General features: G+C 50.8%; 1 protein-coding gene across 1 annotated transcript; it reads left to right on the top strand.

Annotated features, from left to right (window-relative positions):
* The first annotated feature begins 2,588 nt into the window (after positions 1-2,588).
* On the top strand, positions 2,589-46,698 carry LOC140393701 (ras-related protein Rab-7b-like). Its single transcript, XM_072479995.1, has 6 exons — positions 2,589-2,834; positions 18,203-18,264; positions 22,862-22,988; positions 26,331-26,546; positions 41,422-41,547; positions 46,064-46,698. Exons 2-6 carry the CDS (start codon positions 18,212-18,214, stop codon positions 46,154-46,156), a joined length of 615 nt encoding a protein of 204 aa, XP_072336096.1. The 5' UTR covers positions 2,589-2,834; positions 18,203-18,211; the 3' UTR covers positions 46,157-46,698.
* The last annotated feature ends 24,778 nt before the right edge of the window (positions 46,699-71,476 follow it).

Consider the following 71,476-nt stretch of genomic DNA (forward strand, 5'->3'; position numbering starts at 1 on the left):
TCCCAACGCACTTTAATACCAATGAAGCCCTTTTGAAGTGTAGTCATTGTTGTAATGTAGGGAATGGGGCCGCCAATTTGTGCAGAGTAAGCTCCCATAAACAGCAAGGCGATAATGATCGAATAATCTGCTTTTCTTTTACAGGTGTTGGTTAAGAAATAAATATTGGGGGAACACCGCCCCTCCCCCCTTCAAAATAATGCCATGGGGTCTTTTACCTCCACCTGCAAGATTAGTTTTGCAGCGCTTTCAAATTATGGTGTTCAAAATCTATTTTCCATTATTTCATTGGCCGAATGAGTGATTTGGACAGCTCTTTCAAAGAATTGTACAGCCATTACAGATCGGAAGGCTCCCTTATGTGTCACAAGCTTCAATAATCCTATTCTAACCCTCGTTCATTGTGCCAATTGCTTCTTCATTGGCTATATGCTGGCTGTCACGCATGGAGGTAATATTGGAAACATTTTCTTATCCTGATGATGTCCCGACTACAGTTGCCAACTGTGATTGAATGTATTCCTGGAGGTCTCATCACATGACTTGGCCCCCACAGCACGGTAGCACAAGTGGATAGCACTGTGGCTTCACAGCGCCAAGGTTCCAGGTTCAATTCCCCGCTGGGTCACTGTGCGGAGTCTGCACGTTCTCCCCGTGTCTGCGTGGGTTTCCTCTGGGTGCTCCGGTTTCCCCCCACGGTCCAAAGATGTGCAGGTTAGGTGGATTGGCCATGATAAATTGCCCTTAGTGTCCAAAAAGGTTTGTAGGGGTTATTGGGTTACGGGGATAGGGTGGAAGCGAGGGCTGAAGTGGGTCGGTGCAGACTGGATGGGCCGAATGGCCTCCTTCTGCACTGTATGTTCTCTGTTCACACTCCAGCCATTAATCGGCCAACACAACCATCCTCGTCACGCACGCCCTTCCTGCACTAACTGGGAAGCAAAAACACTCATTACCCAATTGGTAATTGTCAACCAAATAGCCTTTCGCTTCTGATTTTCAATCTTTTCATATCTGGCAACGGTAAAAATTCAAAGGAAATGACAGAAATCAACCCTTTTCAATGTCCCGATGATTTTTCTCCAGAGTCGCAGACAGAAGTGTTCTAGCGATTGATCTTCAAGTCCCGAAAGACGTGCTATTAGGTAATTTGGACATTCTGAATTCTTACTCTGTGTACCTGAACAGGAGCTGGAATGTGGCCATGAGGGGCTTTTCACAGTAACTTCATTGCAGTGTTAATGTACTTGCGACAATAAAGATTATTATTATTGTAATTCCTGGACACTCCAGGCCATCCCTGGAGAGTTGGCAACTCTGGTTCCTGCTCGGGCCTCTTTGTATCAGCGCTCTAAAGTTGTCTATGACATTTAGGGCGGTATGGTAGCACAATGGTTAGCACTGTTGCTTCACAGCACCAGGGTCCCAGGTTATATTCCCGGCTTGGGTCACTGTCTGTGCGGAGTCTAAACGTTCTCTCTGTGTCTGCGTGGGTTTCCTCCCACAAGTCTCTAAAGACGTGGGGCGGGATTCTCCCCTATCCGCCGGGTCGGGCCATACCGGCGCCGAGGAGTGGCGTGAACCACTCCGGCGTCGGGCCGCCCGGTAGGTGCGGAATCCTTCGCACCTCCAGGGGCTAGGCCGGCGCCGGCGGGGTTGGCGCCACGCCAGCCGGCACCAAAGGGCCTCCGCGAGTTGGCGCATGCGCGGGAGCGCCAGCGTGTGCTGGCGTCATCCCAGCGCAGGGGGGTTCTTCTCCGCGCTGGCCATGGCGGAGGTTGGCAAAAGCCAGCACAGAGGGAAAGAGTGCCCCCACGGCACAGGCCCGCGGTGGGCCCCGATTGCGGGCCAGGCAACCGTGGGGCCACCTCCGTGGCCAGATCCCCGCACGCCCCCCCCCCCCCCGAGGACTCCGCAGGCCACCCGCAGAGCCAGGTCCTGCCGGTATGGACCTGGTTTGATTTACGCCGGCGGCAACGGCCGAAAACGGGCAGCCGCTCGGCCCATTGCGGGCCGGAGAATCGCTGAAGGGGCAGCTGCCAGCGGCCACCAACCGGCGCGGCGCGATTCCCGCCCCCGCCAAAACCCCGGCACCGGAGAATTCACCGGAGGATTCATGCCATCCCTCCGCCGATTCTCCGGCCCGGCGGGAAGTCGGAGAATCCCGCCCGTGCTTGTTCGGTGAATTGGACATTCTGAATTCTCCCTCCGTGTACCCGAACAGGCGCCGGAATGTGGCAACTTGGGGATTTTCACAGTAACTTCATTACAGTGGTAATGTGAGCCTACTTGTGGCAATAATAAAGATTATTACAAATAACATACGTTCACCAGTTCACAGTAACCCAACCTTCGCAGACTCCTGCTCTATCAAGTCACGTATAAATAAAGTGCTTGATTTTATTCTGACCTACTTGCAAAGAAGGCATAATATTGTCCTTATTTCCACAGTGTGTGTTCTGTCAGAGGTTTCGCAATCAGGATTTTAATCTAACCTCAGAAGCTTTTCTCTTTAATGCAGCGAGTCTGAGCGGTGATTGTGTTGTTCCACCCAGCTGCTGGCTCGTGGGAAACACGCCCGTCGCAAAGTTGGGCAGAGTCATCTGAATCTGGTCAAACCGGCTCGGCAGTCAGACCGAGGAATCGCTTTGACTAGAGAGCTTGCCTGATCTCTGGGTGCTTAGCTGTCGAGTGTTTATTTCCCCCCTCCACCCCGTGAGACGGACTGAAGGAGGAATGGGCCTGGTATCGGATTACAAAATGCTGCTGTAGCTTTCTGTGCTGAGCCCGGCTTCCTCGTCCTGTCAGTCGCTGCATTGTGAATGTGCCAAACTGTGAGTAGCTGGTGATTAACTTTTAAAGGAGTTGCAGCTTTGACCATTGCAGGCTGCGTTTGTAAATAGGTGCAGCATTTTCTCGCGATTCATTTGTTCCCCTTCGTATTCCTTGTTTAGATGTCCGTGTCAGTCACGGATTTATCTGTCACTTTCTGCCCGACAAACACCGAGTTGTCATTGGTTACTGAAATTCTCCTTGTCAGTTTCTGTGTCACCGGGCTGCTTCTGTCAATAATCCCACTGACATGACAATGATCTGACAATTTCTAGATTGCCGCCCTCAATATTAACCGGTCATATTAAAACTTTGGGAGCAATAATAATCTTTATTATTGTCACAAGTAGGCTTACATTAACACTGCAATGAAGTTGCTGTGAAAATCCCCTAGTCGCCACACTCCGGCGCCTGTTCGGGTACACAGAGGGAGAATTCAGAATGTCCAATTCACCTAACAGCACGTCTTTCGGGACTTGTGGGAGGAAACCGGAGAGCCCGGAGGAAACCCACGCAGGCACGGGGAGAACGTGCAGACTTCGCACAGACGGTGACCCAGTCGGGAATCGGACCTGGGACCCTGGCGCTGTGAAGCAATGGTGCTAACCACTGTGCTACCATGTCGCCTAAAGTTTCTTTCGGTGATATCAAAGCAATTTGGGCGTAAGTGATCAATCAGCACTGAAGAACGGGGATGCTGTCAAGTGAGTTACACATGAACTACTTACATATCTGCTTTCTGGGATTTCTTAACCCGGCCCAAGGTTCAATTCTCCCTGTTCAGGCACCTCCGACAGGGCTGGTCATGCCTTCAGACTGAAATTGCGAGAGCTCGTTGATAGTGCTGGTTTGGGAAGGCCTTTTAAACCATCTTTGTTTTCTCAGACACCTGGGCTCAGTGGATCTCAGCTGTCAGGTGGTTGAAGGTTCAAGGCTCAGTTCAGACTTTTGGGCACGAAAATCTAGGTCGACCCTGCATGGAAGCACCGAGGGTGTGCTGCGCTGTCAGAGGTGCTGTCTTTTGGATGAGAGGCTAATAATAATAATCTTTATTAGTGTCACAAGTAGGCCTACATTAACACTGCAATGAAGTTACTGTGAAAATCCCTTAGTCGCCACACTCCGGCGCCTGTTCGGGTACACAGAGGGAGAATTCAGAATGTCCAATTCACCTAACAAGCACGTTTTTCGGGACTTGTGGGAGGAAACCGGAGCGCCCGGAGGAAACCCACGCAGACACGGGGAGAACGTGCAGACTCCACACAGACAGTGACCCAAGCCAGGAATTGAACCCGGGTCCCTGGCGCTGTGAAGCAACAGTGCTAACCACTGTGCTACCGTGCTGCCCTAAACTGAGGCCCTCGCCTACTCTCATTGGTGGATGTAAAAGCTCCCATGGTGTTGTATGAAGCAGAGTACGGGAGTTATCCCCGGTGTCCTGGTCAACAATTATTCTTCAATCAACATCACTTAAACAGTTCATGTGGTCGCTATCATATTGTGCAGCAAGGTGACACAAACAACGCAAAACAGCGACTGCATTTCCCACATTACAACAGCGACTGCATTTCAAAAATCCTTTAGGATATCCTGAGGTTGCGAAAGGCACTTTATAACCAAAGTCTTTCGTCAAAGGTTTCTCATGTAAAAAAAAAGTTCACTCAGACACCAATGAACTAATAAACAATTCAGTTTAATTTTTCAAAACAAAATCCAGCGATTTAAATCAGGTTACTGCCAGGTGGAAGGTTTATAAATAATGAGGAGTTGGCACCGATGGGGTCGTGTTGGGCTGAATACTTTGATCAGAATTATGAAGTTCCGTATTATTGTCTTTGGAATTCAGGCACACTTATGTTTGGGCGTGCATGGGGAGGGTGGGTGGCCGGGGGGGCGGGGGGGGGGGAGTGAATGGGGGAGGGGTGGGGGGTGGGGGCCGCTGCTTTCAGGGTTAGGTCTCTAGTGCCTCTAATAATGGACCTCATGCTCCATTCATATGGAGAGCGTTTGCTGCCCAGAGCGACAGGCACCTGGCTGGCAGAAAGCGAAGGAAGATCTGGCCCTTGTTGGTGCCACAGTTAAAGTAAATGAGGAAGGGAGGTGACTGGGAAGTTGGGGCAGGGTGACAATTGTTTCAGGAGGTAGTGTTGACTGGGATGGGGTGTTGAGAGGAGCATAGAACATAAGAACATAAGAACTAGGAGCAGGAGTAGGCCATCTGGCTCCTCGAGCCTGCTCCGCCATTCAATGAGATCATGGCTGATCTTTTGTGGACTCAGCTCCACTCTCCGGCCCGAACACCATAACCCTTAATCCCTTTATTCTTCAAAATCTATCTATCCTTATCTTAAAATCGGACAACAATCCTGTTGTCCCCAGCTTCCCATTCAGAGAGACATATAAAAGTTGCCGGGTTGTGTAGGCGGATGACAAGGGACTAACAAGCATAAGGGTTATTCAGCAACACTAGCACCTCTTACACGCTGTGCATCTGCTGGTGATGGGGCAGAACTCCCACGCTAATGACACGTCGCTTCCTGTGTCCACGACAACCCGATACACATGTGACATCTTCGCCAATTAAGTTTGGATGACTGGTACAATGTAGGACAGCAGTGACAGGTTAGAAACTATTTACAATGTACAGAGCAAAAAGTGGGCAACAGAACTTTAACTATTTATAATATGCAGAAGACTGACTCAAGCTGCTATACCAGGGGCAGAGCCACCTCCCTCCATGTCCTTTTTTTCAGATAAAATACAGTCCACATTTAGACTAAGCCAGCACACAGTCCTTGAACTTTGAATTTGACCTGCTCAGACACCCTGGAGATTCTGCTGTTTGGCTGTTCTTGGGATGTCCTCGGGGTGTGTGGCATCAGGCATCCTTACGGTACGCCCTGTGGCTACAGGACTTGTTGCATTGGCCTCAGGAGGGACACCTCCTCCCCCCTTTCCACTGGTGCAGGGGGCACAGATCGCTGACCGTGTGATGGTTGGTGGTGCTGGTTAGCCAACCAGCAATAGGTGGTGCCGGTTCCTGACATAGAGGGCGTTGTCCGACGCAACCGCATCACTGTTTAGTTCTGGGGCATGGGTGTGTACCACTACCAGTTTCTCGTGCCTGGGTGTGGTTTGGAGCCTGACCGTTTGGTCTGGTTTTTAAGCACAGAGTGTGTGGAAATTGCAATCAAAGTGCCCTTTACCTCTTTGCCATCATTGAATGAGGCTGGCTCCCACATTTGCCTCCCCCTTTGGTTGCAGAAAGACCTTGGCGACAAGTGTTCATGATTCTGGTACGCCTGGAGAACACTCTCTGTGCTGACGAGGGTAGGCCCTGACTCAGCACATCTTGCAGTAGTGCAGCACAAAGTTCCGTGTTATCTCGCACCTTTTTCTCAAGGAGACGCTTTGCTGAAATTACCGTTCGTTCTGCCAGACAGTTTGATAGTGGGTAGAGGGGGCTACTTGTGATACTGCAGCTTTGAGTTTGTCAATTCTACAGGATGATAGAACTTGAATCGTCATGATGTCAATGTCCCCCTCATGATCTGCCTGGTCAGCGTTGCTTAGGAAGGCTCTGGAAAGAGTATCGGCAACGTGTAGCTTCCTTCCGTGTTTGTAGATGACATTGAGGTTGTAGCGTTGCAGCTTGAGTATTGTGTGCTAAAGTTGTGCTGATGCAGTGAAGTAGCTTTTTGAGAACATCTTCTGAGCGCCTGGTGATCAGTTTCAACATTGGCAGGGCGGCCAAAGATGAAATCATGAAGTTTCTGACAACTGAAGACTAGATCCAGGAGTTCCTTCTCGATCTGGACGTAACGGTTTTCAGTGACTATGGCAACTTTACTTTTAACCTTTACACAATTCCTACCAGCAAAAACACCGAAGCAGAATGACATTCAAACGGCAGGAAAGGTAGATGAAGAATGTGCCAGAATTGGAGAATACTGCAAGGCCCGATGGGCAGAATATAATCCAAATAATCACACCCTTCAATGCTTCAATCATCAATGCCATCCTAGTGTCATGGATAACTCTCTGATTCTCGATGGGAAGTTGGTCATACCATGAGTTCTCAGATTAGAGATTCTTCTGAGAATACACCAAGGACATTATAGACATTCCAGATCTTATCATCACAATCGCCCCCAGTTTAAATTGCATGGTTTGAGAAATTTACAGAAGATTAGTTCACCCGACAAGCAAAGGGGGAGGCCAAAGGATGAGTAAGAATGGGAAAAGCTTTGTTGAAGAAAAATGATAACATGAACTAACCACTGTTGAGATATCATTCCACACCAGCTCCAGGTGGCTTGGCTCCGTCACAACCTCTGATGCTATGGACTCAACTTCCAGTTCTTCCACAAACGCACATGCCATGTCTAAAAGCAGCAGATATAGGGAGAGTAAGAGAAAAGGAGGGTAAGTATTGTGCAAACCAAAACGGGAACTAATCAGCACCTTGCAGTGCATGATTTACTCGGACGGCACAGTGGCACAGTGGTTAGCACTGTTGCCTCACAGCGCCAGGGATCCGGGTTCAATTCCGACCCTGGGTTGACTGTGTGGAGTTTGCACTTTCTTCCCCTGGGTTTCCTCCGGGTGCTCCGTTTTCCTCCCACACTCCAAAGATGTGCAGATTAGGTGGATTGGCCATGCTGAATTGCCCTGAGTGTCCAAAGGTTAGGTGTGGTCACGGGGTTGGAGGGGAGCGGACCTGCGAAGGGTGCTCTTTCAGAGTCTCTGTGCAGACTCAATGGACCAAATGGCCACCTTCTGCACTGAAGGGTTTCTATGATTCTATCAACTCCATCAGGAGGGGAGAGAAAGCAGTGAAATGTCGGAGGCTTAAACATTGCTAGGAGGGGAGAGAGGGGCGAGACTTTGTAAACTTAAACGAGTCAGCTTGTGAGGAAAACAGAATCAAAGTGTTGCATCACAGAGTAATGGGCAATGACTGACTGGTGACTATTTTACTAATTTATCTTTCGGAACTAGTGTAATTTGGTAATTGTAAAGTTTTATTAGCATTAGTAAGGTTTACTCGTGGTAGTAAAGCTCATTGGGACTAGTCGGGTTTATTACTTATTAATTAATTAAGAAAATAATAAATTAGTCAACCCATAATAAAGCTAGCAGGACAGGTGATGTGATGTGACCATGGAATGTGGGCACACCTGGATGGGGGTGATCCTGGGCAAACACATCTGCAGTGAGTGCCTGTGGCTTGAAAATCTTTGGCTCAGAATAATTGAGCTGGAGACAAAGCTGCACCCGGGGGAGGGGAGGGGGGGAGGAGGGGTGAGGGGGGGAGGGGTGAGGGGAGGGGGGGGAGGGGGGGAGGAGGGGGAGGGGGGAGGGGGGAGGGTGGAACGTTATCCGGACACTTTGCACCGGGAGGTCGGAACACCCCTGAGGATAGAGTCTTCTGATTTGGTCAGTGGTCAGGGGCAGGAGGGTGTGACTGGGAGCGAGGCAGATATGGGGACACCAGAAGGTAGATATGGAAGAGCCTCAGCCTTCGCAATTGTCCAACAGATTGACGGTTCCTGCAGCCTGAAAAGGGGAGGAGATGAGCAAACTCGACGTGGCACCATGGCACAGCAAGCCATTCAAGAGGAGGGAGTTAACAGCATGTAGCGGTAGTTGGGGACAGTATAGTCAGGGGATTAGGCCCAGTTCTCTGCAGGTGACAGCATGAATCCAGATGGCTGTGTTACCTGCCCAAAATGGTCCTGATTAGGGATTATAAGCAGCTGGGGGCCAAATCAGAAAGTGGGATGACAACCTGAGCCACAATAAAATTGGTGTAGGGTAAATAACATGAAAGCACAGCTCAGAATCTGATGTAAGAGAAATGGGTTTTTGATTAATGGGGCATTTGGGGAAATTGGGATCTATACTATTGGGGGAGTCTTCACCCAAAACGGGCTGGGACCAGCAATTCGGCAAGTCGTATAACTAGGCTGGTAGATGGGACTTTAGAGTAAGTAGTGCAGGGAGGAGAGTGTACAAGAGGAGATGTAGCGAATCAAAGGAAACAATGAGGTCATTTTTGTAAATGGCAGAAGGATCCACACCGAGTAGTCATAAAAACAATACTTATATTTAATTAACAAATTTAACTGCACACAAGACTCCAGTAGTTCCTTACTGGGCCTTCTGCAGTCGGTGCACGACTGGCAAAGCACATTGTTGAGGCTCCCCTGCCCCTTATCAGGGGAGCTCGTATTCTGCAGGTTCCACAGGGTAGTGAAACATCCCTACCCCGTGAGTCCCTTGCGGGTTAGAACAGGAATGGAGCAGTGTAACGATTTGGGTAATGATAACCAAAGTGTGTCAGGAAGGGACAGGGAGTGCAATCTTCAGAGTGCGCTAGCAGATCATTCCAGAGAGTGCAAAAAGGGCAAAATGATCGAGCAGGGCGCAGAATCTTACCTTTTTTTTCTCCAAAGTGTCAGGCTCTGACTGAATACCAACGTGTAGCTCGGCAGCTGCACGGGTCAGATCTCAACCCAGATCTTCAGCCTCTCTGAAAAAGAAAACTGAGCGGGAGAGGATTTCCCTGCCGGTCCGGTGGGGCGGAACCTGATATCAGCGGCAAGTCCGGCTCCACAGAGATCAGGGCGCCATCTTTAGATGACACCCCGATAAAAACTTAACATCAACGACCCCCCCCCGCCCCCATAATTATCGGGCTCTCTCCCCACAGTGGAAGTATCGCCGGATTCCATCCCCTCACTGCCCCCCCCATGCCTGAAAGTTCCCTCCTCCCCAATGGCTTTGGCACTGTTCGCCCCCTCTCCCATCACATATAATGGGACCCCCCCCTTCAATGTGGCTCCCCAGAGGGCCTGCCCCTGGCATGAGTTGGCACTGCCAGGTTGGCACAGGTTCCAGGGGGCAATTCCAGGGGACATGTCCCTCTACTCAAGGCGCCATACTTACCTTTGTGCCCCCAAAAGTATCCCTTCAAATGAACCTCATTTTTAAAAAGCTGTGGTAAACCTCATTGATGTAATGCCACATCGGTGAGGTTTGAATATTCAGCGGTGAGGGGAGGGGGGGGGGGGGGGGGGTGGGTGGGGGTGGGGGGGTGGGGGGGGGAGGTGATCATGTGGCAGGGGGGGGGCAAGGTAATGATATTGAACTTTATTCAAAACTAATAAAATGAGTTTCCCGCCTTTGTGGGCATGAGCCTCGTGACGTCGCCAGGCAAGGAAACACGGGAAACGCAATCCTTCCAGGGCAAATCGCGATTCCCGATTCTCTCCGGGTTTTCCACCTGCGTCACGCCCCCTCTGATGGTGAGCGTGGGCTGAAAATCGGCCCCATTGGCTCTATATCTGCATGTGGTGAGCATTTGTAACAAGATTGATGAAGAGTTTAGCAGAAAAATAAATAAATATATATAATCCGATATTACAGAAACATAGTGCAGCATGACAAGGCCGCCACCTGATTATTGAAGGGTATCTGACATTTAAAAGACAGGAATCTATGAATAGGTGGTGGGGTAGCTCTGGTATCTAAGGCTGTCAATACTACAGTAATGAGTGGTGACCTTTGTCTCGAAAGAGCAAGATACAGAATCAGTTTTGATAGTGATGATAAATAACAAGGGAAGCGGAGGCTCTTTGACCGCCGAACAGTAGTTACAGTGTGAGACAGGGTATACAGGAATAACTAAATGGGATATATTAGAAATGTACCACGATAATCATGCATAACTTTAACTTATACGCAGATTGGGTGAATCAAATTAGCGAAGGCAATCTGGAACATGAGTTCATGGAGTGTATTTGCGATAATCTGTTAGAGCAGCATGTTCTAGAACCAATCAGGCTAGTCTGGACTTTGTAATGAGAAATGAGACATGATTAATTAATAACCTCATCGTAAAGGAACCTCTAGGTTGGGTGGCACGGTAGCACAGTGGTTAGCACTGTTGCTTTACAGCGCCAGGGTCCCAAGTCTGATTTCCTCTTGGGTCACAGTCTGGACGGAGTCTGCACGTTCTCCCCATGTCTGCGTGGGTTTGTTCCGGGTGCTCCGGATTCCTCCCACAAGCCCTGAAAGACGTGGGGCGGGATTCTCTGACCCCCCGCTGGCAGCGACTCCCCCCTCCCCCCCCGGCGATTCTCCGGCCCGCGATGGGCCGAGTGGCCGCCCGTTTTCCGGCCAGTCCCACCGGCGTATGTTACGACAGGTACTTACTGGCGGGACCTGACTCCGCGGGCGGCCTCCACGGTCCTCAGGGGGGGGGGGAGGGATCTGGCCCCAGAGGGTACCCCCATGGTGGCCTGGCCCGTGATCGAAGCCCACCGATCCGCGGGCGAGCCTGTGCCGTGGGGGCACTCTATTCCTCCACGCCGGCTGGTGTAACAGTCCGCGATGGCCGGCGCGGAGATGAACCCCCCTGCGCAAGCGCTGGGATGACGGCCGGCGGAGGCCCTTCGGCGCCGATTGGCGTGGCTCCAAGCCCCTTCCGCGCCGGCCGGCACAGTGCAAACCACTCCAGCGCCGGCCTAGCCCCTGAAGGTGCGGAGGATTCCCGACGCCGGAGTGGTTCACGCCTCTACTTCCCGCCGGAGTTGCCGGCCCCGCCGGTTTCCGAAGAATCCTGCCCGTGCTTGTTAGGTGAATTGGACATTCTGAATTCTCCCTCCGTGCACCCGAACAGGCGCCGGAGTGTGGCGACTAGGGGATTTTCACAGTAACTTCATTGCAGTGTTAATGTAAGCCTACTTGTGACAATAATAAAGATTATTATAATTATTGTGTTATATAGATGACGGCGATTTTAATATGGGCACATTTCATGCTCAGTTTGAAGGGAAGACGCGCGAGTCTAAGAGTTCAAACCTGAATAAAGTTAATTTTAAGGGTATGAAAGCCGGATCTAGCTGAAGTGAATTGGGAAGCTGGGTTAAAAGGTAGGACAGTGGCAGACATTTCAGGATACATTCAATAACTCTCAGCAAAGATTCCGCCCAGCGCGAAAGAAAGACTGTTTGAGATGAATGCACCAACCATGGTTGAATAAGGAAGTTAAGGTTAGTATCAGATTGAAATAATCTACAAATATTAGCGACAGGTCAGAGGATTGGTTAAACTTTAAGAAGCAGCAAAGAACGACTTTAAAAAAAGGGAGAAATACGAGAATAAGAGAAAGCTAGCTCGCCACATAAGAATAGACAGCAAGAGTTTCTGCAAGTATTGAAATAGGTTAGGAATAACGAAAGCTAGTATTGGTCCTCCCGACAGTGAGTCTGGGGAATTGATAATAAAAAACAAGGGGCGGGATTCTCCGAACCCCCGCTGGGTCAGAGAATCACCGGGGAGCGGCGTGAATCCCGCCCAAGCCGGCCGACGAATTCTCCGGCACCGGAGATTCAGCGGGGGCGGGTATCGCGCCGCGCCAGTCTGCAGGCCATCCCCGGCGATTCTCCAGCCCACGATGGGCCAAAGTCCCGCTGCTGTATGTCGGTCCTGCCAGCGTGAATTAAACCACCTCCCTTACCGGCGGGACCAGGTGGCGCGAGCGGGCTCTGGGGTCCTGGGGGGGTGCGGGGCGATCTGGCCCCAGGGGGTGCCCCCATGGTGGCTTGGCCCGCGATCGGGGCCCACCGATCCGCGGGCAGGCCTGTACCGTGGGGGCAATCTTTCCCTTCCGCGTCGGCCATAGGATCTGCGGTGGCCTCCGCGCATGCGTGGGGATGACGTCAGCAGTCGCTGACACTCCCGCACATGAGCGGACTTCCGCCGGCTGGCAGAGTCCCTTCGGCCCTGGCTGGCATGGCGCCAAAGGCCTTCCATGCCAGCCGGCGGGACGGCAACCACTCCGGCATGGGCCTAGCCCCCAAAGGTGAGGGCTTGGCCCCTAAAGATGCGGAGCTTTGGGGTGGCCCGACGGCAGATTGGTTCATGCTCTCCATCCCACCGGGATCCCCCGCCCCACCGGGTAGGGGAGAATCCTGCCCCAGATGTCCCGCAACGTAGCTCGAAAGTAAGTGGCTGGGGAGATAGTAGATTCTGGAAGGGTCCCAGTGGATTGGAAAATAGCTCATGTAAAACGTTAATTCAAGAAAGGAAGGAGAGGGAAGGCAGCTGAACGACAGGCCAGCTAGCCTAACAACTGTCAAAGGGAAATTTCTAGAATCCATCATTAAGGGGCAACAGCAGAAAATCACAATTTAATAAGGCAGAGTCAACATGGGTTTGTGAAAGGAAATCAGGTTTAACTGGGATAAAGGGAAATCTGTAGTGTGGAGTACTTGGAGTTCCAGATGTCACATCATAGGCCACAACACAAGATGACATGGTGCAGGGGATGACATATTGGCATGGATAAAAGATTGGTTAGCTAACAGGAAGCAGAGAGTAGGCATAAATGGGTCTTACAGCATCTGTGTGAGAGAAAACAGCTAATTTCGGGTCTGGATGAAAGAGCCATCCAGACTCAAAACGCCAGCTCCATCCTTCCTCCACAGACGCTGTCAGATCTGCTGAGATCTTCCAGCATTTGCTGCTTTTGTTGCAGATTTCCCACATCCGCAATGATTTGCTTTTATATAAATGGGTCTTTTTCAGATTTGGCAAGCTGCATCAAGTGGAGTGCGACCTGGATCAGTGCTGGTACCTCAGATATTTCCAATCTATATCGATGATTTGGATGGAAGAACTGCATATAGGGGCGATAAATTTGCCGAAGACACCAAGATTGGTACCATGATTGGTGTAAAAATAAGTTGTCAAGAGGAGGTTGAGAGTCTACAAAGGGATTTAGACAGGTTAGATTGGACAAGGATTTGGCAGATGGAGTATAATATGGGAAAAGTGAGTTTATCCACTTGCAGAGGAAGAATAGAAACGCAGCATTCTATTTCAATGGAAAGAGATTTCAGATCTCGCTGCTACAGGAAGAAACGTGCCCAGCATTGCCCTAATCCTGATGGCCACCTTTATGTGTGACACCATCAAGTTGTGCAGAGACCCTCAGTATGCAAGCATCAGGATTTAGATTGTTTGGAGGCTTGGGCGGAGAGATGGCAGATGGAGTTTAATCCGGACAAATGTGAGGTAATGCATTTTGGAACGTCTAATGCAGGTAGGGAATATACAGTGAATGGTAGAGCCCTCAAGAGTATTGAAAGTCAAAGAGATCTAGGAGTACACGTCCACAGGTCACTGAAAGGGGCAACACAGGTGGAGAAGGTAGTTAAGAAGGCATACGGCATTCTTGCCTTCATTGGCCGGGGCATTGAGTATAAGAATTGGCAAGTCATGTTGCAGCTGTATAGAACCTTAGTTAGGCCACACTTGGAGTACAGTGTTCAATTCTGGTCGCCACACTACCAGAAGGATGTGGAGGCTTTAGAGAGGGTGCAGAAGAGATTTACCAGAATGTTGCCTGGTATGGAGGGCATTAGCTATGAGGAGCGGTTGAATAAACTCGGTTTGTTCTCACTGGAACGAAGGAGGTTGAGGGACGACCTAATAGAGGTCTACAAAATTATGAGGGGCATAGACAGAGTGGATAGTCAGAGGCTTTTTCCCAGGGTAGAGGGGTCAATTACTAGGGGGCATAGGTTTAAGGTGAGAGGGGCAAGGTTTAGAGGAGATGTACGAGGCAAGTGTTTTACACAGAGGGTAGTGGGTGCCTGAAACTCGCTACCGGAGGAGGTGGTGGAAGCAGGGACGATAGTGACATTTAAGGGCATCTTGACAAATACATGAATAGGATGGGAATAGAGGGATACGGACCCAGGAAGTGTAGAAGATTGTAGTTTAGTCAGGCAGCATGGTCGGCACGGGCTTGGAGGGCCGAAGGGCCTGTTCCTGTGCTGTACTTTTCTTTGTTCTCTGTTTGTTCTTTATCAAGTGTCTCTGTGTGCTGAGCTTCTACCTGTCCCCCGTGTTGAGAAGGATGGGTCTGGCCACGCTGCCGCAGGACACCCCATTAGGCAGTGGTCTGCACGTTATATCCCTAGACCCTACAGGAAAAGGAGATGATGTATCTTGCCGGAGGTTCCCTGAGCACACTGTCAGTAATTTGGCAGAACGACTCATCTCGAGAACTTTCAAACAAGCACCAAGGCGTAGCTTGGCTGGCGCTGGGGAAGCCCCTCCCTGTCAGATCCCTCGTACACGCCCAGAGTTACACCTTGTCCGCACGTTGTCCTCAAGGTGGTTATGGTGGGGAAGAGACCATTGTTTAACTCCTTGAGTTATGTGCCTTTGCAAAGAAGATCGCGAGAGAGATGAGGTGTTTTTTCTCGAGCTATGTCCCGAGCAATTCTGTGACGCAGGATTCTGTGCTCTACCGCTGTATCCAGGGATGCACACCAAGATAGACATCAATTGTTGCTGGAAAATCATCAACTCGGCGAAAGACGCTCTTTGGCCTGCCCAAAACCTGTTGGTCTGCCAGTGCAAAGAGATGCCCGATTGAATGTTGCAGACTGGCACATTCCAAAACCCAGGACTATGTGCTGAGGAAAGCACTAAAGTTTGGAGCAGCCGACACAGAAGCGCAATGGGGGAAGGTCTCTGTCTAAGACCTTACAGCCACAGTGAACCGAGAGGAGGAGAATGTAAAACTCCCTTGGGCTGTATGACTCACATTGCAGTGAGTATTACATGTATCGCAGTTGTGTTGAAGCACCACAGATTGCAACTTAATCTAGGTAGAAAACCTGAATATTATTGCACTTTCTGTGAAGGATATTTGAAATGTTTATTGTGTTCTTTCAGGGATCTGAAAGGCTGGCGGGCTGGAAAAGATGAGAGTGAGGATATTCTGGGGCCTGAGTGGGATTTGTAAAGAAAGATGAGAATTTTCAAATTGGAGGGAATTGATGGGGAAATTCTGCTGAGCTCAAGGCAGATTGAGGAAACATGACTGTCAATGAAGCAACGCTCGAGCAAATGTGACCTAAATTGTAACAAGTATTGCACATTCAGAACGGTTAGTTTAGAGGTTAATGTGCCTGCTGGCGCAATGAATGTGAGCGAGTTCGGTTTTGTTCCATGTGGTTTGGGGGAGTAGTCACTGATGGAATTGCAGGAAGAAGCTCATAATAGCCTGAGAAGATTCTGCAAAAGCAAGATAATAATAATAAACTTTATTGTCACAAGTAGGCTTACATTAACACTGCAATGAGGTTACTGTGAAAATCCCCTAGTCGCCACATTCCGGCACCTGTTCGGGTACACAGAGGGAGAATTCGGAATGTCCAAATCACCTCACAAGCACGTCTTTCGGGACTTGTGGGAGGAAACTGGAGCACCCGGAGGAAACCCACCCAAACACGGAGAGAACGTGCAGACTCCGCACAGACAGTGGCCCAAGCCAGGAATCGTACCCGGGGCCCTGGCACTGTGAAGAAACAGTGCTAACCACTGTGCTACTGTGCTGCCCATCAAGTCTAATCCTCAGATGAAATAGATGAAGTAGAGTCAGAGGAGATGCGATAACTGGGTCAGGTTGCACCGATTCAATTCAGTCCTGGTTTAAAGTGTCTGTGCAGAATTTTCCACGCACCCTTCGCGTGTTTCAGAGCCGTGAAGGCTGCCTGCCCGGTAGTGGGATCTTCCGGCTCCGACGTTGTCAACAGGGTTTCCGGTTAAATGCACCCCTCGCAACCCGCTTTGGGAGTGCACCTTCACACTGTCCCACCAGGAGAGTTGAGGGGATCTCACCTGTGCATAATTAATGAGCCTCCAAGCGCAGGATCTAATGTGGGATCCCAGCATTCCGAGCAGCGGGACAGGCATTCACCGCGCTGAGACTCAAAATGGGAGAATTCAACCCCACATCTTTAGATTAATGGGCGGGATTCTTGCCTACCTGGCGTGGCGGGCGGTCCCGGCGGCAAGGAGTGCCGTGACCCACTCCGGCGTCGGGCCGCCCGGAAGGTGCAGAATCCTCCGCACCTTCAGGGGCTAGGCCGGCGCCGGCGGGGTTGGCGCTGTGCCAACCGGCGTGGAAGGAGCTTGGCGCCGCGACAACCGGCGCCGAAGGGCCACTGCTGGCCAGCACGAGTTGGCACATGCGTGGGAGCGCCAGCGTGTGCTGCTGTCGTCCCAGTGCATGCGCAGGGGGGTTCGTCTCTGCACCGGCCATGGCGGAGGTCCACAGCAGCCGTTGAGGAGGGAAATAGTGCCCCCACGGGCCGCCCACGGATCGGTGGGCCCTGATCGCAGGCCAGGCCTCCGTGGGGGCACCCCCCGGGCCAGATCTCCCCATGCCTCCCCGAGGACCCCGGAGGCCGCTCGCAGAGCCAGGTCCCGCCGGTAAGTACCAGGTCTAATTTACGCCGGCAGGACCGGCCTAAAACAGGCCCATCGCGGGCCGGAGAATCATCGGGGTGGGGGCTGCTGCCAGTGGCCGCCGACCGGCGCAGCGTGATTCCCGCCCCCGCCAAAACCCCAGCGCCGGATTATTCAGCAGCCAGCGGTGGCGGGGTTCACGACGTCCCCTGGCAATTCTCCGGCCCGGCGGTGGGGTCGGAGAATCCCGCCCTATGTAGAATTCAGCTGATATAATTTCCAAATTACAATAACATTTACCTTGGCACAATGGGTGGCAAGATGGCACAGTGGTCAGCACTGCTACCACGCAGCGCCAGGAGCCTGGGTTCAATTCCCGGCTTGGGTCCCTGTCTGTGCGGAGTCTGCACTTTCTCCCCGTGTGTGCGTGGGTTTCCTCCGGGTGCTCAGGTTTCCTCTCACAGTCCAAAGATGTGCAGGTTGGGTGGGTTGGACATGCTAAATTGCCCCTTAGTCTCCAAAAGGTTAGGTGGGGTTACCTGGATAAGGTGGGGTTGTGGGCCTAGGTAGGCGCTCGGAGGATCGGTGCAGACTCGATGGGCTGAGTGGCCGCCTCCTGCACTATCGGGATTCTGTGATGAAAGTTGAAATGACTTGCCTGCAATGCAGCAAACAACATTTCTATTCAAGCGGAAAAAAAATCACTGTGGAGTTTTCGCGAAAGATTGTTCAAGGAATGTTGGGATGTCGCTGGCTCGGCCCAGCATTTATTACCCATCCCTAATTCCTCTTGAGAAGGTGGGTGATGAGCTGCCTTCTTGAATCACTGCATTCTTTGTGGTGTAGGTACTCCCACAATGCTGTTGGGAAGGCATTCCAGGATTTTGATCCTGGTGAAAAGTGAGTTTTTTGACAGGCCACAATAGAGCTGGAAACCAAGATTTTCCCTTCCCATCCAGCACAGGTCCCTGCCCAAAGTCAATAGCCTTTCGGGAGTTGCGTCATTCAAGAGTATCGGTCCACAAGCATTGCAGACACGTTAATATTCTACCAGTTTAGTAATGACAACTACCTCCCTATTTTTATTCCCCAGGTACCGTAGATGAACACCAACAAGAGAGTGGATTTGAAAATAATTATCCTTGGCTCCTTTGGGTAAGCAGCAATATATCTTTGAAAAATATGTATTACAAATGTTTAATATCATTCATAGATGTAATTACGCTTACGAGGCCCACGGGGTTGATCTCCCGTGGGACTCGTAGAGTACGGCCTCCCCTGTTGGTGGGCAGAGGCCCTCCCAGCTGGGGCCTGTTACCATGCTCCGTGCCAACACCCCATCGATGGGATAGCACTGCACCAACGCCATATTGAGAGGCGTCATACATGAGAACGCGTGGCCGGGAAGGATCGTAGTGGCCAGCAGCTTGGAGGATAACAGCGGTCTCTTCACTCCTGCGAATGCCGCCTCTCGTGGCGCTCCCCATGCCCACTCCTGGTTCTTCTCTAACAAGACGGGGAGAGGTGCCTGCAGGATGGCCAAATTCGAAATAAACGTCCCGTAATAATTTGCGAGTCCCAGAAACGATTTCAATTCCGTGGGATTTTGTAGAATCAGACCTCCTTTTCTGGCCTGGACCTTTTCCTCCAATGGACGTAAGCCATCTTTATCCACCAGGTAAGCCAAGTATGACTTGAAAGATGCATTTACCTACTTGGGAAAATCGTCTCCCAGATTGTCCAGGTGCTCCTTTTCAGTGGCCCCCATGATAAGTACGTCATCCAAATACACACCCACCTCAGGTAGCCTCTGGACATGCCTTTCATCACAAAAACTGCACAAGCTGAAGAGACACTGAAGGGCAGACAAGTATATTCAGACAGCGGCCTGTGGGTATTTATGGTCACATACATCCGTGATGATATGTCCAATTCCTACTGAAGATATGTGTGGCTCATATGTAGTTTTGTGAAGGAGCAGCCCCCAGCTAGTTTCTTGTACCCCGTGGCATGGGGAGACATTCCAGGTGAGATGCCCTGTTTACAGTCAGTTTATAATCTCCACAGAGGTGAACTGACTTATCATGCTTTATCACAGGGATGACTGCTGCTACCCATTCCACAAATCTCACTGGGCATATGGGGCGGGATTCTCCGACCCCCCGCCAGGTCGGAGAATCCCCAGGGGGCAGCGCGAATTCTGCCCCGCCGCCCCCGATGCCAGCTGCCGTATTCTCCGGCAGCGGGGCCGGGATTCACGCCACAACGGTTGGGGCCCGATGGGCCGAGCGAAATTCCGTTTTTGGCCAGTCCCGCCGGCGTGAATCACTCAACTCACGTACCGGCAGGACCTGGCAGGTAAGTCGGCAGGGGTGGTCCTCGGGGGGGAACGCGGGGGGAATCAGACCCCGGGGGGGGGGGGCCCTCACGGTAGCCCACCCGCGATCGGGGACAACCGATCTGCAGGCGGGTCTGTTCCGTGGGGGCACTTCTTGCTTCCGTGCCGGCCGCTGTAGGGCTCCGCCATGGAGGCAAAATACGCTGGCAGTTCCGCGCATGCGCATGCGCAAGATCACGCTGGCCCTTCGACGCATACGCAAACTCGCGCCGTCCCTTCGGCGCCAGCCGGAGCGGATCCAACCCCTCCGCCGCCCACCTAGCCCCCAAACTTGCCGAGAATTTGGCTGTTGACGCCGGAGTGATTGGCGGCAGTTCTCCCGCCAGCATGGGGCTTAGACCCCAGAAGGGAGAATCCTGGCCATGGTACCCAAACTCTCCAAGTGTCGCAAATCAGTTTTTACCTTTGTGGGTAAAGTTTAGGGGACCGGTCATACTCTGAAGTATTTGGGTTGAGACTCCGGATCGACATAAATGCGCGCCTTGGTTCCATTTACTTTGCCTAGACCCTCCTGGAGTATTTCTGGATAGTTCGCGAGGACCTCGGGCGAGATTCTCCGACCCCCCGCCGGGTCGGAGAATCGCCGGGGGCTGGCGTGAATCCCGCCCCCGCCGGTTGCCGTATTCTCCGGCACCGGATGGGCCGAAGTCCCGCCGCTAAAATGCCTGTCCCGCCGGTGTAAATTAAACCACCTACCTTACCAGTGGGACAAGGCGGGCCCCGGGGTCCTGGGGGGGGGCGATCTGGCCCCGGGGGGTGCCCCCGCGGTGGCCTGGCCCGCGATCGGGGCCCACCGATCCGCGGGCGGGCCTGTGCCGTGGGGGCACTCTTTCCCTTCCGCCTCCGCCACGGTCTCCATCATGGCGAAGGCAGAAGAGACTCCCTCCACTGCGCATGCGCGGGAATGCCGTCAGCGGCCGCTGACGCTCCCGCGCATGCGGCGCCCAGAGATGTCATTTCCGCGCCAGCTAGCGAGGCACCAAAGGCCTTTTCCGCCAGCTGGCGGGGCGGAAATTCGTCCGGCACCGACCTAGCCCCTTGAGGTTGGGGCTTGGCCCCCAAAGATGCGGAGCATTCCGCACCTTTGGGGAGGCGCGATGCCCGTCTGATTTCCGCCGTTTTGGGCGCCGGTCGGCGGACATCGCGCCGTTTCCGGAGAATTTCGCCCATGTTTCCGGTGCCTATCATGACCACCTGTTCCGGTGGGAGGGACTGTCGCCGCGCAGGGAGCACAGCAGGAAAACCTGGGTGAAACGTGTTAGGCTAAATCTTGTGCTCAAGGTACTTGAGTGAGGCTGTCCCTGAGCCATGTCTGACACCATGGACAGGGTACTGCAGAGTAAATGGAGAGTTCACCTGCCTGCACCATTGCACTGCGTTCCTGGGGGTGCTTTAACACAAATGGAGCATTTTTGAACCCTCTTACCAATACACTGACCTCCACATACTGACTGACAAGTGGACCTCATCAGGCAAACACACCATCTGCTGGCCACACTTAGTAAATAGAATTTAAAAGCAGAATTTATGGAATATTTATCTGTAATCTTGGGCAATTGAAGTAGTGTGTATCACTGTGGTCTGCAATATTACATTAAGGATACAAAGGCACTGGGGAAGGTGCAAAATGATTTGCAAGGATGATAATGCAACTGAGAAGTTCTAACTACCAGACTGAACTGGGGCTCTTTGCTCCAGAAAAGAGATGGACAAAGGTCTTTAAAATTAAAAGGGGGCTTGTTAGAGCAAATTCTTCCACTTAGTGTCACAAGTAGGCTTACATTAACACTGCAATGAAGTTACTTTGAAAAGCCTCTAGTTACACAGAGGGAGAATTCAGGATGTCCAATTCACCTAACAAGCACGTCTTTCGGGACTTGTGGGAGGAAACCGGAGCGCCCGGAGGAAACCCACGCAGACACGGGGAGAACGTGCAGACTCCGCACAGTGACCTAAGCCGGGAATCGAACCTGGGGCCCTGGCGCTGTGAAGCAACAGTGCTAACCACTGTACTGCTTTGCTGCCTGTGAAGCCAGGGGACTCTGAAACTAAGGGTCAGACAGATGGCAGGGCGGTACAGTGGTTAGCACAAGTCCTCCCACAAGTCCCGAAAGACGTGCTATTGGGTGAATTGGACATTCTGAATTCTCCCTCAGCGTACCCGAACAGGCACCGGAGTGTGGCGACTAGGGGATTTCCACAGCAACTTAATTGCAGTCTTAATGTAAGCCTACTTGTGACAATAATAAAGATTATTATTATGACAATCATTAATATATCCAGAGAGATCTCATTGTGCAGCGAGTGCTGGGAATGTGTAATTACCACAGGGGGCAGTCAAGGTTAATAATTGCACTGACGCAGTTAAGGGAAGCTTGAGAAATCCATGAGGGAGGAAGGAATAAAAAGAGGTGCTGATAGGGTGAGATGAAGTAGGGCGAGAGGAGGTTTGTGAGATTTATGAGCACCAGCTCAGAGCAATCAGGTGAAATAATTCATTTTTATGTGGTGTGTAATTCTGTTTAAAGATTGAAATGGTTGGCTCATTAACAGCTGCCAGAGCCCAGGGGCATCTTGTGGCAGCTGCCGACTGCACTACCTCAGGATGGTCTGGGCAGCGAATTGAAAGAATTGCTGAGCTCTGGAATACCGCATTGGGAAAGGGAGCGCAGTGGCCTACATAGTCACATGACTCCTTCTCAAGAAACATGAACTTCAGTATATTTGCACCAATTTAATTTCTTTTCTATTCATTGGATGTGAGTTTTTAGGGGCTGGTTTAGCACAGTGGGCAAAACAGCTGGCTTATCATGCAGAATAAGGCAGCAACGCGGGTTCAATTCCCGTACCAGCCTCCCCGAACAGGCGCCGGAATGTGGCGACTAGGGGCTTTTCACAGTAACTTCATTGAAGCCTACTTGTGACAATAAGCAATTATTATTAGTATTGCTGGCTGAGCCATCATTTATTGCCCATCCCATCCCTAATTGCCCTAGAACTGAGTGGCTTGCTGGGCCATTTAAGAGTCAACCACATTGCTGTGGGTCTGGAGTCACGTGTTGGCCAGACCAGGTAAGGACGGCAGATTTCCTTCCCTAAAGGACATTAATGAACCAGATGGCTTTTCACCACAATTGACAACGGTTCCAGAGTCTGCATTAGACTTTTAATTCCAGATTTCTATCTGCTGTGGTGGGGCTCCAACTGGATGGTCGGAGCATTACATTGGTTCTCTGCATTACTAGTCCAGTGACAATACCACCAGGCTCCTGCCCTCTCCCCCGGAACAGGCTGAAGTTGCATCTTAAAAATGAGGTTAAGCGTGACTGTATTTTTCTGAATCCTGTGATGTAGGGTTGGGAAAACCTCCCTCCTGAACCGATATGTCAACAACAGATTCACTGAGGACTATCGCAACACACTGGGAGCAAACATCCTTACAAAAGCTATTGGAGTGGACAGTACATCAGTAAAACTACAGGTGAGGAATCCTTATCTTGCTTCATCCCGTGCACTGTACACCAGCCCAGTCGTTATGGATATACGATTCATGTAATGGTCTACTGTTGAGCAAAGTCATCGCCTTTAATTCCCCCCACCCCCACCCTTTGAGCGAGATATTCCGCCCCCTCCCTGTTCCCTGGCGGAGGAGCTGTCTCGCCATGGGCGGGTAGCAGGATCTTCAGCGACACTAGGATGTTCTGAGGGTTTTGGCCAAGGGTGGTAACGATGTCGACGATGTTTCCCATTGGTTCGCAGGCCACACTGCCAGGCAACACGATGCGGGGGGGGGGTCTCCATCAGCAGGACACCCCCTGGCCCCCGGCCGGAAGGGCCACTGTTATTCACTACCTTCGTGCTGAGCTACCGTTCAGAGGGAGCGCTCTAACCTCTGATCCAGCGGCAGTGGGTTTGAGCTCCAATCCAGAGACTTGAATACATAACCCAGGATGCATTGCCAGCGAGGAACTGTTACACTGCTGGAGGTGCTGCCTTTCAAAGAACAAAGAACAATACAGCACAGGAACAGGCCCTTTGGCCCTCCAAGCCTGTACCGGTCATGTTCCCACCCTTGGCCAAAACCCTCAGCACTTCCCAGTGCCGTATCCCTCTACATCCATCCTATCCATGTGTACTTGATGGCCCGTCCAATGAAGGCAAGCGTTCCATATGCTTTCAAATAAGGTGTTAACCGGAAGCTCTAACCGCTCTTTCAGGAAGGTGTAGGAAATCCAGTGGTACAATTTGTGGAGGAACAGGGAGTTCTCCTTGTGTTGTAGCAAATATTTATCCCTCGATCAGCATGGCTAAATCAGATTAGCAGGTCGTGATCTCATTGCTGTTCAGCCGCTGTGTTTCGTACATTTTAACAGTGAGTACGCTTCAAAAGTACTTTGGGAAGGACCTGCCTTTGGATGGACCTGTAGATCCCGCTGGGGGGGGCTGGAAAATACCAACCATGGAGGAAAATTGGGAAAAACAAGTGAAAGTATAGGGCGGGATTCTCCCATGCCGCGCCGTATGGGAGAATCGCCTTTGCGCCAATTTTTCCCGCGGTGCCGGTCCGACGCTGTCAAGCGATTCACCGAGGAGCGGAGAATCGGCGCCATTTGTGCCGGCATGTTTGGCGCGGCGCCGGTCGCGGGCCGCTGTCCGCAGCGGGGCCGTCGATTCTCCGGCCTTGATGGGCCGAGCGGCCACGTGGAAACGGCAGAGTCCCGCCGGCGCCGTTCACCCCTGCTCGCAGCCGGCGGGAACTCTGCGCGTAGGGTTGGGGGGCGGCCTATGGGGGGGGGGGGAGAGAGGCGCTCCTTCACCAGCGGAGGGGTGGGGCCTCCGATGGGGTCTGGCCCGCGATCGGGGCCCACTGATCGGCTGGCCGGCCTCCCCAGCCCCGACCCTATTTTATTAGGCGGCCGGCCCCGAACCCCCCACGCCATGTTGCGCCGGGGCCGGCGCGTTGAAGAAGTCACGCATTCACGGTTTGGCGCGGCCCAACTGCACATGCGCAGGTTGGCGCCTCCCCCAATGCACGCCAGGAAGTGAGGCTGGAGCAGCGTGAACCCGTGGGGCCCAGAATCGCTCGTGCTCGTGCCCGTTTCGCGCCGTCGTGAAACGCAACGGCGTTCGCGAATCGCACCCATAATGTCTACCAGTCTTAAAACAGTTAAGTAGAATTGACAATATACTGGAATGGCATTGAACAGTTTTAATTGTTCATTTTCAAAGCTGATTCACATTGAAATCACAATTGTTACTTGGTTCGAATGGTGCTTCTGTTATCAATTACTAGCCGCTGTGGGTTCGGTGGACAATTCATGTGCAGAGGCAACAAGTTCTTAAAAATAATGTGGAAGCTATAAGGCTATTTTGCAAAGTAATTGGAGGAAGTGGCAAAGATTGACCAGCAACATCTGTAGCTCAGTCAATGTTACACAGTGATTTAAAAATGTCAAATTTCTACATTTTTCTTCTTACTTTTGCATTTTTCATTTAATCTTTCTTTCTCCTTAATTCCCTTCTTCTACCCATTTTGATTTTAACTCATCCTACTTCCTCCTCTGTTGTTCCTCTGTTTCATTCTCAAACCTTAAATCTCATTGTTTAAGGGGACGCGGGCATTGGTTCTACCACACACCGAGGTCCAAGATGCCCCATCTCTTGATCTCCTCTATTTAATGCTTTCTGCATTGTGAATAAATAAAAAAATGTTGGTGAATCCTAAATAAGGCCAGCAAAGTCTTGAGCCAGGGTTAATCAACGAGGGGCAGCTCTAATGGGAGGCGATTGTTTTGTGCCAATGTCACGGGACTATAGCTATTCCAGGGGTCCAGGCGAATGCTCTGGAGACAGATTCAAATGGCAAATTTTAAATTCAAGTGATTTTTAAGAATCTGGTCAACTAACGGTGACCACAAAATGGTATGTTGGCCTTCATAGCGAGAGGATTGAGTATAGTAATGTAGATGTTTACTGCAATTGTATAGGGCATTGGTGAGGCCACACTTGGAGTATTGTGGGCAGTTTTGGTGTCCTGATCTGAGGAAGGATGTTCTTGCTATGGAGGGAGAGCAGCGAAGGTTTACCAGGCTGATTCCTGGGATGGCAGGACTGTCATATGAGGAGAGACTAAGTGGGTTAGGATTATATTCATTGGAGTTTAGAAGAGTGAGTAGGGATCTCATAGAATCTTTAAAAGTTCCAACAGGATTAGACAGGGTAGATTCAGAAAGAATGTTCCCGGTGGTGGGTGAGTCCAGAACTAGGGGTCACAGTTTAAGGATAAGGGGTAAACCTTTTAGGACTGAGGTGAGGAGAAATTGCTTCACCCAGAGAGTGGTGAGTCTGTGGAATTCACTCCCACAGAAAGTAGTTGAGGCCAAAACTTTGTGTAATTTCAAGAAGGAATTAGATATAGCTGTTGGGGCTAAAGGGATCAAGAGATATGGGGGGAAGACAGGATCACAGTATTGAACTTGATGATCAGCCATTATCAGAATGAATGGCGGAGCAGGCTCGAAGGGCCGAATGGCCTCCTCCTGCTTCTATTTTCTATGTATCTGTGTATCTATGTAAAAGTTGTCATCGATCATCTCGTTTATTGGTGTACTCCAGGGGAGGAAGTCTGCCATCCTTCCCTGGTCTCATCAACGTGTGACTCCAGACTACAGCAATGTGGTTGACCTCTAACTGCCCTCAGGAGCAAATGTAGATGACTCACAAATGCTGGATGAATGAAAATAAAGTTTGTTGACTGACTGTGGAGCTCCAAAAGGGGCAGCCATTTGATCCGATATTGACTGTCTTTTGTTCATCAATTCAGATCTGGGACACAGGAGGCCAGGAGCGCTTTAAATCACTGGTGCACTCCTTCTCGAAAGGATCAGATGGCTGTGTGCTTGTATTTGATGTGACTGACCGAGATTCTTTCTATGCCCTTGAAGGCTGGAGAGAAGAGATATTACTGCAGATTCCTTTGGAACATCAGGATTACACTTTTGTTGTTTTAGGCAACAAGGTTGATATAACTGAAAGACAGGTGAGTCATTATTAAAACCCATACAAACGTACAGTACAAAAGGAGGCCATTCGGCCAATCACCTTTGTCATAGCTTTTTGACAGAGCTTCCAAACTGTCCCACATACATTCCCTTTATCCCCACGTTTTTATTTTTTATTTTCAAGTACAGAGTCAATGGGTTGGATTCTCTGTTTCAGTGCTGGCTCAAACGGAGAATCCGCAGGCGTTTTACGACGCCAAAATTGGCGCCCTCATCGATTCCGGGACCAGCGAGGGGCTAGCAGTGGCGCTGGGTGAAACCCCCGGCTCCCGCTCAGAAAACGGCTGCAGAATGACCAGGTCCCTGGCCGCTCGCGACCTGTAGCAGTCACAAAGTACAACATGGCGTCGGCCGTACGCGGACCCGACTCACACCATCCACGACCCCACAGGTCACCCCCTGGCCATCCCCCACCAGACCCCACAGCCCTCGCGGAAGCCCCCCCCCACCCCCCCCCACCGGCCAGCTTCACCGATCCCGGCTGATTGTGGTGGTGCTGGATACAGACTGCAGCCGCCACGCTGGGTTCCAGACCACTGGGGCCACACGTCACCCGCTCGGCTGGGAACATCGGGGGCGGAGCATCACGGGAGCGGCTTCCGATGACATGGCATCGCCACTTCCATGGGGGTGGAGCATGGCTGATGGGCGACAAATTAGCGCCGGCCCCAGTTTGGGCGTCGGAGTCCATTCTCGCCCATTACGAAATTGGTGTCGGGCAATGGAGAATCTGGCCATGGTTCTTTTGAAAGTTACTGCCACTGATCTTTCAGGCAGTGGATTCCAGATCATAACAACGGCATGATTCCGCCACCGGGTTGTGTCCAGCATGGAGCCGGATGCACAAGTGAATCCCACAAGTGCCAGGCGCAAAGCCTCACACTACTTACCCGACTCACTCCCCCCCGCGCAACCTGGGTCACGCCCTCGCTGGGCATCACACCATCAGATTATTTAAATGAGCCGATTTAAATACCCGGACTCCCCTTTCACCCGGCACCCAGGATTCATCGGCCTGCGAGACCTCATCAGGGCGCCGATCACTACTGGCTTCTACAAACATGGACCAGGCACGACAGCACCTCGGGGCGGGGGGGGGGGGGTCCCGCCGGCCAATAGAGACCCCCGGGTGGTCGGGGATAGGGCAGGTTAGTATCCCAGCACTCCCCCGGCACCTGGGCGCCGTAGCACTGACAGCCTGGAACCCTGGTAGTGCCACCCGGCACCCTCACAATGTCAGGCCGGCACTGCCTGGGTGCCCAGTTGGCTCTGCCAAGATGTCAGGGGCACTGCCAGGGTGCCAGGTTGACAGTGCATGATCGGGACTGGGGGTGGGGGGGGGGGGGGGTCTTGCCCATTAGAGGGGGCGAGGGGGATTCCAGGGACCTGGAGAATGTTGGGGAGGGTGAAAGGGGGGGTGGGACCAGAAAGTAGGGACGGGCCTGAAAGTGGGGGAGGTGGGGTGCAGAGATCGAGGCTGCCGGTCAAAATGGCGGCCTGATCTGCAAGGAGCCGACAAAAGCCTGGTCTGGGTGGGGAGAAACTTCCAGAGGCCCAAAAACCCGGCAAAGTGCCGGTGAACAGTGGGGTGAATATCGGCGCTGCAGCCACCGAGAAACACCCACCAGGAAAGGCCTTCCGCAGAGTCGAGTGCAATGGTTTGGGTTTGGGCCAGGATTCACCTCCCATGGCGGGCGCACAGACAAACACCACCAGCTCTGAATCCTCCCAGCTGCACACAGGCGCGAGGCAGGGATACCCACTGCTGTTGCTCTGGCAATCGAGCCACTGCCGATCACCCTCAGAATGGCAAATGGGTGGAGAGGTATTCAGAGGCGGGACAGAGACTTTGAGTTTCACTCTACGTGGATGATCTGCTTCTCTACATCTCAAACCCCCCCGGGCCAGCATGGGAGGGATAATGAAATCCGAAAGGCATTCAGAGCCTTCTCGGGCTACAAACTCAAGCTGAGCAAAAGTGAGATCTTCCCAGTGAACCCACAGGGGGAGGGACAGGGCTGGGGGGACTCCCGTTCAAACAAGCTGCAAACCTAATTCCGCCACCTGGGGATCCAAATGGCCCGCGACGGGACACGGACCCACAAATGGACACGATGACTCTGGCAGAGGAAGTCAAAAGGGACGTGCAGAGGTGGGGCCCACTCCCACTCTCACTGGCAGGGATCAAGATGAACGTACTGCCCAGATTCCTCTTCCTGTTCAGATCCCTCCCGATCTACATCCCCAAGGCTTCTTCAACATGATGGACAAGCTAATCATGGCATTTGTGTTACGGGGGGGGGGGGGGGACAAATCTGAAAAAGATCCGACAAAGAAGGAGAAAGGCCGTGCCCTCCCAAACCCACAGTTCTACCACTGGGGCGGCCACAGCAGAAAGAGTGAGGGGATGGGTGAAGGAACCGGGAGATGGTTGGGTGAAGATGGAGGAGAGTTCCTGCACCGGGACATCCCTCCGAGCCCTAGTAACAACCGCACTCCTATCGCTCCCGACCAAGCACTCGGGAAGCCCAGTGGTAGTAGCGATGCTCCGGACGTGATACCGAATGAGACAGCAGTTTGGTGTAACTGAAATGTCCACCATGGCCCCAATCTGCAACACCACAGGCTAACTCCCGCAATAATGGGCGCCTCCTTCCAAAGTTAGAGACAGGGCAAGGGGACATTGACGGTTAGGGACATGTTACACAGACGACAGAGTAGCAATCCTGGAGGAACTCATGGAGAATTTCCAGTAATCGAAAGGAAACAAACTAAGACACATACAGGTCAAAAACCTCCTCCGTAAAGAAACGCCGACGTACCCCCAGGTACCAGGACATTCACTAATCGAGGAACTGCTGGACGCGGGCGAACTAGGGAAGGGAAACTGCGGTGACCTGTACGGGCGACTGTTGGAGGAGATAAGCTCCCCGCTGGACGGGACAAGGGAAAAATGGGAGGAGGAGCTAGGCATAGAAATAGAGGGAGGACTCTGGATCGAAGCAATGCACAGGGCGAACTTCACCTCCTCATACGCAGGGTTGAGCCTAACGCAGCTAAAGGTGGTGCACAGAGCGCACCTAACCAGAACCCGAATGAGCAGGTTCTTCCCGGAGGTGGAGGACAAATCCAAAATGTGCCAGGGGCCCGGCCAACCACACCCACAGCTTGCCCCAGACTTATCGGGTACTGGACGGCCTTCTTTGAGTCTATGTCCAGGGTTGTGGGAGTGAGGATGGAGCCATGCCCAAAAGGGGCGGCCTTCAGGGTTTCAGATCATCCAGAACTCTTTATCGAGAGAGGAGTTGACGTCCTAGCCTTTGCCTTCCTGATCGCCCGGCTTGGCTGGCGATCGGCAGTGGCAGGCAAAGAAAACGAGAGAGACAAGGGGCCAAGCCGCAGGAGGCAGGCCTGAGGGCAAGCTTAATATGAAACTGTGAATAGACACTGCAAATACGTGCTTTGGCCACAAGGGGGACTATAACAGATGTTTGCCGACTAAAAGGGGACCAGGGCCGTAGCGGGAGGGAAGACAATTGCCTGTAAATATATCTGCTGGTCTCTTCTTATTCTTCCCTTTTATGTAACTTGTGAATTGTGAAGTGTAAAATGTGAAAACCCAATGAAAACATTTTTTTAAATTGTGTCGATCAGTACCCCTGGGAGGCTCCCTCAGAACCCCGGGTTCTGCGGGACCCAGCGTGTTCTAGAACATTCTGGTTTATTTGGAGGTTGCCAGGGCAATGGCATGTGTGTTCCTCTTTCTCTGAAAGTGCAGCATTGCCTCCGACTCCTGGAACTCTGAGCAGGGAGTGTCATCAGCTGACCGACTCCTGTAATTGTAAAGCACCCACGTTCCCCATCTGGGACCTTACGTTCTTTGGAAAAAAACTGCCTATTTTCTCGTCACCTATTTCATAATTGTGGTCGATTGGATTGGATTTGTTTATTGTCACGTGTACTGAGGTACAGTGAAAAGTATTTTTCTGCGAGCAGCTCACAGATCATTAAGTACATTAAGATTAGTGGGAGGCTAGAGGACTGGGAAATCTATAGGGGGCAACAGAAAGCTACTAAAAAAGCTATAAGGAAGATTATGAGAGTAAACTTGCTCAGAATATAAAAACAGATAGTAAACGTTTCTACAAATACATAAAACAAAAAAGAGTGGCTAAGGTAAATATTGGTCCTTTAGAGGATGAGAAGGGAGATTTAATAGTGGGAGATGAGGAAATGGCTGAGGAACTGAACAGGTTTTTTGGGTCGGTCTTCACAGTGGAAGACACAAATAACATGCCAGTGACTGATGGAAATGAGGCTATGACAGGTGAGGACCTTGAGAGGATTGTTATCACCAAGGAGGTAGTGATGGGCAAGCTAATGGGGCTGAAGGTCGGCAAGTCTCCTGGACCTGATGGAATGCATCCCAGAGTGCTAAAAGAGATGGCTAGGGAAATTGCAAATGCACTAGTGATAATTTACCAAAATTCACTAGACTCTGGGGTGGTCCCGGCGGATTGGAAATTAGCAAACGTGACACTACTGTTTAAAAAAGGAGGTAGGCAGAAAGCGGGTAATTATAGGCCAGTGAGCTTAACTTCAGTAGTAGGGAAGATGCTGGAATCTATCATCAAGGAAGAAATAGCGAGGCATCTGGATGGAAATTGTCCCATTGGACAGACGCAGCATGGGTTCATAAAGGGCAGGTCGTGCCTAACTAATTTAGTGGAATTTTTTGAGGACATTAACAGTGCGGTAGATAACGGGGAGCCAATGGATGTGGTATATCTGGATTTCCAGAAAGCCTTTGACAAGGTGCCACACAAAAGATTGTTGCATAAGATAAAGATGCATGGCATTAAGGGGAAAGTAGTAGCATGGATAGAAGATTGGTTAATTAATAGAAAGCAAAGAGTGGGGATTAATGGGTGTTTCTCTGGTTGGCAATCAGTAGCTAGTGGTGTCCCTCAGGGATCAGTGTTGGGCCCACAACTGTTCACAATTTACATCGATGATTTGGAGTTGGGGACCAAGGGCAATGTGTCCAAGTTTGCAGACGACACTAAGATAAGTGGTAAAGCAAAAAGTGCAGAGGATACTGGAAGTCTGCAGAGGGATTTGGATAGGCTAAGTGAATGGGCTAGGGTCTGGCAGATGGAATACAATGTTGACAAATGTGAGGTTATCCATTTTGGTAGGAATAACAGCAAAAGGAAATTATTATTTAAATGATAAAATATTAAAACATGCTGCTGTGCAGAGAGACCTGGGTGTGCTAGTGCATGAGTCGCAAAAAGTTGGTTTTCAGGTGCAACAGGTGATTAAGAAGGCAAATGGAATTTTGTCCTTCATTGCTAGAGGGATGGAGTTTAAGACTAGGGAGGTTCTGCTGCAATTGTATAAGGTGTTAGTGAGGCCACACCTGGAGTATTGTGTTCAGTTTTGGTCTCCCTACTTGAGAAAGGACGTACTGGCACTGGAGGGTGTGCAGAGGAGATTCACTAGGTTAATCCCAGAGCTGAAGGAGTTGGATTACGAGGTGAGGTTGAGTAGACTGGGACTGTACTCGTTGGAATTTAGAAGGATGAGGGGGGATCTTATAGAAACATTTAAGATTATGAAGGGAATAGATAGGATAGATGCGGGCAGGTTGTTTCCACTGGTGGGTGAAAGCAGAACTAGGGGGCATAGCCTCAAAATAAGGGGAAGTAGATTTAGGACTGAGTTTAGGAGGAACTTCTTCACCCAAAGGGTTGTGAATCTATGGAATTCCTTGCCCAGTGAAGCAGTAGAGGCTCCTTCATTAAATGTTTTTAAGATAAAGATAGATAGTTTTTTGAACAATAAAGGGATTAAGGGTTATGGTGTTCGGGCTGGAAAGTGGAGCTGAGTCCACAAAAGATCAGCCATGATCTCATTGAATGGTGGAGCAGGCTCGAGGGGCCAGATAGCCTACTCCTGCTCCTAGTTCTTATGTTCTTATGTACATGAAAAGAAAAGGAAATAAAAGAAAATACATAATAGGGCAACACAAGGTATACAATGTAACTACATAACCGGCATCGGGTGAAGCATCCAGATGTGTCGTATTAATGAGGTCAGTCCATAAGAGGGTCATTTAGGAGTCTGGTAACAGTGGGGAAGAAGCTATTTTTGAGTCTGTTCGTGCATGTTCTCAGATTTCTGTATCTCCTGCCCGATGGAAGAAGTTGGAAGAGTGAGTAAGCCGGGTGGTGTCTTGTTTACCTGTGTGGTCGGTATCACGTGCTACTCAATCCTTGGTTGATGGTGAGGTCTTCTGAATCTTGATTAAGAAGACCTGAACTCATCCAGTAACAACAAAGGTTTATTGAGTAACTATAACAACAAGTGCATGAGTTCTTTACTTTAACTTTGATACTGATGATAAAGTTAACAAGATCTAACACAGTGACTATATGTAACTCCACTAACTATCTGTACTATTCTGATATTACCCTGATCACAGTGCACCCAAGAGAGAGAGACTGAGGGAGACACAATGTGGTTACTTTATATACCCCTGTTGGTCCAGCCCTCTAGTGATCATGTGGTGCTGCTGATTACACATTAACCCCGTGTGTATATGCACAGATAGAGATCACTACAGGTGGGAGGGATCTTAATCACCTCTTGGGAAATAAAAGTAATTGTTTTTAGCCACATTGTGTGTCTGATTGGAAAAGAGAGAGCGAGAGAGACAGCAAAGGAAGGAAAGGAAGAAACAGAATTTAGTCTTCCATTGGAACTGACCAGGTTTCCAGTGTTAAAAAGCATTAAAGCTCTGCTGTTCTTGAACCAGCCAGTAGATGGTAGAGGAGGACCACACCATCTGACCCACCTTCCGATTTGTACACTGGGCAGACACACTCCATCAGACAGCTTCAACGCCAGCAGGAGTTTTCTGTGCAGTGAACCAAAGAGGAGATTTAGCCTCCAGCATCTCACGCATTCCCTTACAGAGGGTTCTTCAAGAACAAGCGGGCCACCAGAGTGAGAGACGACAGAACGCGGTCACCTTTCACCTGTCTTTGACTGACATAAAGTCACAGCAAATCTCCAGGATCCGGAAAGTGGACATTAAGCCCAGCTTGCAATGTTGGCATTCGAGCGCCACACGAGACTCCTCCTACTCTTTGTCATCGAACCCCATCAGTGTTACATCCTTCTGGGTCCTTTCTGCCTCGATTCCTTTTGATTACATTCGATGCGTTTTGCCTTTTAGCGAGTTCCACATTCTTGCCACTTATAGCAAGAAATCCCGCTGAATTTTAGACTGGATTTTTTTAGTGACTAACCTCTGGTTACGCCCCTAATTTAACTTTCACTTTTATTTGCAACGTTCCTATTTCCAATGAAAATAATTGCAAAGGTTGAATTTATTTCTGTTGAAGTTTTGTTGAACTGATTTGTTATTCACTCCAGAGCTGGTCTTATCCATTTGTTACTCGAATATGTTGATTCTTTGCTGGGGGCAGATTCCGTGGAGTCAGCACCTCAGCCCATTAGTGGTGCAAAGGTAATGTCACTGGACCAGTAATCCAGAGTACCTGCGTAATGCTCTGGGTACCTGGTCCAAACCTAATCTCCCCTCTCCTTAAATGGCTGCGCTATGGCTATTATTCAACCAATTAGAAAAGGGCGTACATCAACAACTCCAGAATGGAGGGTAAACCTGGAAAGGCAAAGAACTGATGTCAACTATGGGTCTTCAAATAAACAGGAAAGTTATAAATGTTTTCAAGAGACTGGCGGTTAAATAATAATAAATAATCTTTATTATTGTCACAAGTAGGCTTACATTAACACTGCAATGAAGTTACTGTGAAAATCCCCTCGTCGCCACACTCCGGCGCCTGTTCGGGTACACAGAGGGAGAATTCAGAATGTTCAATTCACCTAACAGCACGTCTTTCAGGACTTGTGGGAGGAAACCAGAGCACCCGGAGGAAGCCCACGCAGATACGGGGAGAACGTGCAGACTCCGCACAGACAGTGACCCAAGCTTGGAATCGAACCTGGGACCCTGGCGCTGTGAAGCAACAGTGCTTACCTTGCAGGTTATGGATTTCACGCTCTCCGGCTCTGCTCATCTTTTAATCCATTGCTCCAGCCTGGTGCACATTTCATATTCATCTTTTCTTGGGCTATGTGGCTTGTGCCATGTCCCAGGAAGTTCCTGATTGGTGTTGTTGCGAGGAAGAGCCGGGATAAAATGTTAATATCCTTGCTTTTTCCGTGGTGGTCGGACTGGGCTGGGGTGGGCTCAGCTGTCAGAGTGGGCTGGGTGGGCTGAGCTGTCAGAGTGGGCTGGGTGGGCTCAGCTTGCAGAGTGGGCTGAGCTGTCAGAGTGGGCAGGGGTGGGCTCAGCTGTCAGAGTGGGCTGGGTGGGCTCAGCTTGCAGAGTGGGCTGAGCTGTCAGAGTGGGCTGGGTGGGCTCAGCTGTCAGAGTGGGCTGGGTGGGCTGAGCTGTCAGAGTGGGCTGGGGTGGGCTGAGCTGTCAGAGTGGGCTGGGTGGGCTGAGCTGTCAGAGTGGGCTGGGTGGGCTCAGCTTGCAGAGTGGGCTGGGTGGGCTCAGCTTGCAGAGTGGGCTGGGGTGGGCTGAGCTGTCAGAGTGGGCTGGGGTGGGCTGAGCTGTCAGAGTGGGCTGGGTGGGCTCAGCTTGCAGAGTGGGCTGGGTGGGCTCAGCTGTCAGAGTGGGCTGGGTGGGCTGAGCTGTCAGAGTGGGCTGGGTGGGCTCAGCTTGCAGAGTGGGCTGGGTGGGCTGAGCTGTCAGAGTGGGCTGGGTGGGCTCAGCTTGCAGAGTGGGCTGGGTGGGCTGAGCTGTCAGAGTGGGCTGGGTGGGCTGAGCTGTCAGAGTGGGCTGGGGTGGGCTCAGCTTGCAGAGTGGGCTGGGTGGGCTCAGCTTGCAGAGTGGGCTGGGTGGGCTGAGCTTGCAGAGTGGGCTGGGTGGGCTGAGCTTGCAGAGTGGGCTGGGTGGGCTGAGCTTGCAGAGTGGGCTGGGGTGGGCTGAGCTGTCAGAGTGGGCTGGGGTGGGCTGAGCTGTCAGAGTGGGCTGGGTGGGCTCAGCTTGCAGAGTGGGCTGGGTGGGCTCAGCTTGCAGAGTGGGCTGGGTGGGCTCAGCTTGCAGAGTGGGCTGGGTGGGCTCAGCTTGCAGAGTGGGCTGGGGTGGGCTGAGCTGTCAGAGTGGGCTGGGGTGGGCTGAGCTGTCAGAGTGGGCTGGGTGGGCTCAGCTTGCAGAGTGGGCTGGGTGGGCTCAGCTGTCAGAGTGGGCTGGGTGGGCTGAGCTGTCAGAGTGGGCTGGGTGGGCTCAGCTTGCAGAGTGGGCTGGGTGGGCTGAGCTGTCAGAGTGGGCTGGGTGGGCTCAGCTTGCAGAGTGGGCTGGGTGGGCTGAGCTGTCAGAGTGGGCTGGGTGGGCTGAGCTGTCAGAGTGGGCTGGGGTGGGCTCAGCTTGCAGAGTGGGCTGGGTGGGCTCAGCTTGCAGAGTGGGCTGGGTGGGCTGAGCTGTCAGAGTGGGCTGGGTGGGCTGAGCTGTCAGAGTGGGCTGGGTGGGCTGAGCTGTCAGAGTGGGCTGGGGTGGGCTCAGCTTGCAGAGTGGGCTGGGTGGGCTGAGCTGTCAGAGTGGGCTGGGGTGGGCTCAGCTTGCAGAGTGGGCTGGGTGGGCTGAGCTGTCAGAGTGGGCTGGGGTGGGCTCAGCTGTCAGAGTGGGCTGGGTGGGCTGAGCTGTCAGAGTGGGCTGGGTGGGCTGAGCTTGCAGAGTGGGCTGGGTGGGCTGAGCTGTCAGAGTGGGCTGGGTGGGCTGAGCTGTCAGAGTGGGCTGGGGTGGGCTGAGCTGTCAGAGTGGGCTGGGTGGGCTGAGCTGTCAGAGTGGGCTGGGGTGGGCTGAGCTGTCAGAGTGGGCTGGGGTGGGCTCAGCTTGCAGAGTGGGCTGGGTGGGCTGAGCTGTCAGAGTGGGCTGGGTGGGCTCAGCTGTCAGAGTGGGCTGGGTGGGCTGAGCTTGCAGAGTGGGCTGGGTGGGCTGAGCTGTCAGAGTGGGCTGGGTGGGCTGAGCTGTCAGAGTGGGCTGGGGTGGCTCAGCTTGCAGAGTGGGCTGGGGTGGGCTCAGCTTGAAGTGGCGCAGTAGCTGCTGAGCGAGCTCTCGCCTTGGCGGTGCTGTGTGCATCTGGATGAGGGCTGCCATTGAAAATGGAGTCAGAAATGCTGCCTTGGCTGAAGAGCTCTGCGATGCGTGCCGTCAGCGCTGGCTTTCAGCATTTGTGGAGAACATTTAAAAGAGCACAAGGAGGTTCTTGAAATCGGGAGGGCACTTTCCTTGGTGTGGGCCCGCCTCCGTGTCATTGCGATCCTGCTGCATGGTGTGTCGTCTAGCGTGACGGACCCGGGAGCTGGAAGGTAAATTCCTGACTGAGTTTGAAAACTGTCTGCCATGCTTTGGCAATATTGATTTGAAGGCTGGGTGCATCAGATTCGAAGCAGCACAGTGCTTCCTGTCTTTGAGGCCAGCGGCCGGTTGCGCCCACCGGTCGCTGGTCCTGTATTGTCCTGTTCTCGAAGCTCGTCATGAAAGGCTGGAGGTATCGCGTCATCCCCCCAGCTGGGGCCTAGTCCGTGGACCTTCCGGGCATCAGTGAGGTGCCATGATGGAAGTGATGGTGTCTCGTGCTTTGATCATGTAGCTAATAATGCAGATTTAGCAAAATTATATTAACTCAATTATGAGAGGTGTGAATTATGCACAGCTTCGCTCCTATTGAGGACGATGAGTGGAGCCAGGACGGGATGAGGGGGTAAGGGTGGGGTTGGTAAGGTTAGTTCGCCCTCACTCAGATTGAGGACAGCCCCCAGTTAGAGCTAATCCATTTCGGGATTCTTTTGGAGTGATTTATTTTGTTTTAGTTTAATGTATTTGAACCTAAATATCTGTGTTTTAACCCTTCAAAGGCCTGGGCGAACTTTTCTTACCCGGGGGAGGACAGGGTTCCTTCTGACTCTTCCATAAGAGTTGAGGGTTTTTTCCTCTCACTCTTTACTCCTCTCGAACGCAGGTGGGACCTGTAATTGTGGTTGGCTGTTGAGGAGGAGGGTTGCTCTTGGTGTCCTTTCCATGACGGTGGCCATTTTGAGTTAATCTGGGCGATCTCACCTTGAGGGTTCTTTCTCTCTTCCTTTCTCCGCCTGGGTCAGCATTGTGTTCTGGCTCTTGTCCTGTTCTTGCCGGTGGTTCGTCGGGGTGGCCGGAGAGGGGGTGGGGCGGGAGGGGGTGGTGATCTGGTGGTTTTGGAGGCGAGGTCGTACCTCCCAGGACTCCCAATTGTTGGGTGTCTTAATGGTTCTTCACCTTCCTGGATTGGGACCTCCTTCGCCTAGGGCTCCAGTCATTACCTTTCTCTTCTTAGGCCCCTCGATGGGGTTGGAAGGGTTGTAGATATTTGGTTGTAGGTTATATGGCTGGGGTGCAGGTGTTTAGGTGTGAGGAGGTCCTGGGGTATAGTTTCTTGCATTTTGGGTGGTGCCGGTTAGGCCAGGCCTGGTGCCGTGGCTGGTATCCTGCTGCCCCTGGAGGCCAAGGGTGTCCCTTTACGGGTGTGCATGTTGGGCTATCTTAGGAGGCTGGGTTTCGCTTCCCGGCCTAGGGAAGGGCCAAATGGTGCCTCTGGCGGATATCCTGTTGTCCCCCTGGGGGCTTTCTTGTTGAATGGACGGCTTGTTCTTCTGCTCGTTGGTGGATGCTTGGCGTACTCCAGTATTACAAACAAGGAAGATGCGTTAAGGGCACAGGTGAACACTTGGCAGCAAGTTGTTATTGCTATCGCAGAAAACTGGCTAAAGGAGGGGCAAAATTGTAAGCTCAATATCCCTGGTTATAGAGTCTTCAGCCGCAATAGAGGGGGAGATAAGAAAGGAGGGGGTGCAGGACAAATGGTTAAAGATACAATTCCAGTTGCGAGAAGGGATGATATACGAAAGGGTCAACAAAACGAGGCTTTATGGGTTGAACTTAGAAATAAAAAAGGCGCAGTCACACTACTACAGACCCTCAAATACCAGCCTCCCCGAACAGGCGCCGGAATGTGGCGACTAGGGGCTTTTCACAGTAACTTCATTGAAGCCTACTTGTGACAATAAGCGATTTATTTATTTATTTGTAGTGAAAAGAAGATATAAGAACAAATATGTGGGCAAATTTCTGCCTGTAAGAAAAAGGGGGCAATAATAGTCGGTGACTTTAACTATCCCAATATCAACTGGGATTCAAACAATGTAAGGGACGCTGAGGGAGAAAGATTCATGCGGTGGGTCCAGGAAAAGCTTTTCAACAAATTAGTGCCAAACCCAATGAGAAGAGATGGAATTCTAGACGTAGTCTTGGGGAATGAAGAAGGGAAATAATAATAATAGGTTGGTCAAAAAAGTGAAAGCCCATGGGTTACAGGGCAATGAGGCAAACTGGATAAAAATTTGGCTTAATAACAGGAAACAAAGGGTAATGGTCGCTGGCTGCCCTGGCGAATTGGAAAGTTGTTTCAAGTGGTGTTCCACAGGGCTCGGTGTTGGGGCCCACACTGTTTGTGTTATATATTAACGATCTGGACACGAACATGAGGGGCACGATTGGGAAATTTGCAGACGGCACACAGATTGGCTGAGTGGTGGATAGTGTAGAGGATCGCAAAAATCTCCAAAACGATATAGATGGGTTGGTGGAATGGGCGGTAAAAGTGTCAGATGGATTTTAACAAGTGTGAAGTCATACGTTTAGGGAGGTCAAACAGTTAAAGGGAGTACACAATAAATGGGAATATACTAAGAGGAGTAGACAAAGTGAGAGACCTTGGCGTACAAGTCCACAGGTCCCTAAAGGCAGCAGCTCAAGTAGACAAGTTTGTAAAGGAGGTGTTTTGTTACCTGTGTGGTAGGTAACATGTGCTACTCAATCCTTGGCGAATGAAGAGGTCTTCTGAATCTCGATGAAGAAGACTCAAACTCGTCCAGTAGTAACAAAAGGTTTATTGAGGTAACTATAACAATAATTGCACGAGTTCTTCACTTTAACTTTAATACTAGTGATAAGGTTAACAAGATCTAACTACGGTAACTATACGTAACTCCACTAGCCATCTGAACTACTCTGCTATTGCCCTGGTCACAGTGCACCCAAGAGAGAGGGAGAGATCCACTGTGGCTGCCTTTTATACCCCTGTTGGTCCGGCCCTCTAGTGATCATGTGGTGCTGCTGATTACACATTAACCCCTTGTGTACATGCACATATAGAGATCACTACAGAAGGCATGTGGAATTTTCTCCTTCATTGGCAAAGGTATAGAATATAAAAGTAAGGATATAATGTTGGAATTGTATAAAACACTGGTGAGGCCACAACTGGAGTATTGTGTGCAGGCTGAATGAATGAATGAATGAAAATCGCTTATTGTCACAAGCAGGCTTCAAATGAAGTTACTGTGAAAAGTCCCTAGTCGCCACATTCGGCGCCTGTTCGGATAGGCTGGTACAGGAGGCTGGTCACCATATTAGAGGAAGGACTTAATTCCTCAGGAGAGAGTGCAGAGGAGGTTTGTAAAAATATTGTCTGGGATGGAATAGTGTAGCTGGGAGGAGAGATTGAATAAGTTAAGGTTATTTTCCTTGGAAGAAAGAAGGCTAAGAGGAGACTTGATTGAGGCGAACAAACTTATGAGGGGAAGAGATAGAGCGGACAAGATAAAATTGTTTCAGAAACAGAAAATATTGGACAATCTCAGCAGGTCTGACAGCATCTGTGGAGAGAGAATGGAGCAACGTTTTGAGTCTGGATGACTCCTTGTCATCCAAACACCCTCTTGTTGATTGAGCAGCTTGGTCCCCTCTTGGTCGGTGCTTCATGGGCACCAGGCAGGCTCGAGACCTGGGCTGGGTCCTGAGCTCTTGTTAACTGCTGGGGTCAGTTCTGGTAGTTCTAGACTTTCTTTCCTGCTTTTTCTCCAATGGGAGGCCCTGAAGGTTTAACCGCAACCCGATTATATTGTTGCCGGTCCTCTGTCCACAAATGTATGGAATGACTTTGGTTCTGCTCTGGGCCCGTTTTGGGGTTAAGCTGCATCGTGTGTCACGTATGTAACGCCCTTTAGGACTGGGGTTTACGTGCATTTTCTTGGTTTTTCCTAAGGATGGGTATGGTGAATCCGTACTTATCTCCCACATGGCTGCAGTTGGGTTTGATACCCGAGGAGAGGGGGCTGTGATGGGTCACTCGTGCCTTTGCTGCTGCTGGGGTCGAGGGAGTTGTACTTTGGTGCGCGCCTGATCATGTCGCGCGAAATCTATCCTGATTTCTTGTGATGATTGTAGACCTGTGCGGCGTGGGAGGGTGTGTATCGTTTTACCGTGTCTTCATTCTGCTTCTCTCGCGGTCTTTGCAAGGGTCATAATGAGTGTCTAGTTTCGTCTGGTGATTGTATTGAGTCAGTTGTGGGGTCATTCTCCTGTTCCATTCTGCTTTCATGTGTGTTAAACCGTTTTCCTCTTCTTGTTTATGGCAACTGATTATGTTGTCACTTGATTGCGTTACTCTCTAAAATGCCAAAGCTCAATAAATATACTTTATTTAAAAACCTTGCAGCTTATGGGTAGGATTTTGCTCCACTCGCCGTGGTGCTGTAGACGGCCCACCATTGGCCGGTTCCGGAACCTACAGGTGCCGCCCGGCGCTATCAATGGCAGAGAGCCGCCGTCTGCGGGAACGGAAGATCCCGAAAGCGGGAATGGCCGGAAAATCCCACCCTCTCTGCAATTGTGCTCGATTTACGATCGTTACTCCTCTCCTTCCACTCCTGCAGGTTACAAGCGATGAGGCAGAAGTCTGGTGCAGAGCTCGCAGTATTCCTTACTTTGAAGTGAGTGCAAAAGAGGATATCAATGTGGACCATGCCTTTGAGAACATCGCCAGGAATGCACTATTGCAGGTAGAGGTTGCATCAGTTATTTAAAATTAAAATTAGACAAAGGTCTCCAAATGTGCAGAGGAAAGAATGGTGAGTTTAATACGCATGCCATTATTATCCTGTAAATAACCCACTATGCGCAGCGAGCAAGAGATAGCCCATGAAATGCCAATTGTCACATTTAGCCCGTGATTTGTGTCTCTTTCCCATTGCCCTTGTGTTGTACCCTCAATAACGATGCTTAGAGTGTAAAACGGTAAAGAAGGCTTTAATAAGCTAAAACTAGCCTGGTGCCAAGACGTGTGCTAACTGGGTACCGCCCACAAGGCGGCCCCTTATAGACGGCTCCCAGGTGGGCGGAGCCGGAGGCGGAGTCCCCCAGGGTTCCAAGCCCGGTCTTAAAGGGGACATCACCTTACATGATGACAAGGGTACAGTAATACAGTAACCGTTCATCACACCTTGATAAAGTGGGATTCCATTACCCTTGGGATAATGGGCGGCATGGTGGTACAGTGGTTAGCACTGCTGCCTCACAGCTCCAGGGACCTAGGTTCTATTTTGGCCTCGGGTGACTATCTGTGCGGAGTCTGCACTTTCTCCCCATGCCTGCGTGGGTTTCCTCCGGGTGCTCCGGTTTCCTCCCACAATCCAAAGATGTGCAGGTAAGGTGGATTGGCCACGCTAAATTGCCCCTTAGTGTCCAGGGATGTGTAGGTTAGGTGGGGCTATAGGATAGGGCAGATGGGTGGGCCTAGATAGGATGCTCTTTTAGAGGGTCAGTGCAGACTCGCGGAGCCGAATGGCCACTTTCTGCACTGTATGGATTTCTTCCTCCGCTTCCAGGTTGGGATTGTTCTACTGGAGGAGGGGAAGGCTACGAGGAGATGTGATCGAGATGTTCAAAATCATGAGGGGCTGGACAGAGTAGACGGGGAGAAAGTGTTCTCACTCGCAAAAGGATCAAGAACGAGAGGGCACAGATTTTAAAGTGATTTGTAAAAGAAACAAATGTGATGTAAGAATAAAGCTTTCCACACAGCGAGTGGTTTGGGTCTGGAATGCACGGGCTGGGAGTGTGGTGGAGGCAGGTTCAAACGAGGCATTCAAGGGGGGAATTAGATGATTATTTGAACAGACACAATGTGCAGGGGTACAGGGATAAGGCAGGGGAATGGTACTAAGTCATGATGCTCGCCTGGAGAGACGGTGCAGACACGATGGGCCGCCTGGCCTCTTTCTAACAGTACCAATTCTGTGATTCTGGGTGAATTGAAGGTAGATTGGGGTCAGGGTTTATAACCTCCCATGTGACCCAAACCCACTCAAACCCCCCCACCCTGTGTTTCTGTGTATTTTCTCTCCCTCCTTGTTCCACAGAGAGAAACAGCCCACCTGTTCCTTCACAGCCTTGTGAGCCGAGATCGTGTGGGTCAATGGCTTGCCTGACCTTTCCCTCACTGTGGTCTTTCCCTCACCCGGAATCCCCCCACAGCGGGAACATTGGATAGTGACCATGGAGGCCAATCACCCACCTGCCACTCTGTGTGAAGCTGAGAGCCAGTAGTCTAACTCAGTCATTTAAGGACAAGCAGTGCTCAAGCACCATTAACACTGTTAAGAAGGTACTTTGAGATTTCCGCAGAGGAGTCGATGTCCGATATAATTGAATGGATTACAGTCACACCTTGTTGAGGAAGGAAAGGATAATTCAGCCTGACATCAGACACAGCTGCACACTGTAGTGTAATTCAGCTTGATAAATCTTCTATAATAAATGGCAGCCTTCGTCCAAAGGACTGCATATGGGCAGCACAGTGGCACAGTGGTTAGCACTGTTGCTTCACAGCACCAGGGTCCCAGGTTCGATTCCAGCTTGGGTCACTGTCTGTGCGGAGTCTGCACGTCCTCCCCGTGTCTGCGTCGTTTTCCTCCGGGTGCTCCGGTTTCCTTCTTCAAGTCCCGAAAGACTTGCTTGTCATGTGAATTGGACATCCTGAACTCTCGCTCGGTGTACCCAAACAGGCGCGGAGTGTGGCGACTAGGGGATTTTCACAGTAACTTCATTGCAGTGTTAATGTAAACCCACTAGTGACACGAATAAAGATGATCATTATCATTCTTTAAGTTAAATATGAATGACTGAACAGTAACGCAAAGCTATCTACACCTAATGTACATTTGAAATGATGCCTTGTGAAACAAAACGGTGCAGGAATATTGACAATTGCTGAAAAGTTCCATTTGTTTTGTTTTATTTAAAGTGTAAACTGAGATTCTAACAGCTTCCACCACATGATCTGGAGCAGAGCTAAACCTCCCGCTCGGTCATTCTTTTTCTTTTTAATGAATCCTGGCCCTGCGTTAATTTAGACTTCACTTGGTTCAAGGGGTCTAAGTCAAGCTGGCAAGCAACATTTCCTCCAGTTCTGGGCATGGAGCCCCAATGCTCGAGAAGGCAACTTGCCAGTCAGAGGGCGACACCAGTAGGAAGCAGAATTTCTGCTGTTCTTGGAAATGGTCGCTGCCCGTAAGCCGGCAAACTTTGATTCGCTTGTCGGCTGTGATATCAGTGAGAGCGAATATTTGACTGGAATTTTTTCTGAGCTACAGGATTAGTCAGTGGCTGGGTTGTGTTACCAAGCGTGGGAGCAGTTATGTTTAGAAACTGTAACTAAAGCAGATCTATCTGTTTAACCGTCTTTTCCTGGATTGTGTCATTTTCTTTCCACAGTGTTCCATTGTTACGCAATTTTTGAAATTCTGCTTAAAGGGGAAGGGAAGTTGGAGAATAGAGCAGCCCATTCAAAGCACAGCCCGCACATAAAAGCACATATCATGGGTTGGACTTTTCATGTCCCCGCTGGGTGTGTTTTAATGAGGGAGGGTGGGGGTCATGTAAAATAGGGTGGGTGTGGAGCCCACCACCTTCACAACCTACCACCTTCACGCTCACCCCCAAAGCAAGGGTCAATTGAACTTATTAACAAAATAATTGACCCTGATATTATGCTGCCAGTGCCATGCTGTGGGGAGGCCATTTTTAAGAAAGTTTTCAGAAAGGCAGAAAGAAAAAGGGGGTACCATCTTTGGTGGGTGCCCTTTTGCACATCAGGGGCATCCCCCCCCCCTCCACCACCTCCTCCCCCACGCCAGCACAATGCCCCCTCCTTCCTTCCTACCCGCCAGCTCTCACAACGCCCACCGTCCCCACAATCTCCTTTCCCCCCCCCCCCTCCATAAACTGGCTAACTCCTCCCTGCCCAATCCCCTGGGTCTGCCTTCTTCTCGGGACCAGTTGCAGTCCCGGCAGTGCCCACTAGTGGGATCTTGGTGCTGTCGGGACCGCTGGAGCTGCTGGCCAATCAGATTGGCTGGCAGTTTCCTGAGGGTGGGGCCTCCTCCCCAGTGAGGGGCAGACATCCCACTGCCTGGCAATTCAGCCCACCCGCAGAGCATGTTATGGCTGCGGGGTAGGCTGGCTCGCAGTGAGTCAGCTTCTTTCTAAGGGTAGTGAGCCATCCACCCTCACACGGAAAAGGCATAAGGGAAACTTGCCTTTATCAACGAGGCACATATGACAGAAGCAGGGAGGTCATGTTGGAGTTGTGTAGAACTCTGGTGAGGCCACAGCTGGAGTACTGTGTGCAATTCTGGTCGCCACATTATAGGAAGGATGTGATTGCATTGGAGGGGGTGCAGAGGAGATTCACCAGGATGTTCCTGGGATGGAACGTTTAAGTTATGAAGAGAGGTTGGATAGGCTTGAGTTATTTTCTCTGGAGCAGAGAAGACTGAGGGGCGACCTGATCGAGGTGGACAAGATTATAAGGGGCATGGACAGGGTGGATAGGGAACAGCTGTTCTCCTTAGTTGAAGGGTCAGTCATGAGGGGACGCAAGTTCAAGGTCAGGGTCAGGAGGTTTAGGGCAGGTTTGAGGAAAAGTCTTTTTACCCAGAGGGTGGTGAGGGTCTGGAACACTCGGCCTGGGAGGGTGGAAGAGGCGGGTTGCCTCACATCCTTTAAAAAGTACCTGGATGAGCACTTGGCTCGTCATAACATTCAAGGCAATGGGCCAAGTGCTGGCCAATGGGATTAGGTCGGCAGGTCAGGTGTTTTTCATGTGTCGGTGCAGACTCGGTGGGCCGAAGGGCCTCTTCAGCGCTGTATTGTCTGTGAATCTGTAACACTCCCCACAATGTGCGGCTCAATAACTAGCCATATACTCAGCTATTGCCCAGAAATTAGAATTCCTCATTGTAGCTCTTCTCATTGCTGCATCTTCCTTCATCGTGTACGAACCTACAAAAAATGGAACAGATCTTTGCTGAGTCTTGTCAATGATGGAATAGATCATTCATGATCTCCAGTGAAAGAACCAGGTTTTATTTTGGCTGAATGGCCCTTGATTTGATTGCTTCTTTTTTTTTCCCGTTGCAACATATTCAGCTTGAGGTGTGCCCATTAACGCGGAGCTTCTTGGCAAACTTTTAACGTTTGAGTCTATAAACATTCTTCTTCCTTTCTTCCCCTAAGGATTCGGAATGGAAAGATTGTTATCTGACAAACTCCATCTCCTTGGGAGACGACAAAACATCAACAAGACAAAATTGCTGCTGTCTCTCGTGACTGGATCAAAAGTGGAAACTCATTGTGCGGCGGCCATTGGCCAGGCCTTCAGCTGTGGTTTTCCACAAAGATTTATTTTTCTACGCATCGGCGAAATCTACAGTTCAATTTCCGAACCAATATAATGAGGCGATAGTTTCTTTTGTTCAGAAACTGCTGAGGATTTGGACTTGTTTCCTACTTTTTAATACGAGAGATCTTGGCAGATGTTGTCAGATAGAAAATCCATTCTGAACCTTAACTCTCGAGCTATGAAAATTTACACAATGACAGGAATCATTTGACTTGGACAACATTTGTTTCTAAACTGACTCGGGCCTTGACGGGAGCTTGCAGTTCAACTGATATCAATGTGGAATCTCTGTGTGGGCAGCAATGAAGTAAAATCCCTTGCAAGCTCCTGGTGATATTTTACACTACTTTACACTTGTCTTATCACAATTCAGCAGGTTACGCTGGAGAGAAATTACCTCGAAAGCAGATTGCAGAGAAAGGAGCTGTCAGAATCCAAAGTAAAATATGTATATTTTTAACAAAGATAAGGGTTTGTTTTTAGTTGTGGACTTCACCATGGTTACAACAGTCTACATTAAGAAACCAGTTCTGATATATCAAAAGTAACCTCACAGCTATACCACAAAACCTGCAGTCTCTGACCAGAAGATCCCACTATTGGCCAATAGCAGGCCAAATCCCACTGTCAAGAAACATGTCGTGGGGAGGCCAGAGAATCTTGCTCTATAGACGTTCTTCAAATGTATTGGCCTTGGACCTGCTGGTAATTTTGATCTTTGATCAGTGGACATGCTACATTTATAATGTTATATTTAATGATAAATCTCTCCGCCTCTCTACCTCATTTTCCTCCTTTAAGACACGCCTTATAATCCACTTCTTTGACCAAACTTTTGTTCACCTGATCTCCTGGGCAGGATTTCCCCATATATTTCCAGTGTCAGGCTCTGAGCGAAACCCAGCGTGTAGGCCTCCGGAAAAACATTCAGTGGGCGTGGTTTAGTGTGGCGGGTCGGGCCCGATAGAGGCGGCAAGGCCGCTCCACAGAGATCAAGGTAACTTTAAAAGAGTGTAGCACCATCGATCACACGCAAGGCAAGACGTAAAGAACTTCAATCGAGGCTTTATTGAGCAGACTTGTTCAGACTCGTTCCCCAGCAGCTCAGTCACAGAATGAAGCTGCGGGGATTAACCCAGGTTCTTATACCCCGCCTATCTGGGTGGAGCCCAGTAGGCGGCGGATCCAATCGGGATCCAGCATCTGTCCTCCAATGACTGCTCGGCATTCATGGTGTACCGTATTACCCTTAATACATATCACCACAAAGAGTACACCGATCATCACAGAAATTAACACCCCCTCCCCACACCACCTCCAACCACCACCACCATCAGCAGCACGTTCCTCCAACCCGTCCCCACCAACCTCTGCATCGGAGGCTCCTCCCCCAACAAGCATAACATGAACCCTGCCCTCAACAGCGCTCCGCAGAGGGTCTGTCCCAGCACTGCCAATCCTGTGTCAGGCGGCAGTGCTGGCTGTCATACTTACCTTCCTGGCCCGGGGGGGGGGGGGGGGGGGGATCCCACTCGACTGAATGTGTTGGCGAGGTATGAATATTCAGTGCGGGGGAGGGGGGGCGGGGAGCATGCGGCGGGGCGGTGGGGGGCATGAACCATTCTGGGCGTGAACCTCGTTACGTCACTGGTGAGGGGCGTAGAAAATTGGAACACGTTTTCCGATTCTCGCAAGATTTTACACCCGCGCTGACGGCGAAAGCACGTTGAAAATTCGTCCCTAACGTGCCTCGATGATGTTTCAGAATGCTCCTCCAAAGAGCCTTGGGGCTTATTACCTGATCGGCACTATGGAAATGTACGTTGTTGTTGTACTGCACACTTTGTAAACTACATTGTGCCAGATTAGCACGCACAGAGACTTTCACCTCTAATTTTTTTTTCTTTATTTGCTGATGGGATGTGGGCATGGCTGGCTTGGCCGGCATTTACTGACCATCCCTGAGGGCATTTAAGAGTAAGCCACATTACTATGGGTCCAGAGTCACATGTAGGCGGGGACTAGGTAAGGATTTCCTTCCGTAAAGGACATTAATGAACCAGACGGGTTTTCACGACAATCAAAAATGGTTTCCTGGTTATTATTAGACTTTTAATTCCAGATTTTGTTTTTATTGAATTCAAATTTCACCATCTTGCCCTGGTGGGACTCAAACCCGGGGCATTCATTCATCCTTAAGTTTATGTTGTGTTGGGTGTTCTGGTTCACAAACAAGCCAACAATGCTGGAAGTGGTGTCACGCTATTTTATTAACTGTTCAACTATGTTAACATACTGTAAACGTGGGTATAAGCAATACCAGCTTAACTGTGGACCCTTTCCTATCACTAGCTATGGTGAGGCACTCAGCACATGGTGAATGTCTGTGTTGCAGGCTGTGAGCTCTATGCTCTGAGCTGGCTGCTGCTAGAATGAGCGGGAACTCTCCCGTTCCCTGTCTTTATAGTGCTTGTGCCCTCACTGGTGATTGGCTGCGGTGTTATGTATGCTGGTTGGTCCCACTGCATGTCCATCAGTGTGTGTATGTGATTGCACCATAATGAACTGATGTATATTATGACAAAGTACACAGGATAGAAGGAGAACGTAAGCAGGGAATTGCTTTCCAAAAGGTTGCTGAGAAGCTCAGGGACTGAGATGGGGCCACAGTTCCCCATCCACACTACTGCAGATACACAAGTGACCAGTGCGAGTTGGGCAAGGTGCAGCTAACTTTGTGATGGAATAATTATTGATGGTTCCTTGGTATCTTGCAAGTGAAAATTATGCTCCCCCCTCCACCCCCCATGATTCTGTTAGCTTCTCAATTTGGATTAAGTGATTTTCTGTAAGAGCCTATTACTTTGGTCGAATCATACCAGTTTCTTTATAGAAGCTGCACGGTAGCACAAGTGGATAACACTGTGGCTTCCAGGATCCCAGGTTCGATTCCCGGCTTGGGTCGCTGCCTGTGCGGAGTCTGCACGTTGTCCCCGTGTCTGCTGGATTTCCTCCGGGTGCTCCGGTTTCCTCCCACAGTCCAAAGATGTGCAGGTTAGGTGGATTGGCCATGCTAAATTGCCCTTAATGTCCAAAAAGGTTAGGTTGGGTTACTGGGTGACAGGGATAGGGAGGAAGTGAGGGCTTAAGTGGGTCAGTGCAGACTCGATGGGCCGAATGGCCTCCTTCTGCACTGTATGTTCTGTGTTCTATACCTGGATGAGTTACCAGGATTAACACCCAGCCATTGCACAATCTCAGGCAGGTTATGAATAGGTGACCGATACACCGAGGGATTGTGATATTCACCTCTATTTATTGACTATAAATATTTTTTCGCAAATAAATGAATAGTATTCCAGGTCATGAAACTTCACCTAGGTTGCCTTAAACAAGAGAAGTTGCTGCCTAAACAATCCCACCTAATTGTAACTGTTCTTAAGGTCATTATTTCAACCAACAGTTCAGTTCTCTGGAAAATCAGGCTGTGTGCAGTACGCTCCAAATGTACAATATTTTCTTTGCATGTGCAGGCACAGGAATGTAGTGCGAAGAACGAAACGGCAGAGACCAGGAAAGCGCTGCCCATCTCAATAAACCACTGACTGAATATTGACTTGATTTTGATTTCCCAAAGATGAGACTATGCAAAAGTAGAAATTCCAAAACACGTCAGATTTATTGTCGTGATCGTCTTAACACTTATCCAACTAACAAATAAAACGGGTCGGAATTACGTCCTTTAATTGGTGAGTCTTTCTTTCTTATAGCTTTCGGTGTTACTTCAAAAGCAAAATACTGTAGATTCTGCAAATTTGAAATTTAAAAACTGTACAGCGGCCGGTAGCACAGTGGTTAGCACAGTTGCTTCACAGCGACAGGGTCCCAGGTTCGATTCCCGGCTTGGGTCACTGTCTGTGCGCAGTCTGCACGTTCTCCCTGTGTGTGCGTGGGTTTCCTCCGGGTGCTCCGGTTTTCTCCCACAGTCCAAAGATGTGCAGGTTACATGGATTGGCCATGATAAATTGACCGAAGTGTCCAAAAAGATTAGGTTAGGTTAGGTGGGGTTACTGGGTTACGGGGATAGGGTGGAGGTGTGGGCTTGGGTAGGGATTGGATTGGACTGGATTGGATTTGTTTATTGTCGCGTGTACCTAGGTACAGTGAAAAGTATTTTTCTGCGAGCAGCTCAACAGATCATTAAATACATGAAAAGAAAGGGGAATCAAAGAAAATACATAATAGGGCATCACAACATATACAATGTAACTACATAAGCACTGGCATCGGATGAAGCATACAGGGTGTAGTGTTAATGAGGTCAGTCCATAAGAGGGTCATTCAGCTCTTTCCAAGGGCTGGTGCAGAGATGATGGGCCGAATGGCCTCCTTCACTGTAAATTCTATAATTCATCTCGGCAACAAAAAAGAACTGCATTTATATAGTACCTTTCGTGACCTCTAGCTATCTCAAAGCCTGTTAAACACTTTTGAAGTGTGTGTCAGTGTTGTACTATTGGAAATATACCAACCTATCTGTGCCCAACAAGCTCTCTCAAACAGTGGGATCAGCTTTATTTTGTGATGCGGATTAAGGGCTAAATATTAGCCAGGCACTGTGCAATAACTCTCCAACTCTTCTTCAGTGTAACATGGGGGGCTGGATTCTCCAGTGCGGGACCAGAGAATCCCGCCGCCATCGAACGGCCAGAGAATTCTGACCGGGGTCATCTGCATACACCTGAGAGAGGAGACCAGGCTTCAATTGAACATTTCACCAGAAAATGGCACTCCCAGCAGTGCAGCACTCCCTCAGTACTGCCCTGGATTGTCACTCTGGATTTACATGTTGAAGTCACTGGAGCCGGGCTTGAACATTCTGACAGAGAGGTGTGGGTGCTGCCAACTGACCCCCAGTTGACAAAGAAAGAAAGATGAACTCTTTTTCACTCTCCACCGTCGCTACCTGACCTGCTGACGGTCTCCAGCATTTTATGCTTTTATCATTCATCAACTCACTTGCGTAAAGTTCTCCCACCTGTTCATTGATCGTTATTATCAACACCTGCCAAGGAACTGGTTAAAATACCAAACACAGGAATTTTACACACAATGCGTGGGATACCAAAGGAAACTGAACCCCATCAAGTCTATAACTGACATTTACTTACTCCTCTTTGCTGCTTTTTGAATTAAAGGCACTACACAAATGCAAGTTGTCATTGCGACACTGGAAGTGTGGAGGTAGGATTAGCAATGGATATATTATCACATTCACATGAGGTTCATTTATTTGACATGTCAACTTTGGTGAATACTTGTTCAACGGGTTAACACTTGTTAGAAATTTTATATGAATGAGGCCATTTACTAAGCAATATTAATAACCCAGATTTTCGTGTTAAAATAACACATAAGGGTGATTATTAATGCACAAATCACACCGCAAGTTTGAGAGAGAGTGGGGATGGCTGTATAGACATAAAAATAAGGACGTTGCTGTCCCAAAAGGCGTCTGACTCGCCATTCACCACGTGGAACAGAGTAGGGTTCATGTACTTGCACAGCAGGTGAAAACTAAATTCAACACAAAACGTTAGGCCGTGTCCATTCCTGTCTAAGTCTCAACTACTCTCAATCAACCTCTCTGGCCCTGAATATGAAGTTTTACAAATGTAGAGGCACATTGCTTCAGTTTAATTATTGATGGAGATTTTTATAAAATAGTTATTTATTAAATGTTTTATTTTACCTCTTTTATTTTTCTATTTCAATCCAATCTGTCTTTCCCTCAGTTTGTTTTGTGTTCCATGCTTGGTTTTACAGTGGGTTAATGACTTCCACTTCCTGGTTAAGTCTGCAACTTTCATTTCATAATCCTTCAATACGATGGGTTAAGGAGGCAACACAGTTGCTCGTCCAGTTCAAAGATGCCTCAGATTACCCAATTATAGCAACTTGTCAAGCAGAATCTCATGGAAACTAAACAGGCAGGAACACTTATTCGTCAACTAAAGTGAATTCAAAACCCTTGTGCCATAAGAGTTCAATGTGTTTCTAAAAATGATCTGTATTAGACTAAATAATACAAATTTCAGTGTGAAAAAGGAGCTTTGGCTTTAGAGGAAAATCCAGTTGATCAGATCCAAAATAAAAGCCACAGGAGCTGGTTTAGCACAGTGGGTTAAACAACTGGCTTGTCATGCAGAACAAGGCCAGCAGCGCGGGTTCAATTCCTGTACCAGCCTCCCTGAACAGGTGCCGGAATGTGGCTACTCGGGGCTTTTCACAGTAACTTCATTGAAGCCTACTTGTGACAATAAGCGATTATTATTACAGTGGAGTAAGCATTCGTATCCTTCATTATTCCGAATCAATGATTCAAGTTTCTGTTCTTTGCAATGTTTTTTAACAGAATGAGAATAATTAACTGTTTCCTTTAAACAGCGATCAAAGCTTTCCCCCTGTTTGAGAGTTGAAAGCCCTATGTTGACCAATGACTAACCCTCTGTGACTCCATATGCAGGAGGAGCTCTCAAAATTTCTTTCATTCTGTTGAATCTAACAACCTCATAAAACTGACAATCACACACACCCATTCACAACACCAATGACAAAAAAGTTTTATCTTACTTCACACCTCTTAATTTTGATGTAAATAAACACACAGGTATTGAAAAAAGTAAAATAAAGATTGAAACCAATGCAAAGCAATAAAGGTGCCAATCAACCAAAACTGATACTCCTTGGAAGATGCGTTAACGTTAACCACAGGGTTAAGTCCATTAGCCATTCTTAGGAGATCAGCCAAGCATTCATAATAAGGTCACCTGGGGAAAAAGCAAGTCTGACCATCTGTTCAAAATGCTCCTGTTGCTATAGTTTTAACTTATCTCCTGGCTAATTTGCTTCCACCTTCATCTTCACAAGCCCCCCTGCTTTGTTAAGTTTGAGTTTATGGAGCTAAAAATAAATAATGAATGGGGAAAATTAGAACAACAGACCTTCAGGATCGAAGAATAATATTACTCCATTCATGTGAAAAAGTGGTGTTTAATCTCTCCATGGTGTAAGATTCAATTGACCAAAGGAGAAATCATAGAATCACAGCACAGAGGTGGCGAATCAGCCGATTGTGTCTATTCTCCATTCCAACTATTCCCCACAGCCCAGCAAATCCTTTCTCTTCAGATCATTGTTCAATTCTCTTTTGAATCCACGTTCGAATCTGACTCAGGCAACACGATTCAGATCCTAACCACTCGCTATGTAAAAAAATAACTTCCCCTATACCCCCATTGCTTCTAATGCCAATCACCTTAAATCTTTTCCTTTTTGTTCTCAGTGCTTCTGCCAGCAATCTACCTGGTCCACATCGCTCACGGGTTCAAATACATTCATTCATTGACCATTGATATTAAGGTATGTAATGTCCAAGGCGTGACACATACTGATGGTGAATGGAATACTTTTCAATTCCATGTCAACTTCAAGTAAATCACTCTGAGATTGAGTGCAAAGCTTCTTTTCTCTAGTGCACTGCTGACAGAGTGCAGCCCTGGCTGGGGGGGGGGGGGGGGGGGAGGCACGATAGCACAGTGGTTAGCACTGTTGCTTCACAGCGTCAGGGTCCCAGGTTCAATTCCGGCCTCGGGTGACTGCCTGCACGGAGTCTGCACGTTCTCCCTGTGTCTGAGTGGGTTTCCTCCGGGTGCTCCGGTTTCCTCCCACAGTCCAACAATGTGCAGGTTAGGTGGATTGGCCATGCTAAATTGCCCTTAATGTCCAAAATGGTTAGGTGGGGTTGCTGGGTTACGGGGATAGGGTGGCGATGTGGGCTTTGTGGGGTGCTCTTTCCAAGGGCCGGTGCAGACCCGATGGGCCGAATGGCCTCCTTCAGCACTATAAATTCTATGTAGCATCTATACAGGTTCTGTCTTTTGAATGAGGCATTAGCTTCCTCAGATGGATGCTGACGATCCCATCTCTATTTCAAAGTGGACCAGTGGCTTTGGCCAATGGAATTCTCCGGCCAATGGCATTCTCTGTTCCTCATGGCTGCACACCCCCGCCCGTAGGCTACCCGCCAACATGGGATGACTTCAATGGGAAATATCATTGACAAGATGTGAGCATAGAGAATCCCAGCGCCAACGAATGGCCAAGAATCCGATGCACCGGCTCATTATCACTTTGCCGTTTTGTAAAATTGCTTTTCTGATATTACAACAAGTTTCAAAAGTACTTCACTGACTGTAAAACGTTTCGGAATAACCTGCGGTTCTGTCAGATGCTATATAAATGCAAGTTTTCCTTTATTTTTCTTTGCACACCTTTAATAGGGTTCCTCAGCCCTAACCTCACAAGCGTTCCCTCTACTACACTGCAACAGTGTGATATATTTCTGCTCACAGCCATCCCAAAGTCTTCCTCAGTGAGTTTGCCCAATCGTGCTCAGTGAAGATGGTTTAACGTTGCCAGTCCGTGTCCTCTATGAACTGGAATGAGTCTGTCCGAAGCTGTGTGATCTGGAGACTGAGTTTAAAGCAGTTTCCCAGACAGGTAGAGTCAACAATCTAATCCACGGCACCATCCAATTCCTTAAATTATAGCAAACATTGATCACAGTTAGCAACTGCTGAAGGTTTAGGACATAGCCTCGTTATTGCTGAGTTTTCAGGTACATTGCTATCTTAACCTTTTATAACACTCTACATCTTATTAAATATTTACAGCATCCATCCTGATACTGATATCGCAACAGCATCGCAATAATGGAAACTTCAGTCTTAGTGTTATTACACACATAAAAATTACCCCAAAGCATGATGCAATTTAACTTATCAAAGATTAATTACTGCACGCTCATCATTTTTTTCCCAATCGTTTTTTTTTTAAATTGCACAGCGCAAGTAACAGGCCAAATTCTGCAGTGCAGGATACTGCCAAGCAACAAACAAATGGGGGCGGGGGGGGAGGTGGGTAATATAATGAAAGGAATGATGACTATGCTTGGTGGAATATTAAAAATCAGTAGGTTGTGTGGGTTGGGGGTGGGGCATTGGTGGGGAAGGGAAGACAAAGGAAGTAAGAATGTTACCAGGTACATTAGAAACTGGCAGCTCCCCGGCACACATCAAAGTGGAGGGTTCACCGTTGGATACAATGGCAGGAGCGTTATCACTTAATGTAGACAAAGACTGGAAGATTTTGTCAGAGCTGTTCGTCCCGCTGCTGTAACCTCGGGCCAGTGGTGTTCCTGCCTCGCTCCCGGCAGAGTTAGTGCAAGAACAACCGTATTATTCTCCAGCTGAAGGAGACGCTCAGTGTCGCTCGCCTGTTCTCTGAAGGCCATGGGAACGAACTGCGGCACATCACTACATTCTCAGGGCGACTGCAGGGCAGCTGCCATTGGTCACATCCTGAGGCCTGGAGTCTCTTGTTCTTTTTGTGCACTTTGAAAGCGTGTTCAGGATCAACCTTCATTAGGAGGTATTGTGACGGGATGGACTCAACGCCTTTTGTACAGCAATGAACGTCCCATGGGCTAGTTCAAAGGCAAATAGGAGTAGAAGTTGAGGTATTATATTATGCTAAGTATTATGCGTTATGAATGAGTTTTCATTGAATGAATAATTGTCGAACTACATTTGTATTGCACAGCATTCTACAGTTTTTAACCAGTGTTTTGGGGATTGGATTGGATTTGTTTATTGTCACATGTACCGAGGTACAGTGAAAAGTATTTTTCTGCGAGCAGCTCACAGATCATTAAGTACATGGGAACAAAAGGGAATAAAAGAAAATACATAATAGGGCAACACAAGGTATACAATGTAACTACATAACCGGCATCGGATGAAGCATACAGGGTGTAGTGTAATGAGGTCAGTCCATCAGAGGGTCATTTAGGAGTCTGGTAACAGCGAGGAAGAAGCTGTTTTTGAGTCTGTTTGTGCGTGTTCTCAGACTTCTGTATCTCCTGCCCGATGGAAGAAGTTGGAAGAGTGAGTAAGCCGCGTGGGAGGGGTCTTTGATTATGCTGCCCGTTTTCCCCAGGCAGCGGGAGGTGTAGATGGAGTCAATGGATGGGAGGCAGGTTTGTGTGATGGACTGGGCGGTGTTCACGACTCTCTGAAGTTTCTTGCGGTCCTGGGCCGAGCAGTTGCCATACCAGGCTGTGATGCAGCCCGATAGGATGCTTTCTATGGTGCATCTGTAAAAGTTGGTAAGGGTTAATGTGGACATGCTGAATTTCATTAGTTTCCTGAGGAAATATTAAGTATAGGCACTTTTGTGCTTTCTTGGTGGTAGCGTCAACGTGGGTGGACCAGGACAGATTTTTGGAGATGTGCACCCTGCAAGAATCTCGGGCAACCCCTGGTCCCTTTGAACTGCGAAACCGGACTTTAACCTCAGAGACTGTAAAATGGACACCTTTCTTGGCCAAATCTTTCCCAGCAAGCTTGGCTTGCAGGGCTGTCTGTGAGTGTGAAAGGAATGTTTGCAGCAACCCCCCCTTGACTTACAACTCATCAGTAGACAGACAGCACTAATTGGATCAGCAAAGGACACAATGGAAATACTAATAGCCCTGAAACTCCCCCAGCCAAGAAACAATGTGTTGGTAAGAACTCCTTACATATGATAATGACCTTGTCTCCATCGGAGCTGAAAAACCCATCAGCATAATCAGGTCATAATGGCAGCAATCTCGAGCGAATGGCAGACTCAAAAATCCCATCTTCTTAACGAGGTGTGGAAGACTACGATCTCCCAGGACAATGGAGCGGGCAGGAAGCAGTTTAACCTGGAGGGAAACTGCCCGGAGACTGGAGCTGGCTACCTGGACCTATCAGGAGAAGGGGCGGGACCTGCGGGAACTTTGAAAAGCTAACTGACATGCTCACACAAAAGAAGCTGGACTGGAGCGAATAAACTTGGATTTTGGACGATAAAAAGGGTGGTTAAACGGCCATTCGATCTCTTAGGATCTTCTGCTCGTGCTGAACTCTCTGCTCCTACAATATCAGCCTTGGATTGTAAGTATCCCGCAGCAGCTCGCGAAGCTCCCGGGACTAGTTTAGTGGTTGAGGCTTTGGGGAAAAGGGGTGCATGCTCCTATTTTGTCCTTTTAAAAGATTGCTAAAATTGTGTAAGTTTTACGTTGTGCTGCGATAGTATTCCTTCCATAGTAATAGTCATTAAAGTATAAGATAATTGTGTGTTTTCTGTATTTAGTGGTGGTTGATCTTGATGACAATTAATAAATATATGTGTTTGGATTTTGGAATTGAAGTCACTCTATTAAAATAGTCCTTACCATAAATCCGGTGTCGAGAACTGAGGGAAATCCCTGGGCGATTCGAACCCGCTCACTCAGGAAAGGCTGCCAGGTACAAGTGGGCAGAGGTTTTCCTTTCCTCTCTCTCTTGGGGGCGCTGCTCAGGTGAAGCAGGCGCAGGTGGTAGCGAATCCACCGGTGAGAGAGAGGATCACCCGGGCAGTGGTGGGGCTTGGACGACGGGGTGCCAAGCCTGGTAGAAGCCCATGGGGGTGGAGGTAAAAGGGGATCCCGCTACAATGGCGACCGCGGCAGGACATCGGTGGTTTGGGGTATGTGACTTGGCAGAGAGGGTGAGGGAACGAAGCAAAATGGGGGAGAGGATCTCCTCATATTTATGGAAAAATATCAACCTCACCAAATCTTGGGTGTTGGAGCTAGTGAATGCAGAACGACCCGTGATGGCGGCGGCTGCATGGACAGAGGGTAAGGAACACACTAAGAGTGTAGAAAAGGCAGTATGGTTAGCCTGCTTGTCCCAGCAGGTAGCCAACATGGAGAGAAAGATAGCCGAGCTTGAGCAGGAGTTGGGAGAGGTTAGGGCCAGCGCAGGGGACTGCGCTAGGACAGCTGAACAGCTGTACAGTGAGCTAGCAGAGGTGAGACAGGGCAGCCTACAGGACGGTGAGTCTCACCGGTACGAGAAGGAGTTTCTCCAGTGCCAGGCAGTTGAGGCAAAGGAGAGGAAGAAGGAGGCCCGGGAGCTTTTGGCCCAAGGCGCCCAGCAGTATAGGAAGCTGGAGGGGAAGTGCCGGGACATCCAGGCAGCGTACCGGGTGGCTCGCGAGGAGGTAGGGGACTGTGATCATGGGCCGTGCCAGGCACGGATAATGGAGTTGGAGGAGACCTTGTCCAAGGTCAGGGGACAGGTACACCTGGTAGGTCCAGGGGGGTTCCCTAGGGGCAAGGTGCTCCTCGCAGCACATGATTCCCCAAAGGCCAAGGGGAATAGACCGCCTCCTGAGGCGCCGGGATTGTGTCCGGGTCGGCGGGGGGGGGATCGGACTGCCCGTTCAGGGGCAAGTCCAAGGGGGGTCAGCAGGGTACCCCCAGATGGCGGCGTGCCCGCCTGGTTTCGTATGTGGGTCCCCACGGGATGGGGACAGACCGCTGCCTGGGATGCCGGTGATGGGGCCGGGTCAGCAGGTAGGGATCGGGACGTCCTGGGAGGCACAGGCCCAAGGGGGGTCAGGATTGTATCCCCAGATAGCGGCGTCTCCTATATGGGTAGTTAGCCCAGGAACAGGGGGCTACCTAACGGGGCAGGAGAGCCGGACGCCGGGGAGGCGGACTGCCCCAGGTAGGGCAGATGTGCCCGGTAAGGCAGAGGAAGTACGGTCCCCCAGTGGGTGGGAACGCCAGGGGGCCGGTAGAGAGTGATATTATTGTTCCCCACGGGGTACAGGCACTTAGGGGAATGGTGTCCCACATCCCCAAGTTGACCCAGAAAGGAGACCCGTCACTTCATTTTATGGAGGTGCAACAGGCAGCTGAGATAAATGACTGCGACGAGGGGGAGCGGGTGAAGCTGCTCCTGATGACCCTAGATTCTTACCTATGTAGGGCAGTGACCTCCAGGGTGGGGGGAAACCTGTCACATGGGCAGCGGCCCAGGCAGCGGTCCTGGGCGCCATGGGTCTGAATCAGGGTAGTCCCTTCACGAGGGTGGGGGAAACCAGACAGCAGGTCGGTGAGTCGCCAGAAACGTTTGCGGACAGGTTATGGGCAGTGTGAGGACGCGTGTGGGACCCCTCTGAATAGGCAAAATCTGGATGAAAGGACAGCCCACTGGCTAAAGACCTTGGTGGCTAACTGTCTCCCGAGGGTTAGGGTAAAGGCAGAGCACTGGTTCGACCCAATGGACCCGAACCTGAACGAGAGGGAGGTCCTCCGAAAGCTCACCCTAGCCTACCGTAACGGGGAGAGGGAGGGGGGGAAGAGAAGCCCCCCAAGGGCAAGGTGCACGAAATCGCGCCAGCCCCCCTCCCAAGAAAGGAGTGGAAGCATGAGGGCGCCCGAGCCCCAGAGAGGAGACCAACGCGCTACGGGTGTGGGAAGCCCGGGCACTATAGGAGGGAGTGCAAGAACCCAACCAGGGAAGAGAGGGCCCCCCCAGGAAAGAATCAGACCCCGGCGGCAGAAGCGACTGCCCCGGAGACCATTAATGTTAAAGATTTCCTGGCTTACCTGCAGACCAAAACAGTAGGGTCCGGGCAGGTGGCGATGGCAAGAGGCCAGGGCCAGCCCGTACCAGTACACACACCCACAACCCCCTCATGACTAGCAGCAAAACAGCCCACTTTCCTGTGCCCAGTGGAGTACGGCCCATGCAGCAGACCCTGGGTCAGGATGGAGGTCCAGGAGGTGGTCGGGAGCTACCTGCTGGACACAGGAGCTTCCAGTACCATTGTCCACACGGACAACCCCCGAACCTCCCCTCTATCTAGCGGGGAACCTTACAATCTTGTCGGCTTCACAGGGAACGAGAAGACTGGCTTTTTCTCTGTTCCCTTGTCCATCAGGTTAGGGGCACTCCAGGCTCAATGGAGGTGTGTCCTGATGAAGTGGGAGCAGGAGGGAAGGGGGATCCTAGGTGCCGACTTTATAGTGGCTCACCAGATCCTTGTGGATCTGAGGAACCACTGATTGTGGGGCATAGCTGAGGAAGGGGCCGAGAGGGAAGTCATGGTGATAGACAGAGCACAGGAGAAAGGGGCCCGGTGTGTGGTAAAACCAAAGGAAGGGTATGATTTAGAAACCCTGGTAAGGAATACCCCGGAGGAATTCCCGGAGGAATTTCGGGGGTATGTCCAGAAAAATTTGGCCGCATTTGCCACACACAAGCACGATTGTGGGAGGGTTACCGGTACTGAGGTCCGTATAGATGGGGACCCCATGTCCCGACCCCAGAAACAGTATAGCTTCCCCAGAGAAGCCGAGGTAGATTTGGAGGTGGCCCTAAATTCACTGGTCAGGCAAGGCGGTTTGAGGCCAATTGCTACCCATGTGAACTCACCGCTCTGGCCGGTGAGGAAGCCGGACAACTCCTGGAGGGCCACCGTGGACTACAGAGTCCTGAATAAGAACATCTCGGCCTGCGCCCCAACGGTGGCGGCCGTGGCAGACTTGCCAGGGGGAATTCCAGCATCTGCAGCTGTTTTTACCGTGCTGGACATTTCCAATGGGTTTTGGTCCGTCCCCGTCAGGCAGGAAGACCAGTATAAGTTTGCCTTCACTTTTAAGGGCCAACAATACACTTGGACATGTCTCCCACAAGGGTTACATAACCCGAGCATTTTTCACCAGTGCGTGGCTGATTGTTTAAAAGAGTATAGTGAGCCACACAGGCTAGTGCAGTATGTGGACGATATTTTACAGTTCACAGATAGTAATGAAGAACATGGGCCCCTGGTAGACGAATTATTGGGGCTGCTCTGGACGGGAGGGTTAAAGGTTAACCCTAAGAAAGTGCAGATCGGGGTAAGAGAGGTGAAGTTCCTGGGTCTGACCCTTGGAGCCGGGGAGAGAGGCATTGACACCGCCAGGAGACAGGCAGTGCAGGAGCTCCCAGTCCCCGTAGATGTCAGGGGGATACGGTTCTTTCTGGCGGTCACCGGCTACTGCAGGGACTTCATAGATGATTATGCCACCACGGCAGTGCCTCTGCTTAGGCTGCTGCACAAGGGGGTGGAGTGGGACTGGGACAGCAAGCGTGAGTCGGCGTTCGTCCGACTCAAGGGAGACTTGCAGAAGGCCCCAGCCCTGGGAGCCATTGAGCCCAGGGAGGAGTTCTTTCTGGAGGTGGCAGCAGGCAGTGATGGCCTGAGCGCTGTACTCCTCCAGACCCGGCATGGCAAGTGGAGGCCAGTGGTCTACTCCTCCCGAGTCCTCACAGAAGTGGAGCGGGCATACTCCAACAGTGAGAGGCATCTGCTTGCCACATACTGGGCAGTGAAGCGGATGCAGGTTTTTGTTAGGATGGCCCCCATCACCCTCTTAACACATCATACCCCGACCCGAATGCTACTAGACGGCCGGATTAAAGACGGCACGGTCAGCAGTGCCAGGATCACCAGGTGGACACTCTTGCCGGCCCAAATGGCACTGCGGGTGAAGGGGCTGAGCGAGCCACAGCTCGCAGCCAACCTGGTATACCCCGGGGAGCCACATCACTGTTCAGTGGAAGGGGTATGGGAGGTAGGCTTTGGATTCCGGGCAGGGCTGCATCCCACAGGGAGGGAGATCTACGTGGATGGATCTAGCTCTGTAGAGGGGGGGGCGTCAGATTTACTGGTTGTGGGATCTGGGACACCGAAACAGGGATAGCCCTGGCCCTTAAACTCCCCCATACACTCAGCGCCCAGCAAGCAGAGCTGGCCGCAGTAATGTACGTGGTCACTCACCCCGACCGTTTTCCCACACCATACACCATCTGCTCAGATAGCATGTTTACATGCAACTCGTGTACGGAGTATCTGGCAATCTGGTCCCGCCGAGGGGACACCTCCTCGGATGGGAAGCCCCTGGCCACCAAACCCCTCCTGGAAAAGATCGTAGCAGCAGTTGGAGAGGGGGGGAGACCGGTATATTCATAAGGTCAAAGCCCATTCCAAAACCGAGCCACGGGGTGAGGGGAACCAGAGAGCGGACAGCCTGACTAGAGAGGGAGCTAGAACTGGGATAGCCTGGGACCCCTACGAAGAGGGACAAGTAGCAGCAGTTACAGGACAGCCTCGGAGGGGGGACAGAGGAACGGGCCTGGCCACCGACCTGGCCATTGTCCAGGGGCAGGATCCCGAGTTAAAGAAAGCCATAACAGCCCTGGGTAGGCAGGAGAAGGTAGAGGGACCCTACGGGGGGAAAGACATCACCCTGAAGGAGGGCATGCTCTTTAGGGGAGACCAGTGGATAGTGCCTTCCCAGCACCGCAGGCAGTTTATAGAGGTGGCCCATGAGAGCCCCGGAGCAGGATACCCCGGTCCTGAGACTGCCTGGCAGCGGGTGGAGAGAGTAGGATGGTGGCCTGGCCTCCGGGAGGATATTCGCGATTTCTGCGCGAATTGTTTAGTGTGTGCCACCAACAACCCTGACCCCAAGAAAAGGAAGGTATCGCTAGGGTACATTCGCAGGGTGGAGGGACCCTGGCAGTCGATACAAATAGACTACATTGGACCCCTTCCCACCGCTGTAGGGGGGGGGCACAGGTACTGTCTGGTGCTGGTGGACGTATTTTCAAAGTGGGTGGAAGCCTTCCCCTGCCGAACAGCCACCGCTGCGGTCACCGCTAAGATATTGGTCAGAGAAGTGTTTTCTAGGTGGGGACTCCCACAGTTTGTGGAATCGGCCGAAGGGAGTCACTTCACGGGGCAGGTGATGCAGGCGACCCTAAAGATCCTGGGGATTAAGGCCAAATGGCATGTGGCCTATAACCCCCAATCCTCAGGCCCTGTAGAGAGGCTCAACCGGACCATTAAAGAAAGGTTGAGAAAGGAGACGGGCAACTCTCTCGGCCGGTGGGTAGAGGTTTTGCCCTTAGTGTTAATGGGGATCCGGGCGAGCCAGTCTAGGAGCACAGGGTACTCCCCGCATGAGCTCATGACAGGAAGGGTGATGAGGACCCCAATACATGTCATGGTGCCTTCCCTGGCAGAAGGACAGCTGAGGGAAGTAAACCGGGACAGGTTTGCTAGGAAGCTGCTGGAGCAGCTTAAAGAAATAAATTGTCAGGCAGCTTGCCACATGGGGGCACAACACAGAAGGAACAAACTGCTGCTAGAGCCCCACACCACCCATGAATGGGCCATTGGGGACCAGGTAATGGTCAGATATTTTGCACGGATGGGGGTCTTCGAGCCACTGTACGCAGGGCCGTACAGTATAGTGGACAAAGCCAGCCCCATGGTCTATGCAGTCCAGCTTCCCCGGAGGGTTAGGTGATTTCACGTAAACCAGTGTAAGCTCTTCGACCCCCGCAGGGCGGGCAAGAGCAAGCCCTGGGAAAAACAGGGGGTGGTAGTGGAGGAAGCCCCCGTAGAGGTAGAGACGGTGGGGGAGATCCCCAATCCCACCGTCGCGCAAGCAGTGACGGTGTGCTGGCCCAAAGGGGCATCACAAAGGGTAGCGGTGACAGCGAGGCCGACGCTGCTGCTGGCACCTAGCATAGGGACGGGTAAGATCCCCCAACCCCCACCTGCGGGGCAGGTTGCATGCCTCAGCGCAGACGCTAGGGAGGCCCTGGAAATGGAGGTGTCCCCCTTCGCCTGGGAACCGTCCAGAGGACGTAGGAGCAGTAGGGTTCTCAAGCCCCCGGTGAGGTGGTCCCCGGTGCACATCCCCAGAGCCCGGCCCCGGAACAGCCGGGCCCGGATGGGCGAAAGGAAGAAGGGGGCGCAGTCGAGCGCTTCCCCCAGGAATCCACTCCCCACGGGGGGAGAAGAAGGGTCCCCAAGCCCCTTATGTGAAGGGAAGGACAGGGTTAGTCAGGCCCTTGGCCGGAGGAGGTCCGGACCGGACAGTCGGACCCAGTGGACGGCTGGCCCCAGGATAGCGGGGTCCAGTTTTGAGTTGGCCACCCGGAGACGGGCGGCAGATGTAAATAGATTTTCAGTAAAGTTTGGAATTGTCAGTGTAAGTTTTATTGTGTTGGTTTATTTCATAGTACTCTGGGGTTAAAGACTTCTGGTGTTTTTGTTTTATAAGAATAGTGGTTTTGTTATGTGTGGTTCGTCGTGGTGTTCGGAGTAAAACTAGACGGGGAGAAGTCAGGCCGGGAGTTACAGAACAACTGTTACAGCCGGTGGGGTTCCACCGAGGCAGGTTTAAAGGACATTACAGTAGGCACAGCACGAAAGGGATTCCCTTTCGTTTTCAAATGGTTCCTAGAAAGAGCGAACGGCCATGGGGTGCAAGGGGGTTTTCTCTGTTTTTGTCTTACAGATGGATCATCCAGCGCTGTGTCTGATGCTGCTCTGAGTGAGATGGGAACCGGGAAACCCCTAGCGAAGAGAGACTGAGGAGTCCTTCACCTTTGGGTGCTCTGGAGGCAGAGCCCCCCTCGTCCCCACCGGACAGGGAGCCCAGGTGGCGGCAGAGCAGACCCGCTACAGCCACCTGGGGAGGTGGCCTGGATGGCTGGGGTCGAACTCGACCAGATACTCCAGCCACCAGAGCTTCACCCACGGAGAGGCCTCGATACCCTGTAGCGAAATACAGGTAGCGACTGACCGGCTTAGGGTGACTGAGGGTAGACGAGTATGTTTAACCTGTGAGGGGGATGTTCCTTTGGGGAGATGGTGGTGGCTCAGGAAACTGAGCCCGGACATGAGGGATCGATCCTCGGACTGGGAACGACTGGACAATGATACCTACCGGACCGTCACGGGGTCACCAGGTGGGATCACGGTATGTTGGGAGAAATGGTGGAGTATGACCAGGGGCTATATTTGTGCCTATGGGGGTCCGCCAGGATATGCCCACAAGGGGCATCGATTACCTTTGTTCGGTGGTGGCAGGATGCCGGGGACGGGATAAATTGGGACCGCAGTGGAGCTGGCTACCTGGACCTATCAGGAGAAGGGGCGGGGCCTGCAGGAACTTTGAAAAGCTAACTGACATGCTCACACAAAAGAAGCTGGACTGGAGCGAAAAAACTTGGATTTTGGACTGTAAAAAGGGTGGTTAAACGGCCATTCGATCTCTTAGGATCTTCTGCTCGTGCTGAACTCTCTGCTCCCACAACATCAGCCTTGGATGGTAAGAATCACGCAGCAGCTTGCGAAGCTCCCGGGACTAGTTTAGTGGTTGAGGCTTTGGGGAAAAGGGGTGCATGCTCCTATTTTGTCCTTTTAAAAGATTGCTAAAATTGTGTAAGTTTTACGTTGAACTGCGATAGTATTCCTTCCATAGTAATAGTCATTAAAGTATAAGATAATTGTGTGTTTTCTGTATTTGGTGGTGGTTGATCTTGATGACAATTAATAAATATATGTGTTTGGATTTTGGAATTGAAGTCACTCTATTAAAATAGTCCTTACCATAAATCCGGTGTCGAGAACTGAGGGAAATCCCTGGGCGATTCGAACCCGCTCACTCGGGAAAGGCTGCCAGGTACAGGTGGGCAGAGGTTTTCCTTTCCTCTCTCTCTTGGGGGCGCTGCTCAGGGGCAGCAGGCGCAGGTGGTAGCGAATCTACCGGTGAGAGAGAGGATCACCCGGGCAGTGGTGGGCTTGGACGACGGGGTGCCAAGCCTGGTAGAAGCCCACGGAGGTGGAGGTAAAAGGGGATCCCGCTACAACCCCTAGGAATTTGAAACTGCTAACCATCTCCACCTCGGCCCCGTTGATGCTGACAGGGGTGTGCACAGTACTTTGCTCCCTGAAGTCAATGACCAGCTCTTTAGTTTTGCTGGCATTGAGGGAGAGATTGTTGTTGCTGCACCACTCCACTAGGTTCTCTATCTCCCGCCTGTATTCTGACTCATCGTTATTCGAGATCCGGCCCACTATGGTCGTATCGTCAGCAAACTTGTAGATGGTGTTGGAACCAAATTTTGCCACGCAGTCGTGTGTGTACAGGGAGTAGAGTAGGGGGCTAAGTACGCAGCCTTGCGGGGCCCCGGTGTTGAGGACTATTGTGGAGGAGGTGTTGTTCTTCATTCTTAGTGATTGTGGTCTGTTGGTCAGAAAATCGAGGATCCAGTTGCAGAGGGGGGAGCCAAGTCCTAGGTTTTGGAGCTTTGATATGAGCTTGGCTGGGATTATGGTGTTGAAGGCGGAGCTGTAGTCAATAAATAGGAGTCTGATGTAGGAGTCCTTGTTGTCAAGATGCTCTAGGGATGAGTGTAGGGCCAGGGAAATGGCGTCTGCTGTGGACCGGTTGATACGGTATGCCAATTGCAGTGGATCAAGGTGTTCTGGGTGTATGGAAGTGATGTGCTTCATGATCAACCTGTTGAAGCACATCATTACGACTGAAGTCAGGGCCACTGGACGGTAGTCATTGAGGCACGTTGCCTGGTTCTTCTTTGGCATCGGTATGATGGTGGTCTTCTTGAAGTAGGTAGGGAATTCGGAGTGGAGTAGGGACAGGTTAAAGATGTCCGCGAGCACCTCTGCCAGCTGGTCCGCGCAGGCTCTGAGTGCACGACCAGGGATCCCGTCCGGGCCCGTCGCCTTCTGAGGGTTCACTTTCAGGAAGGCCGATCTGACTTTGGAAGCTGTGATAGTGGGTATGGGTGAGTTATGGGCTGCTGGGGCACTCGACAGCGGATTGTTGGTTACCTGCTCGAACCGAGGATAGAATGCATTGAGTTCATCGGGGAGGGGTGCGCTGCTGCCGGAGATACTGCTCGGCTTCGCTTTGTAGCCCGTTATGTTGTTCAATCAAATTCTGTCCAAGATAACTGTAAAACCGTGAATCATGATAAATTTGACATATTCCTTTTCCATCTCTTATCTCCGAGATATACAGCATTTGGAGGCAACATGTATCAATTGGAGATAAGTATCTACTTAGAAATGGGCGATCGATTCTGAAATGGCTGAAAATGGGGCAATCATTCTCACTGCCTTATCGAAAGTTTCCTCCCCAACCAGTCAACAGAACCAGCACTGCCCACATCTTCACCCTTTCCAGGCAAGTATTGATGTAGGGGTGAAGACCAAGGCTTGGGACTTTGGGACTTTAGGACTCTGGCCTATTTTCCATCTTTCTGCGTTTCCTCAGGCTACCACGTGGAAGGCAGCACTATATCCCAAGACGTCGAAGCAAGGGCATAGAGTTTCCAAATGGAGGGAGAGAGCCCCGACACTTACCCGTTGAAGAACGTGTCCTCAGCTGAGGCCTTCAGTGGGAGTCTCCTTTCAAGTCTTCGGGGCATTACTCACCCTTTGAGGTCCATCCACGGATATTGTGGCGCATCTACTGCTGCCCCGGTACAGTTCGCCCCTTTGCAACAGTGAGCTCTCTCCCGGCATTAACAATCTCACCAATAGCCCATCATGCACACTTAAAAGAACCCCAATCCAGGAAAATAGGCCAGGGTTGTGACAGATAGAGAGGGTGGAGTGGATATCTTGCCTTGCCAATACTTCTGGGTGGTGCTCAGAATCTCCTATTAATTCCACAAGATCGATCAGTTATAATTGGTTTATACGCAGTTCGACAAAGTAGAATTTCCAAGTGGTAAACGTTACGTGCAACATGTTATATTACGCTCCTGTCGAAGGTATTTCTGACACAACTCAAACAAAATATCAGGTTAAGAACTGAGTAAAAATAGCATTCACAGGGACGTATTACTAACTGATTTCAGCATTCCATTGAAAAGCTCGTTAATCAATATTTCTGCCCTGGAGCTTTGCATCAGCCGATAAATCTATTTTGTGCACAATTCAAGTCAATTCATTTACCTATCACTTTCCACTTGAGACGATAAGGACGAAACTTAAAACAATTGTTAAAGAGCGTGAAGATTGTCTGTTGATCTTTTCATTCCTAATTATGCAGACATTCCAATTATTCATTGCTCCGCACGGTTCTTAGTATTCATTTCCTCCTTTGTGTTTGTCATTTCTTCTCATCTGTTATTTTGTCGACAGATATCCCGTTGTTTACTGCAATTAGAAATGTTTTGTCAGCAAAAAGGTGAAGGGTTAAAATTCCAACCTTTGTTCTTGATTAATAATCCTTTGAAACCATGTCCTTGGCAACTTTCCACAAAACTGTTTTGTATCCTGCAGGCTCTATAGGAACGGGCGAAGTAACAGAAAACCACAGGTTCGTGGAGCACCTTTTGAATCTCAGGATTCTCGAAACAAACGTTCACATTTTCCCCACCATTTGTTGAGGTTTTTTTTAATTGTTGTACAGCACAAGGGGTGAAATATTTTCCATCACGACTTTGGAGACATCGAAAAACAATTTGCCATGCACAGTGGTTGGCACCGTTGCTTCACAGCGCCCGGGTCCCGGGTTCGATACCCGGCTTGGGTCTGCGGAGTCTGCACGTTCTCCCCGTGTGTGCGTGGGTTTCCTCCGGGCGCTCCGGTTTCCTCCCACAGTCCAAAGATGTGCGGGTTAGGTGGATTGGTCACGCTAAATTGCCCCATGGTATCCAAAAGTTAGGTGGGGTTGCTGGGATACAGGGATAGGGTGGAGGTGTGGGCTTAGGTAGGATGCTCTTTCAGGGGCTGGTGTAGACCCGATGGGCCGAATGGCCTCCTTTTGCACTGTAAATTCCATGATCAGTTGCATGATCTACTTCTCAGGAAAATGATGTTTCGGGTGACATAAACTCCATGATGGATGGTGCTATGTAAAATGGCCATTAGACCACAGCTGGAGTACTGTGTGCAGTTCTGATCACCACACAATTGGAAGGATGTGCTTGCAGTAGACAGGGAGCAGAGGAGATTCACCAGGATGTTGCCTGGGCTGGAGCATTCCAATTCTGAAGAGAGGTGTGGTAGCATGTCCCTTTAAGGGGGCAAATTCACGGAGGGTCATGTGACCCAATCAGTCAATTGAGCCAGAGAGCACGAACCCTGGGACTGAGATGGGTTTTCCAGTTAGTTGGGGGTTTGGAGTCTTGGAATATAGTAGCCTTTTATTTCACTCTCTGTATATGGTTATTTACTTTAATAAACAGATATTCATTCATTTACTTGGTGATCACCAGACGGTTAGGATATTACGTTGGCAACAAGGAGCAACCGGAGTATCTTCCTATTGCTACAGAAATCAGGAGAACTGACCTTCTGCAAACACCTGTCCTTTGAATCAAACTCATTCAGCAATCTGTGAGTGTCAAAATACCTCTTTTTGGCAAACTAGAACCATTCACTCTAACACAGAGCAACGGGCGCTATATGGCGAATGCCTCTGCTATGCTTTTAAGGCTCATGAAATTCGGCGGGGGGGGGGGGGGTGAATAAAAACAGTGGGTAATCCTATTAACAGCCTGTGGGGCTCCCACATATAATCTGATCAGGAATCTGACTTCCCCAGGTGGCCCAGACTCAAAAGCATTTGAGGAGCTTGCTGAATTAGTCGAGGGACACTATTAACTTAGGCCCTCAATATTAGAGCAACAATACAAATTCAAGGGCCCCAGCAGAGACAATTGCGGCAATAGTGGCGTGCTTAAAACAAATGGCTGAACAATGCGCGTTCAGGTCTGCACTCAACGACATGTTGAGAGACAGGCTGGTCTGTGGTGTTCACGACACGGCCATACACAAGAATTTGTTAGCAGAGATTGCCTTAAAGAAGGCATTAGAGGTTGCTCAGGCTATGGGAAGTGCCAATAGGGGGATAATGGAGTTGCAGAGTGTGCAAGCAGGAGAGGTCCACCAGGTTTGGGGAGAAACCTCTGGCAGTCTTAGTGCCAGCGATGAAGGCATGGAAACTAGTGAGCAGAGAGGTTAAGAGCAAAAGAGAGTGCAGATATATAGGGGGCGTGATTCTCCGATGCCGCGCCGGTTGGGAGAATCGCCTGCCGCGCCATTTTCCCTGCGACGCCGGTCCGACGCCCTCCCGCGATTCACTCAAGCGGCGAGAACGGCCCCTTCGAGTTCTGAGCGGCGCAGGCTGGAGAAATCGCCCAAGACACCCAAAATGGCGATTCTCGTTGCCCCCGCTATTCTCCGGCCCGGATGGGCCGAAGTCCCGACGGCGTGACCCCAGTTCACGCCGTCGCCATTCACACCTGGTAAATAAAGTCGTCAGCCAGTCGTGCTGGCTGGCGCTGAGGCGTGAGGAGGTGAGCGGACTGTTCCGGAGCTCCTGCAGCCCGGGTTGGCTTCCCCGAGAACGCTGTGGCCAACGGGGGGGGGGGGGGGGGGGGGTGAGGGGGGAGGGAGAGTGTGGAGGTGGGAGGGGGGGTGAGGGAGGGAGTGGAGGTGGGAGGGGGGGTGAGGGAGGGAGTGGAGGTGGGAGGGGGGTGAGGGAGGGAGTGGAGGTGGGAGGGGGTGAGGGAGGGAGTGGAGGTGGGAGGGGGGTGAGGGAGGGAGTGGAGGTGGGGGGGAGAGGGAGGGAGTGGAGGTGGGAGGGGGGTGAGGGAGGGAGTGGAGGTGGGGGGAGAGGGAGGGAGTGGAGGTGGGAGGGGGGTGAGGGAGGGAGTGTAGGTGGGAGGGGGGTGAGGGAGAGTGTGGAGGGTGTCGTCGATCCGGGGATGCCACAGGTCAGCCGCCCTGATATGGCAGGACGGTGACGAGGACACGGCCGCAGGTTTCGTGTGGCTGATGGGCACAGGAGACTGGCACACTGGTGAGCAGTACGGTGTGAACTGATCGTTGGACGTAGACAGTGACCAGGTGTTAGGCTGGCTGCGTGTCTGCAGCGCGACCAGGCCACCGGGGCACACAGGTATCCCATGCAGCCGGCTGGCGAGGTGTGGAAGAACCTCCGTGTAACATGTCGTTTCTCTGCCCCCCACCGCCCTCCTGCAGGTCACCATGTATGCCACCCAGACAGCGATGTTCACTGCCGTGGTTGGAGCCGCAGCTCTGCAGGTGGCCATCCGGCAGCGTAGAGTCGGACGGCCCACATTGGCTGCAGATGCAGCGGTTGCTGCTGCAGCAGAGGGGATGGCCGCGGAGTGGCCCGTCGTCGCCGCGCAGGCCGCAGGCGCTCAGGCCCAGAATGTCCAGGGGGAGGACGAGGGGAACATTGACCCCCCTCCCGGCGGCGAGGAATGCACAGGAAGCGGGCACTGATATCTAAGTGCTGGGGGTGAGGAGGAGGAGGAGGAGCCACTGATGGTGGTGCCAGGGCGCTACAGGCGTCCAGCAAGGCCGAGGGTGTACCGTGACCGAATGTCGTTCGAGGCCCTACCAGACATTACATGCAGGAGGAGACTACGGTTCAGCAGGGAAATGGTGGCACATATATGCCACCTCGTGGC

This window comes from Scyliorhinus torazame, chromosome 17 (assembly GCF_047496885.1).
Source record: "Scyliorhinus torazame isolate Kashiwa2021f chromosome 17, sScyTor2.1, whole genome shotgun sequence".
Classification (NCBI taxonomy): domain Eukaryota; kingdom Metazoa; phylum Chordata; class Chondrichthyes; order Carcharhiniformes; family Scyliorhinidae; genus Scyliorhinus; species Scyliorhinus torazame.

Coding starts and splice junctions, on each gene's coding strand:
- LOC140393701 (XM_072479995.1), top strand. CDS start 18,212: ATGAACACCAACAAGAGAGTGGATTTGAAAATAATTATCCTTGGCTCC. Junction 22,989..26,330: donor GTACATCAGTAAAACTACAG/GTGAGGAATCCT, acceptor TCATCAATTCAG/ATCTGGGACACAGGAGGCCA. Junction 41,548..46,063: donor CCAGGAATGCACTATTGCAG/GTAGAGGTTGCA, acceptor TCTTCCCCTAAG/GATTCGGAATGGAAAGATTG.